Below are 72,089 nucleotides of genomic sequence, written 5' to 3' on the forward strand. Positions count from 1 at the left end.
GTATCAGACCTTAAATCGTATTACAAAGCAGCAAACATCAAAACTACCTGGTACTGACTAAGAAATGATGGATCAGGGGACTATGGCTATATTAATGACTATAGTAATCTACTGTTTGATAAATGCAAACACTTCTGCTTCTGGGATAAGAATTCACTATTTGACAAAAACTACTGGGAAAACTCAAAAAAATTAAGGCAGAAACTAGGCACAGACCAACGTCTTACACCCTATACCAAGATAAAGTCAAAATGGGTATATAATTTAGATATAAAGCCTGATACCGTTAGCAAACTAGGAGAGCAAGGAATAGTTTACCTATCAGATCTGCGGAGAAAGGAAGAATTTATGACCAAACAAGAGAAAGAGAACATTATGAAATGCAAAATGGATGATTTGGATTATATTACATTAAATTGAAAGGTTTTTGCACAAAGGAAATCAATACAACCAAGATTAGAAGGACTGTAGAAAGCTGGGAAACAATTTTTGACAGCCAGCATTTCTGATAAAGGCCTCATTTCTAAAATGTACAAAGAACTGAGTCAAATTTATAAGAATACAAGTCATTTCCCAATTGATAAATGGTCAAAGGGTATGAATAGGCAGTTTTCTGATAAAGAAATTAAAGCTCTCTATAGTCATACAAAAATGCTCTAAATCACTACTGATTAGAGAAATGCAAATCAAAACAACTCTGAGGTGCCATACCACACCTAGCAGACTGCCTGATGTGACAAAATTGGGAAATGATAAATACTGGAGAAGATGTGGGAAAATTAGAACACTAATTCATTGTTGGTGGAGTTGAGAACTGATCCAACCATTCTGGAGAGCAATTTGGAATGATGCCCAAAGGGCTATAAAACTATGCATACCCTTTGACCCAGCAATACCACTTCTAGCTCTATATCCCAAAGAGATCATACAAAAGGGAAAACGATTAACATGTAGAAAAATATTTATGCCAGCTCTTTTTGTGGTCACCAAGAATTAAAAATTGAGGGGATGCCTATCAACTGGGGAATGGCTGTACAGGTTGTGTTATATGAATGTAATGGGATATTATTGTGCTATAAAAGAAGATGAGCAAGTGAACTTCAGAAAAACCCAGAAAGTCTTAGATGAACTGATGCTGAGGGAAGTGAGCAGAACCAGAAGATTATACACAGTAACAGGCACATTGTGCAATAACTAACTTGGCTCTGCTCAGCAATGCAAGATCCAAGACAAGTCTAAAACTAAGACAACCCCACAAACAAAACTCATGATGGAAAATGATCTCCACATCCAGAGAAAGTACTATGGGGTCTGAATGCAGACTGAAGCATATTATGTACTATCTCTTTTTTGTTTTGTTTTCTTCTGTCTCATGGTTCCTTCCATTGGTCCTAATTCTTCTTTACAACATGACTAATGTGAAAATATGTTTAATATGAATGTATATGTACAGCCTATATCAGATTGCATATAATTACCTGGACAACCACCAGTTTCTCTTTACTCTCTGCAGCTATGTATTCTCACAATCTACAATGTGCTGTAAATCTTGGTATACATATTGGCCAGCTATAGATGGCTACCGAAATCAGGGAGTATCACATTTAGAAGGACATTTTGGAACATGGCATGCACTCCAGGGTGTAAAAAAATTTTCCATGGAAGAAAACTTTCCTTAATAATTTGACTCATGTCTCTCTGTGCCCCAATACATCACCACTATTATATGAGTTTTACTTTACGTTGATATATATATATATATATATATATATATATATATATATATATATGTATGTATGTATATATATATATGTATATGTATATGTATATATGTATATATGTATATATGTATATATATACACATACATATATATATGTTTATATGTATATATGTATACATATACGTATATATATATATATATATATATATATATATATATATATATATATATATACATGTACATATGTGTGGTTTTTGCTAGGCAATGGGGTTAAGTGACTTGCCCAGAGTCACATAGCTACTAAGTGTTATGTTTCTGAGGCCGGATTTGAACTCAGATCCTCCTGATTCCAAGGCTGGTGCTCTGTCCACTGTGCCACCTAGCTGCCCCACTTGATGTATATTTTTCAATTGTATTAAGGATTTTCTTTTCCCTTCTTTCCTCCCTATTCCCTGTCCCAGTCTTCTCAATCATGTTTTTCATAAAGTCATTAGCATCCATTTATTCCATTCTAATTTTTAAGGAAGTATTTCTTTCAGTGAGCTTTTGGAATTCCTTTCCTGGCCTATGCTCTAGTCTATGAGTGACCACAAGTACTCTTTTATGCCTTGGAACTATGAGGAGTATTCTCTCTATACCGCTACCACAAGCTCCACACCAGTGCTACTTCTCTCCCCAAAACCACCACCCAGAACTGTGACCCAGATCCAAGTATGGGCAAAGCAAGAGAATCCTGCCTCAGCACCAGCAAAGAGATCCCTGCAATCCCCCTTTGATCAGCCACTCAATTCTCACTTTGTTTGTGGGCCAAGAGCTCCAGAAATGGCCACCACACTGGGGTTGCACCAAGACTGAGGCCTGACCAAGCTCCTCTCTCACCATGGTCAGACAGACATTTCCTATTGATCTTCTAAGTTGTTTTTGGTTTTTGTGGGTTGAAAGGTCTGGAAACAACCATGGCTCCCCTTTATTCAATCCATTGAGAACTGCCCCAGGTTCACTGAGGCTCTCTCTTTACAGATGTGGCCCACATTGAACTGTGCTCCTCTCTCATTCCTGTTGCACTAGACTTTTCCAATCAACCATCCAGGTTGTCTTGGGCTAGAAATTTGTTTTGCTCTGTCTTTTTGTGGGTTCTGCTGCTCCAGAATTTGTTTAGAACCATTTTTTTCCAGGTATTTGGAGAGGTTTGGGGGAGAGCTCAAGCAAGTCAGTGTTTTTACTCCACCACCTTGGCTCTGTCTCCCCCATTATGTTTCAATAAAACTTTGCATCAAAATGTTTTACATATTATTCTTGGCATCTAAACTTATTATGTTTTATTTTTCTCACTAATTCATGATACCCACTGACCACTCCATAGCTACAAATATACTTTCCATACAAGTCCTTAATTTATTGATGGCTGCACTTACACTGAAGGAAGATAACACTATGATTCCACTTGTCTAAAACAATGTCCAATAAGGTAATCCCATGTCTTCCAAGGAGGGACTATCTCATGCCAGAGGACTGTCAAAAAATAGGCCTAATAGAATCTAAAAATGTGCATATCCAATGATAGTAGAGAAGGTTCCAGAAAAACATGGGGAAGATTTATATGAACTGATGCAAACTGAAGCAAGCAGTAACAGGAGAACATTGTACACAATAAGAGCTATACAGGTAATGACAATAAACTGCGAAAGACTTAGGCATTTTGATCAATACAATAATCTGTGACAAGTGCAATGGTTTTGTGATGAAAAATGCTATCTACCTCCAGGCAGAAAATTGATGAAAACTGAGTAAAGATTGAAAAATGTTATTTTTCGATTCATTTGTCTCTTTTTTATGATTTTTTTTGCAACATGGCTAATATGGAAAGATATTTTGTCTACTTTCACATGCATAATGGGTATCATATTGCTTATTTTTTCAGTGGAGGGGCAGGGGACTAAATGTAAATAAAGAAGCTTGAACTGAAAACAAAAAGGTTCTTAAAAGTTTGTATATGTGTATATGTATATGTATGCATATATATATGTTTATATATGTGTGTGTGCATGTATGTGTATATATATATATATGTTTGTGTGTGTGTGTGTGTGTATATATTCATCTTCCACAAAATATTGGAGTCATTAAGAAAATATACAAACACTAATGTCTCTGTGAAAACCACTTTACAAATAGTATCTCATTTGAGCCTCAAAGCCATCTGACTAGAAAGTGCCATTATCTCATTTTGAAACCAAAGAGAAACTGAAGAAAAGATTAAGAAGTATGACAAAGGTCACTCAGACCTTATGTATCTGAAACAACTTTTGAACTTAGCTGTTTCTGACTCTAAGCACAGAAACAAATTCACTGGGCCACTTAGCTAACTGATAAAAATTTGATTTGATTTTCACAAAAACCCTGGCATGTCAATGTTCTTATCATCTCGATTTTATTGGAAAGAAAAATTGGCAGAATGATGTTACATTGCTTGCCAAAAAATCAAAGAGTTGGGGCAGCGAGGTGGCATGTTGGATAGAGCACTGGCCCTGAAATCAGGATGACCTGAGTTCAAATCTGGCCTCAGACCAAACACTTCACACTTACTAGCTATGTGACCCTGGGCAAGTCACTTAACCCCAACTGCCTAAAAATAATAATAAACAATAATAATAATAATAAAGAACTAGTATATGAGGGTAGATTAGAAATCTGTTCTTCCTAACTGCAGCCCTAGTTCTATATCCACTGCACCACTTAGTTCCTTCTAAAAGACCTTGCGTAATTTTCTAAAAACAGTCCAACATTCTCACCTATCCCAGGTTATTTTTGATAGTGAACGATAAGTCCATTTGTACCCATCTTTCCTAGAGATGCAACCAAAAAGGAAAACTCTATCTTGCTCATTCAACTTCATTTTATGTTCTGGATACTAGGTGTTCTTCACCTACTTGGCTTTTAATATTTGGGTGGTTCTTGGCCACAGTTATCATGCAGAAGTCTCTACAGTTTCCCTGAGTATGATGAAACTATGGCTTATCATGCACAAATAGCAGCCTGGAACATAACAAATGCTTCATGAAATTACATAGACTAGTGAACTTTTTCACTTATTACTGTCCGGATGATTTCCATGACATGATCATACAACATTAATTAAACATCTCCATTGCTTCAGGGACATGACCTCATGGGGACAGAGGGAATCAAAAACTCTGATGGCAGTATAGTTATTTGAACAAGCTACAGAAAATTCTACCTCTCATAAGCAGGTAACATTATCCTTTGTTTTGCGAACTTCAAGTGCAGCAGATGTTAAAATATAGAATCCAAAAACTTCAGTTCAAAAACTCCATCACTATGTGCATTGTGGGGGTGAATAGGTAAATTTTGTAGCCTCATGCTGAATTCGATAAAATTGAAATGGTCTAAAATCATTCAAGGAAAGCCATCGAATGGCAGTTCCTAATTGTTACATTAGTGACAAAAAAAATTTCTGCAATCAGAGAAATCAAATAAGTTTTGTCAAGAGATATTGATCACTAATAGTATATGGGATCACAATGATCTTTCAGTCAATGCTACGTAACTGGACATCATCTGAACAACAAGAAGCATTTTTTTAAAGTCTTTTCATGTCTCTTGGAATAAGATACATTAAAAACATCAAAACTCTTAGCTTAGTTCAGTTTCATAATCAAGGTGGAAAAATATTTTCTCTCTGGCAAAGGAAAGGCAGACTACAGAGGGTGAGTAGATATATGGAGTCTCCCTGGATATCATACAATTATTGACTACATGAGGCAGAGACAGCAATTGATCCTAGACCTTTACCTTCAATGGCTTAGGGCACTCTTTAAAAAGAAATTTTTAAAAAAATACAAAAAAAAAAAGAAATTCCATCTCTCATCATTGGCCATAACTTCGCAGCTGATCATCATAGACAATGACCCAACAACCGGGAGATTAAATGACTAGCACAGGGGTTTTGGCAATGTGTTGTACATGTTATTTATCCTATCTGTCCTTAACTGCAAAGCAAACTTGATAACTACTTCGCCACAATTCTGCTGTAAGGTGATCTTATATGTTCTATCCTGTGTTAGTATCCTATTATAATCTTTTGACCCATTGATTAGTGAAAATTAAAACCTGTCTATAAAATTATCCTCTCTCATCACTGGGAGAAAAGTAGTTTCATAATTTATTACTTTATAGAATAAAACTGTATTCATTATTATCTTTGTGACAGGATATTGATATGATGTGATATGGGATGATTTGATATGATATGATGTGATGTGATATATGTGATATTATAATATATATTATATTTGATATTATTTCAGTTTGAGTGAATTTACTGCATGGCACCTGCATGGATAAAATTACACTGTAATTGTGTGGGGAAATTCCTGCTACTCTTTTAAAATTCTTTTTTGTTTACTTAGCATTTTATTTTTCTCTAGCTATATGTAAAAACAACTTTTAACATGTGTTTTAAAACTTTGAATTCCAAATTCTCTTCCTTCCTCCCTTCCAATCCCCCTCATGAGGAGACAAGTAATTCCAGATAGGTTATACATGGCTAGTCACACAAAACGTTTCCATAAAACATAGACCAAAAAACAACACCATCAACAACAACAGCAACAGCACAAACTTAAGGACAATAAAAACAAAATAAAACAAAACAAAAACGCTGCTTCGATCTGTATTCAGCCGCCATCAGTTCTCTGTCTAGAGATGGATAGCATTTTTCATCATCAGTCCTTCAGAGTTGTCTTGGATCATTACATTGCTGAGAATGGCTGAGTCATTCAAAGCTGATCATCGTACAATATTTCTGTAACTCTATCCACAGTACATTTCACTTTGCATCAGCTCATGTAAGTCTTTCCAGGTTTTTCTGAGAACATCCTTCTCATCTTTTTTCATAGCATAACAGCATTCCATCACAATCACATAGCACAACTTTTTCAGTCATTCCTCAATTGATATAGATCCTTTCAATTTCTAATTCTTTGCTATCAGAAAAGAACTGCTATAAATATTTTTGTACATACAGGTCCTTTTCTTTTTTTATCTCTTTTGGGATACAGACCTAGAGTGCTATTACTAAGTCAAAAGGTATACACGGTTTTATAGCCCTTTGGGCATAGTTCCAAATTGCTCTGCAAAATAGTTGAATCAGTTCACAAATACATAACAATGTATTAATATCTCATTTTTCCCATGTCGCCTCCATCGTTTCTTATTTTCCTATTGTGTCCTATTAGCCAATCTAATACGGATCACGTAATACCTCAGAATGTTTAAAATTTGCATTTCTCTGATCAGTAGTAAGTTATAACTTTTTTTTTTCATATGGCCATAGATAGCTTTGATTACTTTTTCTGAAAACTGCTTATATCTTTTGGATCATTTATTAAATGAGGAATGTTTCTTTTTTATATAAATTTGACTCAGTTTTCTACATGTTTGAGAAATGACACCTTTATCTGAGAAATTTGCCTTATTAATTTTCACAGTTACTATTGCTAATTGTATTTCCCTCCATCCTATTCCCTTCCCTGTTTATTCTCTCTTATTTCGCCCTTTCCCTCCTCCAAAATGTTATGCTTCTAACTAACCCCCACCCCAATCTGCTTTCCCTTCCATCACCACCCCACTATTCTTATCTTCTTCTTCTTCTTCTTTTCTGTAGGGTAAGATAGATTTCTATTCCCATGTGGATGTGTCCCTCTTTAAGCCAATTCTGATGAGAGAAATGTTCACTCACTCCCTCTCCCCCCTCTCACCTGCCCCCTTTTCTCCTCCATTATAAAAAAACTTTTTCTTGCCTCTTCTATGAGATAATTTATCCCATTCTTTCGCTCCCTTTGCCCTTCTCCCACTACATTCTTCTCTCAAACCTTAATTTTATGTTTTTAGACACAAAACCTTCATATTCAACTAACACCTCTTCTCTCTGTCTATATATGCTCCTTCTATCTGCCCTAATAATATGAAAATTCTTATGAGTTACAAGTGTTATCTTCACACGTAGGAATGTAAACAGTTTAACCTTATTAATTTCCCTTACCTGTTTACTTTTTTATGCTTCTCTTTAGTATTGAATTTGAAAGTCAAATTTTCCTTTTAGCTCTGGCCTTTTCATCAAGAATGCTTGAAAATCCTCTATTTTGTGGAATGTAAAATTTTAACCAGAAGGAGTGTTCTTCTTGTTTGTAATCCTAATTCCTTTGCCCTCAGAATCTGCTCATCTCTATCTAACACTTTTCTGCCCATTAATTTCCTGATTGTCTATGCAAATAGTGTTCTAAAAAGGGATCTTTCTTTTCTCCTCAGATTATGTTCCTCTGATTGAAGAAATGATCAACCTTGAATGAAACCACAGGAAGACAGGTGACTGAATTCATTCTCATGGGCCTCACAAACCATCCTGAGCTCCAGGGCCCCCTCTTTGTTGTGTTTTTCCTCAATTACATGGCCATAGTTGTGGGGAACATGGGCCTGATCATCCTAACCAGTGTGGATTCCCACCTGAAAACTCCCATGTACTTCTTTCTCAGGCATCTGGCATTTGTTGATCTGGGCTATTCCACAGCTAGTTGGATTCATAACGGAGAAAAATATCATATCTAATAATGGGTGTGCAATGCAGCTAGTTTTCTTTCTGATATTTATTGCCGGTGAACTTTTTATCCTTTCAGCCATGGCCTATGACCGCTATGTGGCTATCTGGAAGCCCCTCCTCTACATGGTCATCATGTCAGACATGGTATGTTGGATCTTGATGGCTACCTCATACCTCTATAACAGCATGGTAACCCTACTGATCTCTATAAAGCTTTTTAAATCATCTTTCTGTAAATCAAATGTTATAAGACACTTCTACTGTGACAGTCTCCCCCTATTGTCCATTACATGCTCAAACACAAATGAGATTGTATTAATCATTATGATCTTTGCTGGATTTAATTTGGTTACTTCTCTCTTGATTATTCTTATCTCCTACATGTTCGTTCTTGTGACCATCCTCAGGATGAACTCTTCTGAGGGCAGGCGCAAAGCCTTTTCCACCTGTACCTCACATCTCACTGGAGTGATTATATTCTATGGGACACTTCTCTTCATGTACCTCCAGCCCTAATCTAGCCATTCCTTTGATACACACAAAATGGCCTCTGTGTTTTACCCTCTGGTTATCCCCATGCTTAACCCTTTGATATACAGTTTGAGGAACAAGGAAGTGAAAGGTGCCTTGAGAAGACTCTTTAAAAAATCATGTAAGCCTTCTCTTTAAGGCCCAATGTAGTGTGTGCTTTCACTGCATTATTATTTTAAGCAACTTCTGCATGGTTCTTCTGTCTTTTAGGAAAAAAAATTCTTTTAATATACAGATAATTTTTGATTAGTTATTAGGGATTTTTTAAGAGGTCAACTTCCAATAAATCCTTGTTTAGTGCACTATTTAATTAATTTAGTCGACGGCTTAATTAGTAGACGATAAATACATAATATTCCTATAAAACAACGGGTTTCAGTATATGGTACAATAGTAAAAGCCTAACTTTGTTTTACATTTCCTTGCCCGGGAAAATCAGTTACAAGCATTTAGAAAGTGCTGTTGTCCAGTACTAATGTAGGCAGTAGGCTTGCACTGATAAATTTTTTAAAAGTCATTCTTGTTATAAGTGAACTTACATTTTATTAAGGAAAACAATATGTACATAGAGCTACACTGTTCCCCAGAGCAGCCAATCTCCTTTTGTATATCTCTTATTCTTAAGAAGTTTATCTGTATCACAACCTAAATTTCCCCTCTATGTCTTTCAGCCATAGCTATGTTGATTCCCTCTTCTTTATAATAATTGGCAAATGCTTGAAGAAAAATTCTATCTTTCCCCCCAGCTTCATTCCATGATTTATTTTCATTTTTGTGCTAGAATGAAAAGAACACTGGGTTATACAGAGGGTCCCCCAATCTTAGGGTAGGTTTAATTTTTTAAAATACAATTTTGAGACATTTTATACAGTTAAGAGAACCTGGGTTTAAATAAAAGTTCTATTACTTGTGACCTGTAATATTCTGGGCAATAAGTTTCTCTTCTCTGACTCCCACTCATCTATAAAATTTGGGAATTTGAGAACATAAATTTTAAATGCTATTTCACTTAAAAATCTATGATGCGTGAGCCTATTCTTTGTGGTAACTGTATAGAGTCTTCAACCAGTACTCACATGTCATCTTTTTTTTTTTTAATTCAGTTTGAACTTAAATACAAACTGAGAAAAGTAAAAGAAAACATTGCCATGTAGACAGTCAATAAGAGAGGATTCAATATAAAACCATAAATTTCCAATAAAATCTATATAATCAATACTACACATTGTTTTCAAAGCTACCCAGCTTTACTTTGCTTCTTTGTAGATTCTTGTTTGTTCTCTGCTATGCGACTTCTTACTTTATTTTTCCCCTTCCCCACCCACACCAAAGGCTACAATTAAATGCCCAGATAGATAGGTAGACAGATATAAACATACACATATATACACACATGCACTCACACACACATATGTAAGACTGTACTATGCATATTTTCATTTATCTCTTCATCTGAATGTGGATAACATTTTACATCATAGGAAGTAAAGTATTTTCCATTCTTTTCCATTCCAAGTCTTTTTGTGCTTTTCTAAATTAATCAGTTCATAATTTCCTATACCACAGCAATAGTTGAACCCAATCACATTCTGTCTTGAGAGATCATCTATAAAAATTCCCCCAATTTTCTGAATTACTTCATTTCTTGGCTACATTGCCTTTATTTGTACCAGGAAATTTTAATTTAAAATATTTGAAATTATCAATTTTATACTTTAAAATGCTCTCACCTTATAATTTAAGGTTTGGTACCACTGAATCTGCAATCTGAGTTAAGTGACTTGCCCAGGGTCACACAGCTAGTAAGTGTTGAGTGTATGGTCTGAGATCATATTTGAAGTCAAGTCCTACTGATTCCAAGGCTGGATCTCTATCCACCGTCTCACCTAGCTGCCACCATCTTTTTTTGTTTCTCTGATATTTTTGAAATTCCTAACTTTTGTTCTTCTAAATGAGGTTTGTTATTATGTTGTTTTTTTTTCTAACTCAGTAAGGTAATGTTAACAATTTAATTGGGCTGTCATTGAATAAGTAGATTAGAAAGGTAAAACTCATTTTGCATATCAGCTTTACATACATGAACAATAAATATTACTTCAATTATTTAGATCTGACTTTATTTGCATAAGAAGTGTTATATATTTATGTATATATAGTCCTTGTGTCTGTTTTGGAAGGTATACTCTGAGGTATTTTATATTGCCTAATTATTTTATATGGTCTAAAATTGTATTGAATAACATTATTGACACATAATGTAGTTTCCCAATTTTTCTCTTTTGATTAAGTCTATTTCAGCTTTAACTTTGCTGAGATCATGATTACTATACCCATTTCTTTTACATAATAAATTCTTCTCTTGCACTTTATTTTGTCTTTGTGTGTATCTCTCATTTTATAGTGTTTCTGAAAGCAATATATTGTAGAATTTGAATTTTTCATCTCTTTTCCATTTCCGTTTTATGGGTAAATTCATCCTTTTCACATTCTAAGCTATAATTACTTGTTCCATAGTTTCCTCCTTCCAATTTTCCCCCATTATCCTTCTGATACTATTTACCCCACCCCTCCTTACTCCTCTACATTTTTTCTACCTGCTACTTTGCCCTATTATTCCTTAACTTACCCATCCTTCTAAAAGTGCCTTCCTTATCCTCTCCTCCTGCCCTATCCCCTTGCCCTCTTATTTATTGTTGAATTTGGAAGACTTTTATACCCTTCTACATTATATATATATATATATATATATATATATATATATGTGCATGTATGTATGTATGTATTATGTTCCTTCTTTAACCCATTCCCAGCGACAGCAAGATGTCAATGCTACCTGCCCTCCTCCTACTAGCTTCTTTTTATCTTATTGTTTTTATGCCTTACATGTATGTGATTAATACTCCTTTGCTATCTCTTCCTGAAGTTTTATTTGTTTTAGAATCACCCTATCATACAAAGTTCAGCCCAAGCCATTCTTTCAAACTACCTAAATAATGATGATAGTCATAAGAGTACTGATAACATTTTCAAATATAAGAAATAAAGCATTTGACTTTATTGAGTGCCTTATAATTGGTCTTTAATATTTACCTTACATTTTTTCCTGAATTTTATGTCAAATTTTCCCTTAAGTTCTGCTGGTTTTGTCAGAAATACCTGAAAGTCTCTCCATTCATTAAAAATCCATTTTCTTTTCATTCTGTACTATACTTAACTTTGTTGAATAAATTACTCTTGTTAATAATACCTGTTCTTTTACTCTATGATATATAGTATCCTAAGACCTATGGTTCTTCAACATAGTAGCTGCTAGGTCTTGGGTAATCGTTATTGGAGCTCCATGATATGTATTTTTTTTTTTGCTTGCAATATTTTGTCCTTAACCGGGGGGTTTTGGAACTTGGCTGTGATATTCCTGTAAGTTTGCCTCCTTGGATCTTTTTCAGGTGTCATGTCATGTTCTTTTCTCTCTTCAGTATTATTGTTTCCTTTCTTTGTTTAATCAGGAGCTTATTAATGTCCATCCTGAACAAAATTGAACAATCTGGTCAAGACAGAATACAACCACAGTAGCATATGCTATGCCAGGATGCCAAATCTATCTTAATGGAAATTGTATTACCTTCCTTAGCTGAAATATAATACCGTAGACTCACTCTGCAGATGAAATCCATTAAAAACTCCATGTTTTCTTCAAAAGAATGTCATATACATGTATGTGTATGTTTCCTGTTGTTTAATTGTGAAGATTTTTTGTTAAACAAGTCAAATATAAGTCTTTACATTTGTCCCATTGGGATTATTATCTGTTGTTAATTTCATCTTTATGGATAACAGGTTTGGGAAGTGCCAGGAGAAAGTTCTTGTATGGGGAAAGGGTCATCACGGGAGGTTTTATTGACTAAGTGAGAAGGTACTTGGTTGCTACATCTAATTGTCTTGAATTTTCTCTTGCATCTTCTTCCAACGTCCACCTCAGAAGAAGACATGCAGTTCTACGCTCATCAGTGTGACAGCCTCTTCTAGTTTTATTCCATGAAAAATGACTTGGGGAAAAGTTTTGAACTGTTGCTCTGGGGAGGGAACTAGAAATACTGGCTTATATTATGGGAAGCCAGGATGAGGGAAAGCACTAGTAAATTATCTAGTAATTTTGGTTTGAAATGTGTTAAAAATAAATGGCTGATAAATGTCTTTTTCTAAGTAGTGTGCTTTTCTTTGGGATTAGTGCTACACAGAAATCTGGCAACACAAGATATCTCTTGGTCTCATAGAAAAACAAAATATTCATTACTAAGAGTTCTATTATTACAATATTTTAAGACAAAGACTTTCCATAATAACATGGATGATTCTCCAGGATCATATATGTGTGTGCATGTGTACATACATACATACATACATACATGTATGTATGTATAAATATATGCATATATGTTAAATATCTGATAACTTTGTTTCCCAAGAATAACCTATTCTCACCTGCCCTCAAGTACTACAAGTTAAAACAGCTTCAGAGGATACCCTCTTGCAATAGTATCTTTATAATGATAAAGTGGTGCTGGTGAGAGGTTGTTTTGTTTTACTTTCTCATAATTCTCTTAAGTTTCCACTTAAAAATATGGTACCATATTCATGACTTATCCATGTTTCTGTGACCAAATAATATTTTGGACCCAAAATCATTAAGAATAAAATTAAAGACATATACTTGAAGAGAACATATTCTCTAAACTTGAAGTTCATTGGTAAAAACTTATTTGAGAAAATAATCCTTTCAAAATATCTTTAAATTAGTAAAACTGATAAAAGTTTATTTGAAAAAGTGAAACATACTTTGACAAATATAGAGCCTGGTGCAAGTTTGGGTAACCACAAAAAAATCTAGCCATGCTTCTTTTTAAAAAAGTTTAATTTAATTTAATTTAATTTATTTATTCATTCATATCTTCATTCATTCATTCACTTATTCATTCATTCATTCATTTGTTTGTTTGTTTTCCAAAGGAAACATGCCTAGTTTTCGGAGTAGAAGCTAGTTTTAGAGGACCATGGCTTATTTGAGGAAGTAATGATCAGTCAGGTGGCCACCAATGTAATCTAAGACTAATTCTCTTGTTGAGTAGATTATCTTCTCCACTGTCGGTAAATGTATGAATGGCTTGGGATTGGAGGTGGTGGGCAGGAGGGTCCTTGTTCTTGTAAACTAATCAATAGGGAGGGTAATGAAAGGGGAAAGGAAGGTGTATATGAATGATTCATTTTGTTTCCAGAAGGTCAAAATCGTCAAGGTCATTCACTGCTAGTAAAAAATATAAATTTCATTCTAAAATTTTATGTAAGTAATAAACTTGGAAAATTGAACTCTATTGAGTTGCCCCCTATTTAATAAAGCTGATAATAACATAAATTTCTTGGATAAGTATTCTTATGTTAAAAAAACCTACTAGGTGCACTGTAGAGCAAGTTGGAAGAAATTATTTGTAGACTAATCCTTCACAGGGGCAGCTAGTTGACAGAGAGGTGGGGGTAACAAAAACCCAGAGTTAAAATCAGCCTGAGAATGCTTATCAGCTGTGAGAACTTGGCAAGTTGTTTAACCTTTTCATGTCTGCCTTAGTTTTCTTATGTGTGAAGTGGGGGGGCAATTATATAACTTACCTCCCAGGACTAATGTGAACAATGAATAAGAAAATAATTGTCAAGTGCTTAGCACACAGAATCAGCATTATTTAAATGCTTATTATTACTGTCATTATCATTTACAATATCTCATAAGAAATGCAAAATGATTTATGATGTAAACATAAAAGGAATGTTATGAAATAAAAACAGAAGGGATGAAGATCAAATACTTATAACAGTTATGGCTGTCAAGCAACTAACAAAAATCAAGTATTTGGTCGTGTCTGATTGGCATTGGGCATACGAAGGCAAGAAGGAACAGATGAATAAATTCAGAAAGTAAAAAAGAGGAGGTTCTCATGTGTGCTAGAGCCAGGACTCAAGCTTTGAACTTCATGTTTCTAAGACCAGATTTCCATCCACTTTGCAACACTTATCACATAACTGTATTTTATTACCAGTCAGAGGAGCCAAGTAATCGAGAAAGAGAGAGGATACTGTTTATCTAAAGATGCTTCTTGGTCCCTGAATGGGGATTCCACAAGGAGGGGCACATCGGACAAGCCCATTAATGTTTATGGATGGTAATGATGTTACAAGACTGATCACTTCAAAAAGATTAAATTAGATATGAATCCATCTCTTTCATGCTTATAAGGCAGATACTCTTAAACAAATTATGGCAATTGTTGAAGTAAATAATTAAGAAATTGGAAAAATGAGCAATTCTTACTATTGGAAGGAATATACACACACACACATACACACATACATATATATGTATATATGTGTGTATATGAATATATAGGTATGTATGTATAACTGTATGTATACACATATACACATATGTATATTTATTTGTATATCTATCTATCTATCTGTCTGTCTATCTATCTATCTATCTATCTATCTATCTATCTATCCCTTGTAGGTAATTTGTGTATTGGTGAGTGTTAATTTACTGTTAATAACTACAATGAGCAAAAAAAAAAGTCCTTGAATAAATTTCTATTCAGAATTGTAGCTAGCGACTGTCAACCTTTCAGATCATTATCAAAACTCAATGCTTTCCAATACCATAAATCAGAACATACAATTAAAGTTGCTATCATACATTTTCTAATTAAGCCCCAGGGAAATGACAATTCAATAAAATGGGCACACTTTTACTGGAAATGAGTTTTATGGTTAGGAAAACAGAAAGATTTAGAACTCTTTTCATTTTAAACTTTAATTTTCTTTAATGATTAAAATCAGAATGAAACTTGAAAGCCATTAAACTCATCTTACAATTACTGTCCTCTTGAAAAAAAAAAGATTATCAATACATAAAATGAAACTAATGCCTTTTGGGAGCTTCCATCTATGACTTCTGTTTTGTTTTGTTTTTCAATTTCTCTCCCCATTAGGTTTTCATTTTTTGAATTCAGAGTGTGTGCTCTCTTTCCTTCTTGATAATCTCTTCCAATTCACCATTATTTAATGGCCACTTAAGGGAATGCTGTGTGCTGGTGACCAGAATACGTATTGGATACTAGAAGGTGATAGCAAAACACTCCTTACTCTGGACAAACTGCTCAGCCAGTCTTCTATCCACTGAGCTACACTAATTCACCAAAAAGAACAGTTGTAAAATGAAGTGGGCTGCCTCTAGTGCTATGAGTTAAGTCCCTCTGACACTCTTGTTCTATATTCCAAAATCCTACAATCTGGCCAGTAAAATTCTGATATAAAAAAAAATGACTTGTGTTTTTTGTTGTTCATTTGTTTCCAACTCTTCATGACCCCATTTGGGGTTTTCTTGGCAAAGATACTAGAGAGCTTTGTCATTTTCTTCTCCAGCTCATTTTACAGACTAGCAAACTGAGAGCAACTCAGTTAAGTTACCAGAGTAAAGTCACAAAGTTAATAAGGGACTGAGACTGGATTTGAAATTCTTAGCTTGGGAAAACACAGATAAAGGCAGGAACCACAGGAAGTTTTATGGCGCTAATTAAGTAAGAAAGTGTTGTTAATTAATTTAATGGTTTTCTTTTTTCCCCTCTTTTTTGATTAATTTATTTTGATTTATCAACAATCACTTCCACTTGCTTTAGAGTTTAAAATTTTTCTCCCCCTTCCTTTTCACCACACTCCCCAAGATGGCAACACAATCTGATATAGGTTATACATATACACTCCTATTAAAGGTATTTTCACATTAGTGATGTAAGTAAAAATTAGAACCAATTGGAGGAACCACCAGAAGGAAGAAACAAAGCTCAACGGAAAAAAAAAATAGCAAACAGCATGCTTTGATCTGCATTCAAACTCCATTGTTCTTTCTTTGGATGTGGATAGCATTTTCCATCACCAGGCCTTTGGAGATGTCTTAGATCTTGTATCGCTGAGAAGGGTTAAGTGTATCAATATTAGTCATTGCATAATGGTGGCTGTTACCATGTACAATGTTCTCTTGGTTCTGCTCACTTCACTCAGCATCAGACCATATAAGTCTTTCCAGGTTTTTCTGAAGTCAACCCTGTTCATCATTTCTTGTGGCACAATAGTATTCCATTACATTCATATTCTACAACTTGTTCAGCTATTCCCCAATTGATGAGCATTCTCTCAATTTTCAATTATTTGCCAACACAAAAAGAGCTGCTATAATTATTTTTGTACATGTGGGTCCTTTCCCCATTTGTTTGATCTCTTTGGGATATAGCCCTAGTTGCTGGGTCAAAGGGTATGCCCATTTTTATAGCCTTTTGGGCATCATTCCAAATTGCTCTCCAAAATGGTTGGATCATTTTACAACTCCACCAACAATGCATTAGTGTTCCAATTTTCCCACATCTTCTCCAACATTTATCATTTTCTTGTTTTGTCATCTTGGCCAATCTGATAGGTGTGATGTGGTACCTCAGAGTTGTTTTGATTTGCATTTCTCTAATCAACAGTGATTTAGAGCATTTTTTTCATATGACTGTAGATGGTTTTAATTTCTTCATCTGAGAACTGCCTGTTCATGCCCATTGAGCATTTGTCAATTGGGGAATGAATTGTATTTTTTATAAATTTGACTTAATTCTCTATATGTTTTAGAAATGAGGCCCTTATCAGAGAGACTGGTTGTAAAAATTCTTTCCTAACTTTCTACTTTCCTTCTAATCTTAGTTGCATTAGTTTGTTTGTGCAAAAACTTTTCAATTTAATGTAATCAAATTTATCCATTTTGTTTTTCATAATTATCTCTACCTCCTGTTTGGTCATAAACTCTTCCCTTCTCCATAAATCTGATAGGTAAACTATTCCTTGCTCTCACAGTTTGCTTATAGTATCAGCCTTTATATCTAAATCATGAACCCATTTTGACTTTATTTTGGTATATGGTGTGAGATTTTTATCAATGCCTAGTTTTTGCCATATACTTTTCCACTTTTCCCAGCAATTTTTATTTTCAAAGAGTGGGTTCGTATCCCAGAAGCTGGGGTCTTTGGGTTTATCAAATAATAAATTACTATAGTCATTGACTACCATTTCTTATATACTTAACCTATTCCATTGATCCACCACAGTATTTTTATTTTTTTTATTTTATTTTATTTATTTAATTAATTTTATTTTTTTTAGCGAGGCAATTGGGGTCAAGCAGTGTCAAGTGTTTGATCTGAGGATGGATTTAAACTCAAGTCTTCCTGACTCTGGGGCCAGTGCTCTATCCACTGTGCCACCAGCTGCCCCACACCACTCTATTTCTTCACCTTGGTATTCTGGACGTTTTGTTCTTCCAAATGAATCTTGTTATTTTTTTTCCTAACTCTATAAAATAATTTTGGTAGTTTGATTGGTATGGCACTGAATAAGTAAATTAGCTTAGGTAGAATTGTCATTTTTATTATATTAGCTCGGCCTATGCATGAGCAGCTGATATTTTTCCAATTGTTAAATCTGACTTTATTTGTATGAAAAGTGTTTTGTAATTGTGTTCATATAGTTCCTGGGTTTCTTTTGGGAGGTAGACTCCCAAATATTTTATAATGTCTACAGTAGGTTTAAATGGAATTTCTCTTTCTATCTCTTGCTGTTGAGCTTTGCTGGTAACATACAGAAATACCGATGTTTTTTGTGGGTTTATTTTATAGCCTGCAACTTTGCTAAAGTTGTTTATTATCTACTATTATTATTATTATTTCAAATAGTTTTTTTACTTGATTCTCTAAGATTCTCTAAGTATATCATCATGTCATCTGCAAAGAGTGATAGCTTTGTTTCTTCTTTTCCTAATCTAATCCTTCAATTTCTTTTCTTCTCTTATTGCTACAGCTAACATTTTCAGTACAATATTGAACAACAGTGGTGATAATGGACATCCTTGTTTCACCCCCAATCTTTTTGGAAATGCTTCTAGCTTGTCCCCATTACAGATGATGTTTTAGGTAGATGTTATTTATTATTTTAAGGAAGACTCCATCTATTCCCATGTTCTCTAATGTTTTTAATAGACATGGGTGTTGTATTTTGTCAAAACCTTTTTTTCTGCATCTATTGAGATGATCATGTGATTTCTGTTGGTTTTGGTGTTGATATGATCAATTATGCTGATAGTTTTCCTAATATTGAACCAGCCCTGCATTCCTGGTATAAATCCTACCTGGTCATCTTGTATTATTCTTGTGATAAGTTGCTGTAATCTATTTCCTAATATTTTGTTTAAAATTTTTGCATCTATATTCATTAGAGAAATTGGTCTATGATTTTCTTTCTCTGTTTTGACTCTTCCTGGTTTAGGTATCAGCATGATATTTGTATCATAAAAAGAATTTGGTAAGACTCCTTCTTCACCTATTTTCCCAAATAGTCTATATAGTATTGGAATTAATTATTCATTAAATGTTTGATAGAATTCACATGTAAATCCATCTGGCCCTGGAGATCTTTTCCTAGGGAGTTCATAAATGGCTTGTTCAATTTCTTTTTCTCAGATGGGGTTATTTAAGTATTTTACTTCCTCTTCAGTTAATCTGGGCAATTTATAGTTTTGTACACATGCATCCATTTCACTAAGATTGTCAAATTTATTGGCATACAGTTGGGCAAAATAGTTCCTAATTATTGTTTTGATTTCCTCTTCCTTGGTGGTAGATTCACCCTTTTCATTCTTGATGCTAGTAATTTGGTTTTCTTCTTTCTGTTTTTAATTAAGTTAACCAAAGGTTTACCTATTCTACTGGGTTTTTTTTTCCATAAAACCAGCTCTTAGTTTTATTTATTAGTTCAATAGTTTTCTTAATTTCAATTTTCTTAATTTTTCCTTTGGTTTTCAATATTTCTAATTTGGTGTTTAATTGAGGATTTTAATTTGTTCTTTTTCTAGTTTTTTTTTAGTTGCATGCCCAATTCATTGATCCCCTCTTTTTTTATTTTATTTGTTTAAGCATTTAGAGATATGAAACTGCCCCTAAGAACTACTTTCGCTGGATCCCATAAGTTTTGATATGTTGTCTCACTATTGTCATTCTCCTGAATGAAGTTATTGATGGTTTTTATGATTTGTTGTTTGACCCAATCATTTTTTAGGATAATATTGTTTAGTTTCCAATTATTTTTTAGTCTATCTATCCATGGCCCTTCATTACACTTAATTTTTATTGCATCATGATCTGAAAAGGATCCATTTAATATTTCTGTCTTTCTGCATTGTATTGTGAGGTTTTTATGCCCTAGTACATGGTCAAATTTTGTGTATGTGCAATGTACCACCAAGAAAAAAAGTATATTCCTTTCTATCCCCCTAGAAGTGCTATTCATGGGTATAATGCGTATTTTTTAATTATATTAACAGTGTCCTCCCTTCTTTTTTCTTTCTTTTTTTCCTCCCTATACCCTGTTCCACTCTTCTCAATCATTTGTCAATAAAACTTTGCATTACATTGATCATCTTGTTTTACATTTTTTTTTTTTGGCATTTAAGTCTCTTAAGGATTTTTTTCCACCTCTGGATATCCTACTAACTGCTCCATAGACATAAATTTACTTTCCACAAAAGGCCTTAGTTTATTGACAGCTTCGCTTATACTGAAGGAAAATATCACTATAACTTCACTTGTCAAAAAAATGACCAATAATGGAATCTTATGTCTTCCAAGTAGGGTCCCTGATGCCACAAGACTGTCACATAACATATGTACCAAAAGAATTAAACCATGTGCATATACAATGATGATCATCTGGTTATAGAACAACTTGGTGAAATTTTATATGAACAGATGCAAACTCAAAAAAAGAAAAAAAATGCTATCTACTTCCAGAGAGAGAACTGATGAAAACTGGGAGAAGATTAAAGAATATTCTTTTTTTCCCCCTAACTTCACAAGTATAATAGGTATCATTTTGCTTGCTTTTTGAGTGGGTAGGGGAGGGGACTGGAAGGAGGAAAAGAAGTTTGAACTTAAAAAGGTTGTAATTTAAAAAAAACAAAAACAAAATATATATGTCTTTTTAAGAAAAGGTTGGAACCATTAAGAGAGAAAATATAAAAACATTTATTAAATGCCTATTATAGGCCAGCCTCTATGCTAATCATTTTACAAATAATATCTAGTGATCTTCACAACAATCTAAGGAAGAAGTAGTATTGGTTCCACTTGAAAGTTTAAGAAACTGAGGCAAACAAAGATAAAGGTACTTGACAATGTTCATCCTGCTCCTACATATCTGAGACAACTTTTGAAATGAGCCTTTTCTGACCCCAGGCCCAGGGACAAATTCACTAGGTCACTGAGATACTTGATAAAAATTTCATTTCATCCTCACAATAATCCTGGCATGTAGATGCTGTTGTAAGCCCTATTTTACCAGAAAGAGAAGTTGTCAGAAAGATGTTAACTTACTTCCCAAAAGTCGAAGATATAGTATATGAGGGTGGATTAGAAATCAGTTTGTCCAAACTGCAAGTCTAGTGCTCTATCTACTGCCCCATCTAGTTCCTTCTAAAAGAAATTGTAATTCTCTAAAGATAATCCAGCCTGCTCCTCTACCCCTGGTTATTTTTGATGGCCAACACTGAGTCCATTTGTACCCATCTGTACTAAATTTGCATCCAAAAAAACAAATTCTTCATGTCTCCCAACCAACTTCATATTCTATTTGGGGTCCTAGATATTCTTGATCTGTTTGGCTTTTAGTAAGTGGATGGTTGAAATAAACTGTTCTTGGCCGCAGATCTCTCACACAAATCTATGCAATGTCCTTAGGCTTAATGAAATCATAGTATATCACCCACAAACAGAAGCCAGCAACATAGTAGGTATTTAACAAATGCTTCATGAAATCTAGTAGACCAGTGAACTTTGTCACTTATTACTCTCTGAGCAATTTGCGTGACATGATCATGTGAAATTAATTTCCATTGCTTCAGAGATATGGCCTCATGGGAAATGAGAAAACCATAAAATCTACCTCTAGCAGCTGGTAGTACACTTAACATAAACAAGAAACAGAAAATTCTACCATCCAGATAAGCAGGTAACATTATACTTTCTTAGTGATTTTTCAGTGCAGCATGTGTCAAAAATATGGAATCCAAGCATCTCAGTTCACAAACTCGATCACCATGCTCATTGTGAGGGTGAACAGAAGAATTTTGTTTCCTTGGCCTGAATTTGCTCAAATTGGAATGGCATGAAATCGTTTTAGGAAAGTCATCAGATAGCACTTCCCAACTGTGATAATTCTGACAGAAACTTCTCTACAATCAGATAAATCACATAGTTTTTGTCAAAGGATATTGATCAATAATAACATATGTGATTTTTGAGATCAATGCTATATAACCGGACATCATCTGAACAACAAACATTTTTTTTTAAAGTCTTTTTATCTGTCTTGGAATAAAATACATTAAAAACACCAAAACTGTTAGTTAAGTTGACCTTCATAATCCAGGCAGAAAAAATATTTTCTCTCTGAGAAGGCAAAGAGAAGGGAGGCTACAGAGAGTGAGTAGACATATAGGGTTACCCTGTATATCATAGTATTGATGACTGTGTGAGGAAGAGACTACAATAGATCCTGGACCTTTACCTTCAATGGGTTAGTGCACACCTAAAAAGGAATTTCCATTTCTTGTGATGGGCCATCATTTTGCAACTGATAATCATAGAAAATTACCCAATAAGCAGGAGATTATATGAGTATAGGATTTTGTGAAAACATGTTGGGTGTGGTATTTATCTTATGTCTACTGAGCTTCAAAGCAAACTTGATACCTACTTCACCACAATTCCTCCTTAAGGTGTTCTTATATGCTCTAGCCTACATTATTATCCCATATAACCTTTGAACTAATAGATTAGTAAAAACATATCTATAATATTGTCCTGTCCCCTCACTTGAAGTTAAGTAGTTTCATAATTTAGTAGTTTGTAAAATAAAATCACATTCATTATTCTCTTTCTGACAGGATGTAGATATTATATGACATGATGTGATATAATATCAAATCAAATTATACAACGTGATATTTCAATTTGTAGTGGATTCACCACATTGAACCTGAAGTGATAAAATACATTGTAACTGAGTGTGAAAACTCCTTCTCATCATTATCTAACACATTTCTACCACTTAATTGTTCAGTTATCCAGGCAAACAGTACTCAAAGAAGGCTTATTTCTTTTCTTCTTAGATTATGTTCCTTGGATGAAAGAAATGATCCAGTTGAATGAAACCCCAGGGAGCCAGGTGACTGAATTCATTCTCATGGGCCTCACAAACCATCCTGAGCTGCAGGGCCCCCTCTTTGTTGTGTTTTTACTCAACTACATGGCTACAGTTCTGGGAAACCTGGGGCTGATCATCCTAACAAGTGTGGATTCCCACCTCAAAAGTCCCATGTACTTTTTTCTCAGGCATCTGGCATTTGTTGACCTTGGCTATTCCACAGCTATTGGACCAAAAATGCTGGTTGGTTTTAGAGAGGAGAAAAATATCATTTCTTATAATGGATGTGCAGTACAGCTAGTTTTTTTTTTGTGATATTCATTGCCAGTGAACTTTTTATCCTGTCAGCCATGGCCTATGACCGCTGTGTGGCTATCTGCAAGCCCCTCCACTATACGATCATCATGTCAGAAAGAGTATGTAGGATCTTAGTGGCTATCTCATACCTCTATAGCATCACAATATCCCTACTAATCTCTGTAAAGCTTTTTAAATTGTCTTTCTGTAAATCAAATGTAATAAGAAATTTCTACTGTGAGGGTCCTCCCCTATTACCCATTATATGTTCAGACACAACTGAGATTGAATTAATCATTATGACCTTTGCTGCATTTGATTTGCTTTCCTCCCTGCTGATTATCCTTATCTCCTACATACTCATTCTTGTGACCATCCTCAGGATGACCTCTGCTGAGGGCAGGCACAAAGCCTTCTCCACCTGTGGCTCTCACCTCACAGGGGTAGTTATATTCTACGGGACACTCCTCTTCATGTATCTCCAGACCCAATCTAATCACTCCTTTGACACAGACAAGATAGCCCAGTGTTTTACACACTGGTCATCCCTATGCTCAACCCTTTGATCTACAGCTTTAGGAACAAAGAGGTCAAAAGTGCCTTCAGAAGACTCTTTAAAAAATGATGTAAGCCTTCTCTTTAATGCCCATTGTACAGTATGATTTTGTTGCATTATTTGAAGCAAGTAAATACGTACTAGATTTCTGTTAATTTCTCCCTGATTCTTCTCCCATCTTTTAAACAAAAATGCCTCTTTTAATATGCAGAGAATGATTTTTCCCTTAATTGTATTTCATTTTTTCCAATTATGTGTAAAGATAGTTTTCAACACTCATTTTCGTAAAATTTTGAGCACCCAATTTTTCTCCCTCCCTGTACTTCCTCCTCCCTCACCAAGGCAGTGAGCAATCAGATAGAGGTTATATACGTGCAATCGTGTTAAACACATTAATTATGTTGTGAAAGAAGAATCAGAAAAAAATGGAAAAACCATGAGAAAAAAAATGAAAATAGTATGCTTTGATCTTCATTCAAACTCCACAGTTCCTTCTCAGGATGTAGCTATCATTTTCTATCATGAGTGTTTTGGAATTCTCTTGGATCATTATATTGATAAGAAGAGCTAAGTCAATCACAGCTAGTTATCACATAACATCACTATTGCTATGTACAATGTTCCCCTGGTTCTGCTCACTTCCTTCATCATCAAGTCGTGTAAATCTTTCCAGGCTTTTCAGAGAATGATATTTGATTTGTTACTAGTTTTTTTTTTTTTTTGTTTTGTTTTTTGTGGTCAACCTCTAATAAATGCTGGTTTAGTAGACCACTTAATTGAAAAGCACTATTAGAGTTTTCAGTAGAAAATAGATCTATAAACTAATCTATTTCATTATATACTACAAAAAGAAATAACCTAATTTTGTTTGACGTTGTGTTTCCTAGGAAAAAATCAATTAACAAGCATATTGAAAATCCTGGTACCAGGTACTGTTCTAAGCATTGGGCTTATTCAGATAATTTTTTTTTCCCATGGTGAACTTACATTTTATTAAGGGAAATACCATGTGCATGAGAGTCATCCTACCTGCCCTAGCAGGCAATCTACTTTCATATATCTCTTTTAGTTAAGAAGTTTATCATTATTCCAACCTCAATATCCCCTTTATGACTTCCAGTCTTTGTTCCTGGCCTTTTCTGGGAAGCAGAGCAAGTTGATTCCCTAAACTTTATAATAATTATTCAAATTCTTGAAGCAAACTTCCACCTCTTACCCCAGCTTTAGTCATACAGTTTTCATTATTGCACAGGGAAGGAAAGAACACTGGATTATACAGGGTATCCTAAACATCTTAGTACAGATTTATGTTTCTAAAGCTTAAAGTGAATAAGAAATTTGGGATATTCAGTACAAATAGAGAAGCTGGGTTTTAATAAAAAGTCTATTACTTGTGACCTGTGATATTCTGGGCAATAAGTTTATCTTCTCTGATTCCCACTCATGTATAAATTGCAGGGATTTGATGACATATTTTAAGTTCTATTTTGGTGAAAATTCTATGATGCCATGAACTCCTTCACTGTGCTAACAGTATAGAGTCTTCAACCATTACTCACATGTGATGTGCCTTTATCTCTTTAATAGTATTGTTTCCTTCCTCTGTTCACTCTGGAGCTTATTAATGTCCATCCTGAACACTGTCACCCAAAACTGAATACAATGGTCCAAATGTGGTCTGGTCAAGGCAGAACACAACCAAACTGTCACATTCTATGCCAGGATACCATATCTATTTTAATAGAGATCATGTTTACTTTCTTAATTCCTATATAATACCCTAGACTCATACTGAAATTAGAATACATTTAAAACTCCAAATTTTCTTGAAATAATAATGAAAACATTTTTTCCTATTGCTCACTTGTGGAGATTTTTATAAAAACAAAATCAAATATAAGATTTTAAATTTGTCACATTTTAATTCTTTTATGTCTTTAATCTAATTTTTATGCAAATCAGGTTTAGAATTGCTAACAGAAAAGTTCTTGGGTTGTATGGGGAAGAAGGCTTAGAGGCAGGACCTTCAAGGAGGTTTTGCTGGCTAATTAAGTAAGAAGGTTGCTTACTTTGAATTGTCTTGAATTTTCTCTTGCATCTTCGTCCAACATTCACTTCAGAAGAAGACATGATGTTCTACATTATTCAGCATGGCAGCCTCTCAGGATAGGCTCTTCTCCAGCTTTCGTCAATGAAAAAGGACTTGGGAAAAAGTTTTGAACAGGTTCTATGGGGAGGGAATTAAAAATACCTAAATATAGAAAATCTGGAAAGACTTGTACAGACTGATGCTGAGTGAAGTGAGCAGAACCAGGAGATCATTGTACACAGTAATAGCCTTATTGTGTGATGACCAACTTTGATAGACTTAGCTCTTCCCAGCAATGCAAGGATATAAGACATCTCCAAAAGTCTCATGATGGAAAATGTTATCCACATCCACAGAAAGAACTATGGAGTTTGAATGCAGATTAAAGCATACTATTTGCTCTTTTTTTTCCTTCTGTTTTGTTTCTTCTTTCTTGTGGTTCCTCCTATTGGTTCTAATTCTTCTTTACAACATGACTAATGTGAAATATGTTTAATAGGAATACGTATGTAAAGCCTGTATGAGATTGCATGCTGTCTTGGGGAGGGAGGTGAAGAAAGAGGGGCAGAAAGTTTAAAACTCAAAGGCTTATTGAAGTGAATGTTGAAAACTAAAAATAAATTAATAAAAATAATAATAATAGCTATGACAAGATTTAATAAAGTATTGAGGTTATCTAACCTATAAGCATTGGGTGCAAGATTGGGACCAAGTTTTCCTAATTATTAGTCCAATACGGTATTTTATCTCTTATACGAGGTTACCTCTCAACTCAGGAAAATCTGGTTACTCAATGGAATATAATCACCATCATCATTTATCATCATCAATCCTCTTCCTTTTCCTCTTCCTCATCTTGATTTTCATCATCATCATCCTCAAATGTGCATTTTTCTAACATTACTCTTATATTCACCCACTCAATCAGGCACTATGGAACATGCACAAAAAACAATGTCATATCATATTTAAGGTAGTCATAAAAGTTAAAGTAAAAAGAATTGTTAAGAAGTGAATGTACTGCTGGGAAGCATTGGGATCTAGAATCATTCAAAGGGAAACCAAAAGTACACATTTTTTTTGAAGTCTAAAAGAAGTAACAGTTGATTGATAAACATTTAATAAGAACCATCGCCACATGAGATTGTGTGTTGTCTTGAGGAGAAAGGTCGGGAGGGGAGAAATGTAAAACTCAAAAGCTTATGGATGTGGTTGTTGATAAATCAAAATAAAGTAATAAAAATAATTTAAAAACAAAGAACCATCCCTCAGGTAAGTCCTGGAGAAACAATAATAATAAAAAAAGAAAGTCTTTGCTCTCAAGTAGTTGACAATCTAATGGTGGAGACAATATAGAAACATACGTAAAAAGCAAGATATACACATATATGTGTGTATGTATATGATAAATTGGAAATAATTATCAGAGGGAAAGCAGTTGAATTAAGGGGGTTGAGGAAGGCTTTCTATGGAAAGTAGGATTTTAATTGAAAGTGAAAGGAAGTCAGGGAGTTCTAAGAAGGCAAATAAGAGGAAGGAGAACGTTCCAGGAACGGGGGAATTTATGAGAGAATTCCCAGAGCTGAGAGGACTATCTTGTTTATGGATAAGCCAGAAGGGCAGTATCATGGGATTGAAGAGTAGCAGGGAATGCAGTTTAAGAAGGCTGGAAATGAAGGAGGGTGGTAAGCTGTGAAGGGTTTCAGAGTTATTACATCCAAAGTATACTGACAAAGGAAAAGCTCAGTTACTGGAATAGCTATTGAGATCTCAAAATCAATTTGAATGAATTGATGAAAACATAATTTTTAAACATTTATTCTATACAAAGCACTGGAGTGAGCATTTGGCACACCAACAGAAGTGGAAGACAACACATAATTTCAAGGAGCTAACATTTTAATAGGTGGAGAAAATAGACCCAGTGATTACATGGCCTACCATCATTAACAAGCTTGAATCTGCCATTGTAGTACCGTTCTGAATGTGCTTTCTCCTCTTCTCTCAGAGCCATATCATTGAAGTATGATCTCAGACATGAGCCCTCTACCTGGCTTGGTTGTATGGTATTAATAGAAAAGTTATGCCATATCCAGGTCACATATATTGGGAGCCTCCTACTATTTCGATGCTTAAAACAATTAGACTCTTCTATACAATGAATACATTCTCATTATATTCAAGATTTTGGAATCTTATGTAAACATATGCATATATATGCATGTATGTATATACACACATACATATATGTGCACATATACATATATATATACAAGTATACACATACATACATACACATATGCGTGTATTCCGCCTAACAATATTTAGTAGTTGTAGACAAGCACTGAGATATAAAATTAAATTGTAATTACAAATTAAAGTGAATTCACCATGATAAAAAAAAACAGTTATATAGGGTATATATGGATTGAGGAAAGAATGCAGACTTTATAGTTCATACAACATCTGAATAATGAGATAGGTTTTCCAAAACTACTCTTACTTTCTTTGAATTATAATCACATCTGGAAGCTCAGTGACTTACTAGAAGTACAATGTTTTTACCTCTTTGTAGAAATTACCCAGGCTCCCCATAAATGATCCCCCATCTTGTTAAAATATCATAGATAGCCAATGACACCAGGAGCCTTAGTGTGAAAAAAATTAATAAGAAAATATGCTACTAAATTAGTGTTTAAAAATTATAGTTCATATAGGAAGGCATGCTTTATGTTGAAAAGGGACTCAATTTTTACTTTAAAATGTTGAAAGTGAAGCTCATGGAGATGCAGTAGCCAGGATACTTCGCAGCATGGCTTTCATCTAGATTGTCTGCCCTTATGAGGGCACTTGGTACCTGGAATCATATGAATGATGAAGTACCAAAAGCTGAAATTCACCAGGGATTCTGTGCGTTGATGACTGTTAATTTACTAGTAAGACCTACAATGAGGAAGATTGTTGTTAAATAAAGTTCTCTGCAGAATTGTAGGCAATATTTGCCAACCATTCAGATCATTATCAGATCTCAATACAATTAGTGTTGCTATCATGTACTTTCTTTTAATCAGGCCCCAGGGAAATAATGTTTTAATGCATAAGGGAACAACTTTGTTTGAAAATGAGATTTATCTTTAAAAAAAAAGAAAATAAAATATTTGAAACTCTTTTCATTTTAAACATGAATTTAATTTTAACAGTTATTTAGAAACAAATGAAACATAAGCAGAATCCATTAATCTTTTCTTATATTTATTGTTATTTGAGAAAGAAAAAAAGCCTATCTATACATAACTAAAATAAATGCCATTTGGGAGCTTCCATCAACTTATTCTCTTGTTCATTTCTTTCATTTATTACTCCTTTTTTGGTTCTAGATCATGTGTCTTCTCTTCTTGATAACCTCTTCTAATTCACCATTATTTAGTGGCACAATCACATAATTATCTACTTAGTATTTTATTTTTCTTCATTACATTAGTAAAACATTAGTTTTTAAAATTTTGAGCATCAAATTCTCCCTCTCACTCTCCACCCACCTCATTGAGAAAGTAACTGATATGATGTAGATTATACATGTTTAGACCTACAAAACCTATTTCCATATTAGCATTGTTATAAAGGAAAACATAAACCAAGAAAAATAAAGTAAAAAAAAAAGTATGCCTCGATATGGATTCATACTCCATCAGTTTTCTCTGGGTATGAATAGCATTTTTTCATCATAAGTCCTTCAGAGTTTTTTGGGTTTTTTTTTTTATCATTGTATTGTTGAGAACAGCTAAGTCATTCATAGTTGATTATCTTACAATATTGCTGGTTCTTAGTACCCATTTATTGAACTAGGGATTAGAAGGTAATAACCAAATAGTCCCTGTGCTGAGGAAAATTGTCTATGGGATGGAATCTACACATGAATAATGCTGAGAAGGAGTAATATCATTTTGGGGCAAATGTTAAGTTATAGATCTCACAATTGGCACATATCAACCAAGAATATTGATGGGATGGTGAGTCCAGATGAAATCAGCATTATTGTTTCTTCAGGTTTCCTAAGTAGCAGGACTTTAGATTAGTGGGGAAACTACGTACCATGGAGTATAACAATTCCTATAAGTTCACATAATTCATTGGGAGAAAGATATGGGACATGTCAGAAGACAATGTATGAGGCATATATCTTCTTCCACACTACAATAATTTAGGGTTATTGATTTGAGTGCCTCCTCATCTAACTTACATAGAGCTTTGTGATGCTAGACTAGATCTATGGGATTTACCGCTACCATTTCTCATTCATCCAAACCAGACTTTTATCCACTAAACTATACAAACTTAGCACAAAATTAGAACTGTCACAAAATGGAGTGGATTACCTCTGTAGTTCTGGGTTCAGTTCTTTTGACATTGTTCTGTTCCATGTTCCAAAGTACTACAATAGCATCTGTAAAATGTTGATATGTAAAATATGGTACTACTCATAAAAAATTAAGACCGATATAAACAATTGTAGAAATATAAATTGCTTATGAGGAAGCTGAGACAATATAATAAAAATGACAATCCTACCGAATTTAATTTAATAATTTAGTGCCATACCAATCAAAACACCACAGAAGGATTTGGTAGAGCTAGAAAAAGTAGTAACAAAATTCTTCTAGAAAACAAAAGGTCAAGAATCTCAAAGGGCCCAATATCAAAAGCGAAGAACAATGGCCTAGAAGATTTCAAACTATATTACAAAGCAGTAAACATCAAAACAATCTGGTATCAGCTAAAAAATAGAGTGGTGGATCAGTGGGATAGATTAGGTACCCAATACATAGTAGTAAATGAACACAGTAATCGAATGTTTGATAAACCCAACGATCCAAGCTTTTTAGACAAGAATTTACTGTTTGACAAAAAATTTTGGGGCAGCTAGGTGGTGCCCTGGAGTCAGGAGGACCTGAGTTCAAATCTGACCTCAGACACGTAACACCCATTAGCTGTCAGTGTACAAGGCTCTCCTGGTTCTTGGTAGCCATTTACTGAGCTAAGGATTGGAAGTTAATAGCAAAATAGTCCCTGTCCTGAGGAGAAGTATTCCATGGGGAGGAATCTACACATGAATAGTGCTGAGAAGGAGTAATACCATTTAGGGACAAATGGTAAGTTATAGATCTTACAACTGAGATCTGGGCAAGTCACTTAACCCCATTGCCTAGCCCACCCCCAAAAAAAATTCTGGGAAAATTCAACAGTAGTTTGGGAGAAAGCAGGCATAGACCAACATTTCACATTGCATACCAAAATAAGGTCAAAATGGGCACATGTTTTAGACATAAAGGATGACATCTTAAGCAAATTAGGGGAGCACTAAAAGAAATTACAGATCAGATGTATGGATAAACAAATCGTTTGTGAGCAAACAAGAGATAAGATCACGGGAGTTAAAATATATTGTTTTGATTACATGAAATTTGTTTTTTAAAATAAACAATACTATATACTCAAAATTAAATTGAAAGTAATAAATTGGGAAAAATTGTAGCAAGTTTCTCTGATAAAAATCTCATTTCTTAGATATACAGGGAACTGAGTCAAATTTATGAAAATAAGAGCATTTCTCTAATTGTTAAACAGCCAAAGAACATTAACAGGCAGTTTTCAGAAGAAATCAAAGTTTTCAATACTAATAGGGAAAATGATCCAATCAGTAATAAGAGAAATGTATATTAAAACAACTCTGAACTACCACCTCAAACCTATCAAATTGACTAATATAAAAGAAAAAAAAGGTCAAATGTTGGAGAGGATGTGGAAAAATAGATACATTAAAACGCTGTTGGTGGAATTGTGAACTTTTCCAACGATTCTGGAGAACAACTTAGAATTACGCTATTATAGTTTTAGGCTTGGTGGTCTTTAGTCTCCCTTAAGGAGAGACTGCAGTTTATAGAATCTGGGCATGGAAAGCCGTGGCAATAATATTTTTCAGATTAATACAGCTGTGTGCCTGAAAATAATCAGAAAGTTGCCTTGGAGCATACCTTCCTGTCCAGGGGTAACACACCTTCCCATGGGAGTAATCCCTCTGTACTGAAGGAACTCGTGTCTCTCTGCTCCCCAACACAGCACCAAACACATGTGAGGTTTCTTCTATGTTTATGTGTATTTTTTGAACTGTATTTAGTGTATCCTTCTTTCCTCCCTTCCACCTGTCCCAGTCTTCCTAATCACTTGTCAGTGAAACTTAGAATTAAATTGATCTCCGTTGTTTGACATATTATTCTTGTCATTTAAACTTAGCAGGAATTTATTTTTTTTTCTGACAAATGGGTCCACTAAGCTCTCTATATTCATAAATTCATTATATGTGCAAGGCCTTAATCTATTGACAGCTGTACCTGCACTGCAAAAAGATATAATTCCACTTGTGGAAAACCAGTAGGGGAACCCTTTGTCTTCCTAGGAGTGACCCTGTCATTCCAGAAGAATGGCACAAAGCACATGCTCAAGAAATTATAAAACTGTACATATCCAATAATGATGCGAACGGTTCCAGAAAAACCTGGTAAATATTTATACGGACTGATGCAAATTGAACGGGGTAGAATCAGAATAAAATTGTATACACTAACAGCCACTTTGTCACAACAAAGAACTGTGAAAGACTTAGGTACTCTGATCAATACAATGATCCAGGACAATTCCAAAAGACTCATAATGAAAAATACTGTCCTACTCCAGGGAGAGGAATGATGAATAAAATACAGGTTGAAGAATATTCTTTTTTTCTCTTTATTTGTCATGCTTTTTTATTTTTGCAACATGGCTGATATGGAAATATGTTTTGCATAACTTCACATTTTTAAAGGGTGTCTTATGGCTTGCTTTTTCCATGGGTGGAGGAAGAGGCTAGAAAGAGGAAGAGAATTGGAGCCCAATATAAAAAAAAATAATAATTCTTTAAAAAAATAAAATTATGGGCTTTTTTTCAAAAAAAATGTTGGGGAAATTAAGAAAGATGATAAATGAGCATATATTAAATATCTATTATCAGCCAGCCTCTGTGCTAACCATATTACAAATAATATCTCATTTGAACCTAACAATAATCCTAACAGGAAGTGATTTTATCTCCATTTGAAAGTTTAAGAAACTGAGGCAGATGAAAATTAAGTTGCTTTCCCAGGGTCACAATCCTCCTAAGTGTTTGAAACAACTTTTGAACTCAGTTGTTTCTGACTCCAGGCCCAGAGACATATCCACTGGGCTACTTAGGTACCTGACAGAAATTTCATTTGATCGTTACAAAAATCCTGGCATGTAGATGCTATCATTGGTCCCATTTAACCAAAAGGAAAAATTGAAGGATGTTAAGTTACTTATCAAAAGTCAAAGAGCTAGTGTATGAGGATAGATTGGAAATCACTTCTTAACTACACACCCAGTACTCCATTCACTGCACTGCCTAGCTACTTCTAAAAGACACCATACTTAACCAAAGGCAATCCAGCCTGTTTGCTTCCCCCGCATTATTTTGGGTGCCCAACACTAATTTCATTGTACTCATCAGTTCTAGAGATGCCTCTTCCTCCACCCATGGAAAAAGCAAGCCATAAGACACCCAACCTCTTCATCCAGTCCATCTCCCATTCTGTCATATTCTGGGTACTAGACGTTCTTCATCTGCTTAGCTTTTAGTGCGTGGATTATTAAAATAACCTGGTTTCTTGGCCACAGACCTCTCATACAAGTATGTGCAATGTCATTGCACTTGATGTAACAGTGACACATAACACACACATGAAAGCCTGGAATATGTTAGGGATTTAATAAAGGCTTCATGAAACTAGGTAGACCAGTGAACTTTGTCACCTGTTACTCTCTAGGCAGTTTATGGGATGTGATCATATAAAATCCATTAAACATCTCCAGTGCTTTGGGGACATGATCTCATGGGGACTGAGAAAACCATAAAGTCTGACTCTAGCAGCTGGCAATACATATAACACAGCCAAAGTGCACATGATTCTATCTTCCAGATGTGCAGGTAACATTATTATTTTTGGTCTTCTAGTATAGAATGTATCAAAAATCATATGAGGTCCAAGCAGCTTAGTTCAAAAAGTCTATCAGTAGGCTGCACAGTATAGGAGTGAATGTGACCTTGCGATGAATTCACTCAAATTGAATGACATGAAATCATTCTAGCAAGGTTACAGAATACAGGTATGAGCTCTGACCAATGTCACATATTATTTTCTGCTACCAGAAAAATCAAATAGCTTTTGTCAAGCATATCGATCACTAATAATACATGGGATACCAATGATCTTTGATGTCAATGCTATGCAGCTGGATATAATCTGAAGAACAAGAAAAATTAAAAGTCTTTTCAAATATCTGGGAATGAAAGACACTAAAAACACCAAATTTGTAAGCTTAGATAATTTTTATAGTCCAGGAGGCAAAACGTTTTCTCTCTGATCAGGTAAAGTGAAAAAGAGCCTACTGAGAGTGAACATATCTATTGCATTTTGCTGAATGTCATAGAATTGAAAACAGCAAATGAGATTGGAATAGGAACTGGATTTTTAGCTTCAATGGTTTAGGGAACTCCTAAAAAAGAAATTCCTTCTCTCAACATTGGTCATTACTTCGTCCAAAACCTTTAGTCATAGACATGTACTATCAGGAGGTCACATGACTACCATGGGTCATACAGAAATGTGCCAGATATGGTTGTAGAACCTAATTCTATTTGGCTTCAAGGTCAACTTGTAACCTCTGTCGTTCAATGGTGTTCATCTCTTCATAACCCTGTGGACCACACTGATACCTACTTCACCACAATTCATCCATAATGTATTCTCACCTATTCTAGCCTCTTTCAGTATCCTATTAATGATAATTCTACATGATCAAAATTATTTTTAATAAAATTTATTTCAATTGTTTTAAAGATAAAATACTTTAAAAGCCATTCATGATATTATCCTGTTCCATCTCTTTGGGTTAAGGAGCTTCATAATTCAACTTACATTTTGTAAAATAAAGGCACAAAGACTTCCCTCTTTATGACAGGTTGATACAGTCTTATACAATATGACATGACATGATATGAGATGACATGACATGACATGACATGACATGATATGATATACGTTATGAGATGACATATGATATGATATGATATGATATGATATGATATGATATGATATGATATGATATGATATGATATGATATGATAAATATGGTGTAACTGGGTTGGAAAACTATGGGTCACTTTCTCTAAAACATTTTATCTACTAACTCTTCAATTGACTATGCAAATAGGACTCAAAGAAGGCTTCTTCTTTTATTCTCAGAATATCATCCTTAGGTGGAAGAAATGATCAAGTTGAATGGAACGACTGAGAACCAGGTGACTGAATTCCTTCTCATTGGCATCACAGACCGCCCTGAGCTACAGGGCCCCCTTTTCATTGTATTTTTCCTCAACTACGTGGCCATAGCTCTGGGGAACTTGGGCCTCATTATCCTAACCAGCGTTGATTCCCACCTCCAAACTCCCATGTACTTTTTTTCTCAGGCACCTGACATGTTTTGATCTTGGCTATTCTACAGCAATTGGTCCAAAAATGCTGGTCAGTTTCATAGGGGAGAAAAATACAATTTCTTACAAGGGGTGTGTGATACAAATATTTTTCATTGGGATACTTATAACCTGTGAATTTTTTATCCTGTCAGCCATGGCCTATGACCGCTATGTGGCTATCTGTAAGCCCCTCCTGTATACGGTCATCATGTCAGACAGGGTATGTTGGGTCTTGCTAGCTATCTCATACCTCCATAGCATTATGGTTTCCCTCCTCATAACAATAAAGATTTTTAACTTGTCATTCTGTGAATCTAATATAATCCGGCATTTTTACTGTGACAGTCTCCCTTTATTGTCCATTATATGTTCAGACACAAATGAGACTGAACTCATCAGTATGATTCTTTCTGCATTTAATTTGATTTCTTCTCTCTTGATTATCCTTGCCTCCTATATGATTATTCTTGTGACCATCCTCAGGATTAACTCTGCTGAAAGTAGGCAGAAAGCCTTCTCCACCTGTGGCTCCCATCTCACGGTAGTAACTGTGTTTTATGGAACACTTCTCTTCACGTACCTGCAACCCCAATCAAGCCACTCTTTGGACACAGACAAAATAGCCTCTGTGTTTTACACTCTGGTAATGCCCATGCTCAACCCTTTGATCTATAGCTTGAGGAACAAAGAGGTGAAAGGAGCCTTGAAAAGACTCTTTAAACAATTGATGTAAATATTCCATTAAATGTCTAATGTAGAGTATGATTCCATTGCATTATGAGAAGCAAGGAAACTTCAGCTTTATGTCTTAGACAACTTCCTCCAATTCTCTTTTTTGCAGGAAAAAAAAATCTCTACTAACATTTACTGAAAGATTTTTGTTTGCTACTTTTTTAAATTTTCAACGTCCAGTAAATCTTAGTTTAGTGAATCTTTTTTTTTTTTAAAGAGGCCTTTTAGGGCATTTAACAACCAATTATCTTTATAAAAACAGCCTGTGTTATCATGTAAAGTTTTCTTGTGTGGGAGAATAAATCAATAAACAAGTATTCGGAGAATGCTGTTGCCAAGTACTGTGCTAGCCTTAGACATACACAGATAAACAAAAAGCGATTCTTGTCATCAATGAAATTACAATTTATTAAGGGAAACAACATATCCATGAAAACCACACTATGCACCACAGCAGCCAATCTACTTTTGAATGTCTCTAACTCTGAAGAATTTTGTCCTTATTATTGCCTGAATTTCTCTTCAGTGATTTCCAACCATTGCTTCTGATCTTCTCTGTGACCAAACAGCACAAATGTGTTATTCCTTCTTTGTCATATTGATTCAAATCCACATCTCATGTGTCTATATCTTCACTATTGTTGCCTCCCTCTGTTCACCCTGTAGTTTAATGATGTCCATTCTGAACTCTGTTACCCCAAATTGAACACAATTCTCCAGATATAGCCTGGCCAGAGCAACATACAACAGGATTGTCACATCCTATGATTGGATGTCATGTTGTCTTAATGGAAATCAATTCAATCAATGGAAATCAAATTAATGGCTTCTTTAGTTGATATATAATAACCTAGACTCATACTGAAGTTGGAATTCTCTGATAACGCCAGATTCCTTTAAGAGGAATGACTAAAATTCCATGTATTTTCTGTTGTTCACTTGGAAGGGTTTTTTTTTAACCCAAATGGAACATAAAATTTTGCATATTTCCCAATAAAATTCCTTTGTGTTATTAATCTCATCTTACTGCATACCAGGTTTAGGAACTACTAGAATATTTTTTTTTAGGCAATTGGGGTTAAGTGACTTGCCCAGGGTCACACTCAGGTCCTCCTGACTGTACTGGCCGGTATTCTATCCTTTGCACCACCTAGCTGCCCCAGGAAGAAAATTCTTGACTTGTATGTGGAAAGAGCCTATAGGTAGGACTTCACTGCAGTATTACTGACTGACTGCATAATAAAGTGCCTGCTTGATAGATTTCATTATTTTGATTTTCCTTCCACTCTCCACCTCAGGAAGAAGACATGTTGTTCTGTATTAGTCAGCATCACAAACTCTTCTTTTTTTTTTGTCAATGAGAAAGGACTTGGGGAGGATTTTTAAGTAGGTGCCCAAGGAAGGGAATTGGAAATACTGGCTTGGATATATGAGTCATGATGTGGGAAGACACTGTGGTATTGCCTAGTAATTTGGTTTAATATGTGTTAAAAAATGAAGCATGTAATTGTCTTTTTCTAAGCAGTCTACCTTTCTTCAGGAACACTGCTCCACTGAAATCTTGCACAAAAAATTTCCCTTCATCTAATGCAGAATAGAATGGTTTCATTCAAAATGTTTCATCATTACAATATTTGAAAATATGGACTTTTAATAATAACCTCAATGATTCTGCAGCTTCATTTTAATTTCTATTGAAAAAACTAGCTAAACAACTCTGCTCCCCAACAGTAACCCATCTCCAGCTGTCCTCAGACTGTTTATGAATGAAAACAGCTGCAGAGAATAACCTCTCCCAATACTATCCTTACAGTGGCAAGGGGGATTTAGAGGATGTTTTGTTTTGTTTTCTTTATCTCAATTCTTCAGTGCTTCCTTTTCAATAGATTATTTCAGAAGATTAAGTGTAATATCAAAGTACTTTGATTATATATATTTTATAATAGGACTAGCAGAAAAAATTTGAAAAAATAGTTGACATTTGTAGATAGAGTTCATAAATATTACCTTATTAAAGCTTCACAACAACTTCTGAAGTAGATACAATAGATATTTTAAACTCCATTTTATAGATGGAGGAGCAGAGGCTAAAAAAGTTTATATTACATGCTGAGACTATCTGCCTTAGAAGTGTCAAAGGTAAGGTCGGAATGAATTCTTCCTGATTATAAATATGATACTCTGTACTTTATCTCCTACTTTGGGAAAATGAACTTTGGGAAATCTGGTTCCTCAAAGTAATCATTATTATTATCACACTCACCAGCATCCTTCATCATCATTAATAATATACCTCCTTCTCCTCCTCTTTCTTCTTAAAAACATCATCATCACCGTCATTATCAAATACCTGTTTCTTTAATTTTCACTACTATGTCGATCGGCTAGATCGTTCACTGTGGTATATGCACAGAAATATCAGGCTTAGTGTCATATTACCTTTAAGGTATTCCTAAAAGTGTTAGTGAAAAGAAAAAAAAATTGAATGTATTGCTGAGAAAATTTTGAATCTAAAATCAGAAAAATAGAAACCAAAGATACTCAAGAGTTTGCAAGACTACATTAAGAGTGTGATAGGAAGAAAAGAGGATAGAGTACATGACTGACCCCTAACTTTTCCAGGCAGTCGAAAGCATCATACTAATTGGCTCAGTGGATAGAACACTGGGCTTGAAATCAAGAAGACTCATCTTCCTGAGTTAAAATCTGGTCTCAGATAATTATTAACTGTATGACACTGGGCAAGTCAATTAAAGCTATTTGCCTCAGTTCTTCAATTGTAAAACAAGCTGGAGAAATAAATGACAGATCATTTCAGTATCTTTGCAAACTCAAATGGGGTAATAAAGAGTCTGACATTACTGATACATCTGAAAAACAAACAGCAACTGATTAAAGAATACGAAAGTAAGATCACCAGAAAATTCCACATAGGAAAGAATCATAAAAAATTGAATTTGGTACTCATGTGTTAAATAAAGCTAATAATAATAATAATAATAATAATAATAACAATAATAATAATAATTTAAAAAAAATTGGGCCAAGATGGCAGAGTGAAAAGGTAGTCTCTCTCACCTTCCCCTATCAACCTCTGAGAACCCAGAAAATATCACCTTAGAGCAACTGAACTAGAAGAAAGACAGGGAACAGCAAAGCAGAAGCCAGCAAACCGGTCTCCTCAGCAAAAATATAAGGGAAGCAGCACTACAAAGGGCCCCAGGCAGATAAGCACCCTGCAGCATTCATCTGAAAGGAGCTGAAGAAAACAAACTAGAGTCTTCCTAAAGTCCCAGCCTTGCTGATTCCAACCCAACGACTCCAACTGTCAACCAGGTGGAGATCCTGAAGCCCACGTGGTAGAGCAGGCAAACACCAACACCTGGATCTCCTAAGTGCCTCAGTGAGAGCAGGTGAACCGGTGGAAACCAGCTCAGAAAACCACCAGCTGCCTTGGCACTCTACCACAAAGGAATCTCCCAGTACGTTAGCAGAAACAAGGGAGGCAGCATTTCAAGGGGCCGCAGGCAGATAAACACCCTGCAGCACCCATCTAAAAGGAGCTGAAGAAAGCTAAAGGAAAGGAAAAGCAGGCAACCTAGAATTGCCTGAAAGTTCCAGCCTTGCTGATTCTAGCCCAACATGAGGTAAGCTGCCAAAACCCTACAGCTTCCAAATGCCAACATAACAGGGGGCCGAGCACACAAAGCCAGTAACCAAAACCTAGGCTCCCAACACAAGAAGCTTGGGTCAGTGCTCTCTGTTCCCCAGTAGGAGACTTCAATCTCTTTAAAAGCCAGGGAATAAAGAACCCATGAGTAAAAAGAAGCTTACCACAGATTCACATTATGAGAAGAGTGAAGATCCAGACAGAAATTCTGAAGAGGACAACATTGTCAACAAACCCACATCTGCAACATCAAAAGAGAATATGAACTCGTCTGAAGCCCAAAAAGCCTTCTTTAAAGAGCTCAAGAAGGATTTTAAACATCTAATGAGAGAGGTATCAGAGTTGTTAAAAAATACAATTGGCCAATTGGAAAAAAAGTACACTGAAGAAAACAAGTCCCTAAAAAACACAATTGGCAAACTGGAAAAAAAGTACACTGAAGAAAACAAATCTCTTAAAAATACAATTGGCCAATTGGAGAAGGAAGTACAAAAACTAACAGAAGAAAACAATCTGTTAAAAATTAGAATCGGACAAATGGAAACTAATGATTCTATGAGAGAGCAAGAATCAGTCAAACAGAAACAAAAAAATGAAAAAATGGATGAAAACTTAAAGTACCTCATTGGCAAAACAAACAACCTGGGAAATCAATCCATGGGAGACAATTTAAAAATCATTGGACTACCTGAAAATCATGATGAAAAAAACAGCCTGGACAGTATCTTTCAGGAAATCATAAAGGAAAACTGCCCTGAAGTCCAGAACCAGAAGGTAAAATAACTATAGAAAGAATCCACTGTTCACCACCTGGAAGAGATCCCAAATTGACAAGGCCAAGGAATATAATAGCAAAATTCCAAAATTACCAGATGAAAGAGAAGGTGCTGCAAGCAGCCAGAAAGAAACAATTTAAATGTCATGGAACCACAGTCAGGATTACACAGGACCTTTGCAGCTTCTACATTAAAAGACAACAGGCCGTGGAACATGATATTTCATAAGGCAAAGGACTGCAGCCAAGGATCAACTACCCAGCAAAAAATGAGTATGATTTTTCAAGGGAGAAGATGAATATTCAAAGAAATAAGGGACTTCTAAACCTTCCTCACTAAAAGACCAGAGCTCAACAAAAAATTTGATCTTCAATTCCAAGATTCAAGAAAGATATAAAAAGGTGAATGGGACAGAAAGATACAAAATGTTGTTAATAAGGGCAGACTGTTTACAACCCTGAAAGGGAAGATGACAAGCAACTCTTGAGAACTGTATTGTTATTACACCATGTTAAAGGAGTATACCTAAAGGGGGTGGATATTAGTTGACTTTGATGTAATGATAAAAAAAAAAATCTAATCAAGTGGATTAAGTAAGTGGATCGATCTGATCTTAGAAAATGTACTGAGAAAGGAGGAGGCAGACAAGGGTAAATTACATTACAGGAACACAGAAATTCCTATTACAATAGAGGGAAAGAAGGGAGGGGGGTGAGCATTGTTTGAACCTTATTCTCATCAGATTTGGCTCAGGAAGGGAATAACATAGTCAGTTAGGTATAGAAATCTAACTTGCCCTATGGGCAGTAGGAGGGAAAAAGGGAAATAAAAGGGAGGGGGGATGGAAGGGAGGGAAAAAGCAGTAAGGGCAAAGACAAGAATAGGGAAAGGGATATAGAAGGGAGGAGAGTTTTCCAGTGCTTCAGGGACATGCCCTCAATGGGACTTAGAAACCATAAAGTCTCCCTCAAGCAGTTGGCAGGGGTGAAAACATGAGAAAGACACAGAAGATTCTACCTTCCAGTGAGCAGGTAACATTATTATTATTTTTTGTGATCTCAGTACAGCATTTTTAATTTAGGGGCCATGTTGTAAATTCACTCAAATTAAAACTCCATGCAATGATTCATAAAAAAAAAAAACTACCAGATCGCAAGGCATAGTTCTGAACAATGACAAAATTGTTTTTCTGCAAACAGAGAAATCAAACAGATTTTGTCAAGGAATACTGATCACTAGTAATACATGAGAATCCAGTTGTCCTTGAGAAACATGCTGTGCAAATGGACTTCATCCAAAGAATGATTTTAATATAAAATTTGAAAACTGGATATGTCTGACAGTTGAGGCATTAAAACATTAAAATTGCAGGCTTAGATCACCTTCATAATCCAGGCAGCAAAATATATCTCAGGCAAGGTGACAGAGAGGTAATGCCACAGAGAGTTCGGTTATCCAGGTTGTCTTCTTAGAAGACATACTCTGAATGTTTACAGGAGATGGAGAAATGAAGAAATATTGGACCTTTAAACTCAATGGTTTAGGACACAGTCATGACAGAAATTCCACTTCTGCACACTATTTTTGCAACATATAATCTTAGGAAGTAGCCTAGACTACCATGATGGTACAAGACTATCACAGGGTCATAAATTCATGTGTTGGATATGATTCTTAAACCATGGTCTTCTTGGATTCAAGGCCAACACAATTCTTGTTAAACCACAGTAACTCCATTAGTGATTCTCATATATTCTACCTTTCTATAATATCTCATTACGTTCCTCCTACATGCTGATTAGTTTAAATATTTTAAAAGTGACTCACTATAGTGTCCTGTCATAAATCCTGGCATTAAAGAACTTCACAATTAACTCCTAATTTTGTGTAACATAACTGCAATTTCTTTCTTCTTGGTGACAAGATGTTGTTAAGATATTATGTGATATAATAATAGAAACGTAATCTGATTGGGTGGGAAAGTTCCAGTTCATTTTATCTAAGACATTTCTGCCAATTAACTTTCCGTCTCTGCAAACAGTACTCAAAGAACTTTTCTTCCCTTTCTTTTTAGATTATGTTCCTGAGATGGAAGAAATGATCAAGTTGAATGAAACCACAGAGAGCCAGGTGACTGAATTCATTCTCATTGGCCTCACAAACCATCCAGAGCTGCAGGGCCCTCTCTTTGTTGTGTTTTTCCTCAACTACATGGCCACAGCTCTGGGGAATCTAGGTCTGATCATCCTAACCAGTATTGATTCCCACCTCCAAACCCCCATGTACTTTTTTCTCAGGCACCTGGCATTTATAGATCTTGGTTATTCCACAGCTATTGGGCCAAAAATGCTGATCAGTTTCATAGTTGAAAAAAATACCATTTCCTTCGACGGATGTGTAACACAGCTATTTTTCTTTCAGATATTTATTACCAGTGAAGTTTTTATCCTTTCAGCCATGGCCTATGACCGCTATGTGGCTATCTGTAAGCCCCTCCTCTACATGGTCATCATGTCAGACACAGTATGTTGGATCTTGGTGGCTATTTCATACCTCTGTAGCACCATAGTATCCCTATTGATCACAATAAAGCTTTTAAGATCATCTTTCTGCAAATCAAATATATTAAAGCATTTCTACTGTGACAGTCTCCCTCTGTTGTCCATTACATGCTCAGACACAAGAGAGATTGAACTAATCATTATGACCTTTGCTGCCTTTAGTTTGGTTTCTTCCCTCTTGATTATCTTTATCTCCTACATGCTCATTCTGGTGGCCATCCTCAGGATGAACTCTTCAGAGGGCAGGTACAAAGCCTTCTCCACCTGTAGCTCTCACCTCACAGGGGTGGTTGTATTCTATGGGACACTTCTCTTCATGTACCTGCAGCCCCAATCTAGCCATTCCTTTGATACAGATAAGATGGCCTCCGTGTTTTACACTCTGGTCATCCCCATGCTGAACCCACTGATATACAGTTTGAGGAACAAAGAGGTGAAAGGTGCTTTGAAAAGAGTCTTTCAAAAATTGGTGTAAGCCTTCTCTTTAATGTCCAAGGTAGTGTTTGATTCCACTGTATTATTAAAAGCAATAAATTTCTGCTTGATTTCTTAGTCAAACTTTTCCCAGTTTTCTCTCTTTTTCTATAAAAATATTTCTACCAATATGCAATCAGAAGATTATTTTTGTTTGTTTGTATTTAATTATCAACCTCCAGTGAATCATAGTTTTGTGCATCTGTGGATTGAAGGGATCTAAGAAAGGACTTAGAGAATACTACCTCTGTTAAATTCTATATTTTATTTAGCACTGAGATCAGCAGGCCGCCTTGGGCTGAAGTTTTCTTGTGTGGCAGAATCAATCTATTTACAAGGAAAGCATGGAGCAGACGCAGAAGAATAAAAAAAAAATATTTCTTGCTGATAATGCATTTACATTTTACTAAGGGAAACAACATATCAAAAAGAGTCTTGTCACTCGCCACCATTGTCATTCTCCTTTCAAATATCTCTAATTGTTAAGAAGTTCATACTTACCATAACTTCAGTTTCCCCTCTCTAACTTCTGTCACTGCTTCTGGTCTCAGTAACCAAGAGGAACAAGTCTATCTCTTCTTCTTTTTGGCCGTCATTCCAACACATGAGGAAAGCTTCCATACCCTCTGCAACCTTCGGACCAAATTCTTCTATTCTTGTGCTGGAATGGAAAGAATAATGGCTTGTAGACGGTATCCCAAAAGTTTCAGTGCACTTTTAAGTTTCTAAAACTTAAAATGTACTGCAACTTTATGGACAGTCTCTACTGTGAGAGTACCTGTGGACAAATACCAAGTCTGTATCTGTGCCCTGTGATATTCTGGGCAGTAAGTTCATCCTACTGGCTCTTACTCATTTGTGAAATCTTCAGATTTGATAAGGTAAACTTTAAGGTCCATTTCATATCAAAATCTATGATGCCATGAACGTATTCTTTGCAGTAACATAAGTCTCTTAAACCATTCCTCACAAGTCAGTCACTTCTCTTTGTTCAGTTTTGAGGTTGCCTCCCTGTTCTCCCTGTAGCTTATCAATGTCTGTTCTGAACTCTCGCAGTGAAAATTGAACGCAATGTTCCGTATGTTGTCCAGACAAGGCAAAATGCAACCAGACTATCAGATCCTATGCTTCGATGCCATGCCTTTCTTAATGGAGTTTACATTAGCTTTCTTAGTTGATACATAATGTCTTAAACTCATATTGGAATTGTTGTTGTTCAGTCTATTTTCAGTCATGTCCAACTTTTTGTGAACCCATTTGAGGTTTTCTTGTCACAGATAATGGAGTAGTTTGCCATTTCCTTTTCCAGGTCACTTTACAGGTGAGAGAACAAGACTGCTTTGCCTGGGGTCACACCACTGATAAGTGTGTGACACCAGATTTGAACTTAAGAAGATGAGTCTTCCTGACTGCAGATATGGCATTCTATTCACTGCACCATGTAGCAGCTTAGATGACCTTAGAGGTCACTTAAGTCCAATGCCTTCATTTGATGGTAGAATCCATTAAAAACTCCAGGTGTTTTTCAAAGTAATGCCTTCTTGTTTGCATGAACAGACTCCAAAATCTGAAATGAGTTTAGAAACAAATTTATTTCATCATTTGGTAGTTGAGAGTGATTAGAAAAGTGTGGCTCCCTCCTGTCTAGGCTCTGGAAGGTTTGTATTATGTAAGATTTAGACAAGTTTGGCTTTCCATGAACTACATTTATGCCATAATTCAAGAGAATTCAAAACACAAACTTAGGTAGACTCATCAAAAGTCCTGGGTGTATATAATCACAAACAAGAATGCTTTCAGTGAATCCAGGACCAGAGCAGACCAAAAATACTTTGTAGCCAACTCCAGCATTTCTAGAGAGTTACTGTGGTTAGGTAGCATTTTTAGTATGGACAACATATAATCACATAAAGTTAAATTAAAACACTATTGTATTATTATATTATATTTAACACTATTATATGTGTAATAGTGTTTAAATAAATATATGAAAAAAAATATATATATATATTTCCCCTGAGCAATGTAATATTTTTCCCACAGCCTAAAAACCCATACATTTCTTAGCGTTCACTTAAGTTGTTTTTTAAACTAATTCAAATGTAAGTCTTTACATTGGTCCCAATTGAATCCCTTTATGTTGTTAATCTGATTTTAGTGTTTCACAGGCTTAAGAACTGCTAGAAGAGGGGCAGCTAGGTGGCACAGTGGATAGACCACCAGCCCTGAAGTCAGGAGGACCTGAGTTAAAATCTGGCCTCAGACCAAACACTTGACACGTACTAGCTGTGTGACTTTGGGCAAGTCACTTAACCCTGATTGCCTAAAAAAAAAAAAAAATTAAAAACAATTAAAAAAAAGAGAAAGAACTGCTAGGGGAAAGTTCTTTGCTTGTATGGGGAAAGAGTCTGAGTGACAGGACCTCTCCAGAGGTGTTACTGGCTGATTAGGTAAGATAGTACCTGGCTGATAAATAACTTCTTCCGGAATTTTCTCTTCCTTCTCCTTCCAATCTCTACTCGAAGAAGAAGACGTGCTGCTCCCTTTTAATCATCATCACAGCCTCTCCTGCAGTTGTCCTCAATGAGAAAGGACTTGAGGAAAGAATGTTAATGAGATACACTGGGGAAGGATCTGTACATACTGACTTAAATAGGAGTATATGAAGTCATGAGACATGAAGGCCCTATGAAATTTCCTAACGATTTCTTGTGAAATGAGTTAAAAAATAAATTACTGACAATTGTTTCTTCCTAAACCCTATGCTTTTGTTCAGGATGAGTGCTGCACCCAGATCTTGCAACACATGATTTCTCTTGGTGTGATTGGAAAACAGAATCTGAACATTAATAAGAGTTTCATTACTATAATATAGGATAACATGGACTTTATAGAAGCTTCAATGATTTTCCAGCTTTATTTTCATTTCTGTTTAAAAAAATTAACTGACAAATCTGTTGTTCAGTAGTAACACATCTCAGGAGTTCTCTGGCCCTATGAGTGATAACAGAGGCAGAGAATGCCCTCTTCTAATGGTATGCTTACAGGGGTAAAGGAGTCTTAGGGGAAGTTCCATTTTGTTTTGCTTTGTGTTAATTATCTAATGTTTCTTCTTAAATAGATTGTTTCAGTATAGTGGGAAAATGTGCTTTCATTTCACACACATTAAGATTGCTATAAGAATTTCAACAAGAATAAATGTGTGGATAATTGCTGACACTGATAGAGTTTATAAACATTATCTCATTGAAACTCCACAGGAACCCTCTGAGATAGGTAAAATATATATTTTAACAGTTTTAAAGATGAGGAAACTGAAACTTAAAGAATTTATGTACTTTTATGAGCTTATCTAGCCCATAAATGTTGTATACAAGATCGAAAACAAATCTTCCTGATTACAAGTCCAACACTCTGTATTTTATCCCCTACCTCAGAACGTTTCTCAACTCAGGACAATCAAATCACTTAGTATCATCATCCTCATCCTCATCATCAAATACACATTTCACTAACTATTATTCCTATATTCATCTCATGGAAAGAATATACACGTACAGAAATATCAGGCTCTGTCTCATACCATTTTAAGGTATTTGTGAAAGTCGTAGTGAAAATGTAAGGGAAGTGAATGTGTTGCTTCTGGACAGTGTTGGAATTTAAAATCATGCAAGAAGAAACCAAACGCATACATTTATTTGGAAGTCTACATTAATGCAACAAAAGATCAATAAACATTGATTAAACATGTATGCTAAGTTCCAGCCACTGTGCTAAATAATGGGGTTACAAAAAAGGCAAGAGAGAATCTCTGCGCTAAAGGAACTTAGAATTTCCTTATGGAGGCAACATGCAAGCAAATGTATTCAAGGCCATCTGCATACAAAATAAATAGGAAATTATTATAGGGAAACACTGGAATTAAGGGCATTTAGGAAGGCTTCCTGTGCAAATTAGGAATTTGGTTGGGACTTAAAGGAAGCCAGGGAGGTCAGTAGGCAAAGAGTTAGAGAGAAGGTGTCCCAGATATGGAGGAATAACCAGAGAGACTGCCAGAACTAAAAGATTGAGGCGTTTTTGTTTTTGGTTTTTGATCTGCCATCACTCCAGGGTCATTGGATTATAGAGTACAGACAGAGAATATTTTTTAAACAGACTAGAAGTTTAGCAGGGAAATAGTTTATGAATGGTTTCAGAGTTACTGAATCCAAAATGTTCTGACAAAAGGGAAAACCAGTACAGGAGTAAATATTGGGTCCCAAAATCAATTTGAATGAATGAAAACATAATTTTAAAATATTCACTCTATATAAATCCCTGGGACGCAAATACAAGTAAAAATCAATCAGTACACTCAAGGAATCCACATATTAATAGATGGAGACAATACATGAAGAATGTTTCAGGTATAAGTCAAATGAATAGAGCCTGTGGTCCTTCAGTTACAGCAGGATAGGAAAATGCATTTCATTTTCAGATCAATGTCATTTTCATATCTCTTTCTTATGTTGAATCATAGTATTAAGAAGGTTAGTAGTAGATACAATTCACCTTTGGGTCGATAGTTGTGACTTAAAACATACAAAAGTTAATGCCAGGTTACATCTCCATGGGAGTTGCTTCTTTGGATGATGGCAGCAAGGGATGGTCTAGAAACTTCATTGGTTCTTAGGGACTACCACTACGGCAAGTGCTCTTCTGTTTTCATACGCACTGTTAGAAAGTGTTTCTCAAAGTATAGTCACAGTGATAAGAAATGTTGGCCTATTATACACAATGATCAATGTGCTCAGTGATAGCTTTAGGTATTGGGCTCGAAGTAGCGCTTGCTGTCTGTGTACTAGATCAGAAAATTAGACTAAACACACACATATGTATATGAATATATTTGCATATGTATATACACATATATATATCTAGATACATGTATATTACGGGAAGATAAATGTATATATGTACATATATGTGTGTAGAGAGAAAGAGACATATAGACATGCACACATACACACACAAACGCACGCACACACACACACACACACACACACACACACACATATACACTCAAACCATTTTCTCAACCAGCAGCCAGCCTAGATCTTCCAATGTAGTACTGAGCTAAATGTATTTTCTGACCTTCTGACTCAGCCATGCCATTGAAGTTGTGTCCTCAGACATGAGACCTCTGACTTGGACACGTGGTATTAATAGAAAATCTCTACCATGCCCAGGGCACATATGTTGGAGGCATTCCCACTATATTCATGACTTGGGAATCTTATACAATATATTTTTCCTACCTATCAAAAAGTTGTGGTTATGGTTAAGTATTGAGATGTAAATCCAGATTAAAGTGACTCCATCATATCAAATACCAGGGGAATGTGAAGTACATATGGATTGAGGAGAGTATTCTGACTTAATTGTCATATAACATCTGAATAATGAGGAAGGTGTCTTCTAACCTGTTGTCAGTTTCTTTGAATAATAATAATACCTAAGGCTCCATGACTCCCTAGAAGTATATGAAATGTTGGACCCTCTTTGTAGAGGATACCCAGGCTTTTCATAGTGGAAACAGCATCTTCTCAAAATCCCATGGATAGCCAATGACTCTGAGAGCTCTGGACTGTGAAGTAAAAACAGGAAGAAAATATATGAACAAATGAGAGTTTAAAAATCATAGTTCATATAGGAGGACATGTTCTATATTGATGAGCAACCCAAGTTATTATTTAAAATGTTGGAACTAAATCTTAGGAAAGGAGCAATTATGCTGGCTGAAGGAGATGCAATAGACAAGATACTGTGAAGTGTGCCCTTCTTTCACTGGGTTTGCTCAAGATCATTATGATGATATGTCACTGTGCGAAAACTGGAAAAATATGAATGGTGCATTAAGGAAATCTGATCATGTCATCCTCAGCAAAAGAAGGCCAGAGACACAGAAACTTGAGAGGACAATATTTGTCATCGAATGAGGTACATCCCAGAGATGGAAATAAGTCATCTTTGTTCAGAGTCTAACCATACCAAGATGGTTTCATATGCATACCTCACATATAGGTCCATGACAAAACCCAATGTTAGGCAGAAAGTTATCAAGGATAGAATTATAGCTGTGTATTTGAACAGAACTGATGATCTAAAATCAAAGTTCAAAAGGAAGTGCATACTTGAAAATTAATACCTTCACAGTACTTTTAATATAGTGAAAAGTTTATATACAGCAATTATTCAAATCTTAACCAATAATAAACCCAGTAGATAGGTAGCAAAAAAGATTTCTAGCCAAGGGTACTTTATTAGCTGAAATGGACATCAGTAGTGTCCTGAGGTCAAGTTTTAGAGGAGAATGTCATATTTGAGGAACTAAGGCTTTCTGGATTAGCTACAATTTAAATCTAGCACCCACTCCATCGTTTGAATAGATTGACTCCTCCACTGATTGTATCTGTATATGAGGTTGGGGGAAGAAGTGGCGTATATCCAAGAATGCAAGTATGAAGAAAAGAAAGTACCACATGACTGATCACTAACTGTTCTAGAAGAAAGAGCATCACAATACTTATTAAAGAACAAAAGCAGATCATTAGAAACTTTGACGAAGGAAAGAATCAGAAAGAAATGAGTTTGATAGCTCAGTGTTTGATAAAGCTAATAATATAAATTATTTGGTGAAGAATATTTTTTGACAAAAACTACTAGGAGTGTTGTAAAGCTGCTTGGCAGAAATTAGGGGCAGCTAAATATGCCATACAGGGGCAGCTAGGTGACACAGTAGATAGGGCACCAAACCTAGAATCAGGGAGATCTGAATTCAAATCAAGCCTCAGATATTTACTCCTTTACTGTGGTCAAGTCATTTAACCTTTTCCTCAGTTTCCTTAGGTATAAAAGAGATAATTATAACTTTTTCCTCCCCACATCATTGTGAGGATCAAAAGAGGTTATATTATAGACCACTTAGAACAGTGCCAGGCACACAGTGAGCTGTGTTTAAATGTTATTTGTTATTATAATACTAAGTGCATTATTGCTATTATTTTATCCCGTATCCCATAATAAATACAAAATGAATTAAGGACCCAAATATTAAAAGGAATATCATGAGACAAGAACAGAAGATCAGGTTTTTACCATGAGAATATTTGACAACAAAGCTATTAATAGGCATTTTTAAAGGGGACTCTGTGGTCTATGCTGTTATAGGCACTGGACATACAAAAACAATAATAAACAAATGAATCAATGAAATTTATATCTGTCTCAGCTAGTACTTGAGTCTAGACAGCCATAATTCTAAAGCCAGCCTTCTATCTGTGATGCAGCAATCATTGCATATTGCCTTTCATTCCCACTCATGGCTGCTAAATAATTGTTTTTCCCCCCCAAGGATACTGCATGGTCCTCGGACAGGAATCCAATAAGAATCGATTATCTGGACTTATCCAATAAATAGGTGTGGATGATGATGATATTACTTAGACATTATATATTAATTCAAAAAGTTTGCGTTAGGCATTAATAAGTCTCTTTCACGTGCACAATGCAAATACTTTGCTGACTCACCAAAAAAAAACAAAAATAGAGCATCCCCAAATGGAGTAGATCGCCACTGAGGTTATTGGTTCAGTTTTTGACGCTTTTGTGTTCCGTATTTAAAACCACACAATAGGGCTTGTAGAAGGGTGAATTTTGTAGAAGTTATTTTTTGAAAATGCTTGGGGGCATTAAGAATGGAAAAAAAAACCAATTGTTCATTAAATGCCTTCTCTACATCAATCCCTGCTGTAACCACTTTACACATAATATTTTATTTGAGTTTCACAATAATCCTACTAGGAAGTGTTATTATGATCTCCATTTTAAAATTTAAGAAGTTGGGGTAAAGAGAGATTAAATGACTTTCCCAGGCTAACACTGAAATGTGTCTGAAGTCACATTTGAACACAGGTTTCTTAGCTCCAAACCCAGTGAGAAATTTACTCTTCCACTTAGATGGCTGATAAAATTTTCATTTGATCCTCACAAAAATCCTGGCAGATAGGTACTATTATTAGGCCTACTTTAAAAGAAAGAAAAAGAGGCAGAAAGAGGTTGTTACTTACAATGGGTCACAGAGATCTGAGGATAGATCTGAAAACAGTTCTTGTTAACTGTATGCTTGCTCTACCCAATGCACTACTTAACTCCTTCTAAAAGAATTCTGTAAGATTCTAAGGGCAGCTAGGAGGTGCAAAGGATAGATTGTCAGAACTGGAATCAGGAAGCTTGATCTTCCTTAGGGCAAATTGGGCCTCAGATACTTATTAGCTGTGTGACCCTAGGCAAGCTACTTCACCCTGTTTGCCTCAGTTTCTCAGCTGTAAAATGAGCTGGAAAAGGAAATGACAAACCATTCCAGTTTCTTTGACACGAAAACCCCAAATGGGGTCACAAAGAGAATAACATGACAGAAACTACTGAACAAATTATTCTAATATTCTAGCCTCTTCACAAATTTGTGCTTATTTCTGGGTCCAACACTGGGCCTAATGTACCACCTTTCCCGATATGCTTCCAAAAAGGCAGGCTCTTCATCTTGCACATTCAACTTCATGTTATCTTCTAGCCACTCGATTTTCTTCCTTTCTCAGGCCTTTGATGTGTGGCTGGATAAAATAAATTGTTCTGATTGGCCACAGATCTCTCCCAGAAATCTCTGCAATGTCCTTAAGTTTGTACAACCAACACAATACTTACCACAATCAGGAGCTTGGCAATAGTTGGTATTTAGCAGATATTTCATGGAATTAGGTAATTTTTTTCTTATTATTATACATTAGAGACAACAGATCTCACCCATTTCTTTGAGATGATAATTATGAAATTCATTAAAGTTCTGCAGTGCATCAGGGACATGGCCTCATTGGGAGTGAGAAACACATAAACTCTCCCCCAAGCCGCTGGCAGGAGTGAAAACACGAGCAAGCCGCAGCAGATTCTATCTTCCAGGTGAGCAGGCAATCATTTTCTTGGTCTGTTTTCTAGACACAGTAAGTATCAAAAAACCTAATGGAGCCCAAGCAGCTCAGCTCCAAAATTCTATCAGCATTTCCACTGCATAGGAAAACGCGGAAATTTATGGGCTATGTCATAAATTTGTTCAAATTAACACTCCATGAAATGATGCTAAGGAAAGCCACCAGATGACAAGACATAGTTCTGACAATGACACAACTGGTTTTCTGCAACCAGAAAAATCAAATTGCTTTCATCAAAGACCATTCATCACTAATAATATACGGGAACCCAATTGTCCTTGATAACTACGCTGTGTAATTAAATATCATTTGAAGAATAACTTTAATTTAAAAAAAAATGAAAAATTCAACTGTCTGAATTCTCAGAAGGCAGGCATTAAAACATCAAAATTCATGTCCTAGATCACCTTCATAATCCAGGAAGCAAAATATTCTATCTTGAATAAGGCGGCATAGAGGTGATGCTGTAGAGAGTTTGGTTATCCATGTTGAGTTCCTAGAGGTCATATCTTAAATGTTTACTGGAAATGGAGAAAGAAAGAGATATTGGACATTTAACCTCAATGGCCTGGGTCACTCTCATGAAAGAAATTCCATTTCTGAGGACTGAACATCAATTTTTTTTTTTTTGCAATATATACTTGTAGAGAGTAGCATAGACCATGGCTTCTTCAACTTTTTCCACTCACTACACCTTAAAATGTAGTTCATTACACCAGATGAGGTCTAGGCCCTAGAAAACCATGATGTTACAAGACTAGCACAGAGTCACACATACATGTCTTAAATGTGGTTTTTAAACCATAGTCTTCAGGGCCAATCAATCCCCGTTACACCACAGTGCCTCCATTAGGGATTCTCATATATTCTACCCTCCTATAATATCCCATAATGTTCTTTCTACATGCTGATTAGTTAAAATATTTTAAACCATGATTGATAATATTGTCCTGTCACATATTTTGGTGTTAAAGAATATCCAAATTAACTCCTAATTTTGAATAATAAGAGTGTGATCATTTTCTTCTTGGTGACAGGATGTTGTTAAGATATTGTGTGATATGATAATTAAAATGTATTATGATTTGGTGGGAAAGTTCTTCTTTCATCTTATCTAGAACCTTTCTACTCACTAACTTCCTAATTGACTAAGCAAGCAGTGCTCAAAGAAGGCTTCTTCCCTTTCTTCTCAGATTATCTTCCTTGGATGAAAGAGATGATCAAGTTGAACGAAACCCCAGGGAGCCAGGTGACTGAATTCCTTCTCATGGGCCTCACAAACCGTCCTGAGCTGCAGGGCCCCCTTTTTTGTGTGTTTTTCCTCAACTACATGGCCACAGCTTTGGGGAATCTAGGTCTACTCATCCTGACCAGTGTGGACTCCCACCTTCAAAGCCCCATGTATTTTTTTCTCAGGCATCTGGCATTTATAGATCTTGGCTATTCCACAGCTGTTGGACCAAAAATGCTGATCAGTTTCATAGTTGAGAAAAACACCATTTCTTTCAATGGTTGTGCAACACAGCTGTTTTTTCTTTGGGATATTTATTGCCAGTGAACTTTTTATCCTGTCAGCCATGGCCTATGACCGCTGTGTGGCTATCTGTAAGCCCCTCCTCTACACGGTCATCATGTCAGACATGGTATGTTGGACCATGGTGGTTATTCCATACCTCTGTAGCACCATAGTATCCCTGTGGGTCACATTAAAACTTTTAAAATCATCTTTCTGTAAATCAAATATATTAAGACATTTCTACTGTGACAGTCTCCCTCTATTGTCCATTGTATGCTCAGACACGAGAGAAATTGAATTAATCATTATGACCTTTGCTGCCTTTAGTTTGGTTTCTTCCCTCATGATTATCCTTATCTCTTACATGTTCATACTTGTGGCCATTCTCAGGATAAATACTTCAGGGGGCAGACACAAAGCCTTCTCCACCTGTGGCTCTCACCTCACAGGGGTGGTTATATTCTATGGTACACTTGTCTTCATGTACCTGCAGCCACATTCTAGCCACTCCTTTGAGACAGATAAGATGGCCTCCGTGTTTTACACTCTGGTCATTCCCATGCTTAACCCATTGATCTACAGTTTGAGGAACAAAGAGGTGAAAGGTGCCTTGAAAAGAGTCTTTCAAAAATTGATGTAAGCTTTCTATTTTACGACCAAGGTAGTATTTGATTCTAATGTATTATTAGAAGCAAATAAACTTCTGCTTGATATCTTAATCAACTTCTCAGTTCTCTCTTTTTGTGTAAAAAATATCTCTCCCAATACACAGAGAAGGATTTTTGTTTGTATTCAATTGTCAACCTCTAGTGAATCATAGTTTTGTTCATCTATGGATTGAAAAGAGCTAAGGGAGGACTTAATGAGTACAACCTTTATTAAATTCTATATTTTATTTACCCCCAAATTGAGCATCCCATTTTTGGTTGAAGTTTTCTTGAGTGGAAGAATCAATCTATCTACATGCATTTAGAACATTCTCTTCACATGCCCTGTGCTAGGCACTGGGCAGACAAAGAGGAATTTAAAAAACATAGTTCTTGTCATAAAGTTATTCGCATTTTACTAAGGGAAACAGCATGTCCACAAGAGTTTTACTGCATACCACAATTGCCATTCTACTCACAAATTTCTCTAATTGTTTAGAAGTTTTTCTTTACCATAACTTCTGTTTGCCCTCCCTAACTTCCATCCATTGCTTCTGTTTATATCTGTAACCAAGAAGAATAAGTCTATTCCCTCTTCTTTGTGACAATCATTCCAATGCACGAGGAAAGCTTCCATCTCTTCTGCTGCCTTTGGAGCAAATTCTTCCATTCTTCTGCTGGAAGGAAAGAACAATGGCTTATAGACGGTGTCCCAAAAGTTTTGGTGCACTTTTAAGTTTCTAAAGCTTAAAATGAACTAAAACTTTCAGGACACTCCCTACTGTGAAAGTACCTGTTTTCAAATACTACATCTATTACCGGTGTCCTGTGATATTTTGGGCAATAAGTACATCCTCTCTGGCTTTTGGTCATCTGCAAAATGTTCAGATTTGATAAAATGATCTTTAAGGTCCATTTCATTTCAAAATCTGAGATGCCATGAGCCTATTCTTTGTGGTAGCAAAACAGTGTCTTAAACCATCCTTTGAAAGTCATGTGATTCTTTTTAATCAATATAGAGGCTACCTACCTCTGTTCTCTCTGTAGCTTATCAATGTCCATCCTAAACTCTCACACTGAAAATTGAACATAGTATTCCATATGGTACTTGGAAGAGGTAAATTGCAACCAGATTATCAAGTCCTATTTGGATGCCATGACTTTCTTAATACAGTTCACAACAGTTTCCTTAGTTGATATAATATACTAGACTCATATTGGGATTGTTGTCGTTCAGTCTTTTTTCAGTTATGTCCAACTCTTCATGATTCTATTTGGAGTTTTCTTGGTAAAGATACTGGGGCAGTTTGTCATTTCTTTCTTCAATTTATTTTGCAGAAAAGGAAACTGAGGCAAAATGGTTACTTGACTTGCCCAGAATCACGTAGCTCTTAAGTGTCTGTTGACCAGATTTGAATTCAGGAAGATGAGTCTTCCTGATCCCAGATCTGGCACTCTATGCACTGCACCACCTAGCTGCCACAGCTTAGATGACTTTAGAGCTCATTTCGTTTCGATGCCTTCATTTGAATTTGGAATCCACTAAAAACTCCATTTTTTTTCCAAAGAAATGCCTTGTTGTTTGCAAGAAAAGACCCTCAAATCTGAAAATGATTTGAAAACAACCTATTTGGTCATTTGGTGGAGGAGAGTAAACAGGAAAGTATTTTGGCTCCCTCTTATTTAGGCTCTGGAAGGTTTAGATTATGTAAGATTTAGACAAGAGTATCTGCATATGAAGCCCCCTTAAGCCATGGTACAAGGGAGCCCAAAACGTAATCTGGAGTAGTACATTTATCAAAATCCTTTGGTGTTGTAACCACAAACAAGACTGCTTTGAGTGGATCGAGGACTAGGAGGAACCCAAAACACCTTGTAGCTACCTCCAATGACATTCTTGCTTTGGACAACCTTTAATCACATAAGTTTGGATTTTAAAAGTATGATTTTTTTTTCTTGAACAATATATCATTTTTTCATCAGCCTAAACATCCCCATCTTTCTTAGGGTTCATGAGTAAAGTTTTTTTGTTTGTTTGTTTTACGCAATTCAAATATAAGCCTTTACATTTGTGCCAATTGAATTATTTTATGTTGTTAATCTCATTTTAATGCTTAGCAGGATTGAGAATTTTGGGGAGAAAATTCTTGGCTTGTTTGGAGAAAAAGAGCTAGAGACCTTGAATGCTTTGATAAATATCTTTCTCTAGAATTTTCTCTTCCTTCATCCGACCTCCTCCCAAGAAGAAGACATGTTCTTGCATCTTCGTCATCACAGCCTCTCTTTCAGTTTTCTTCAATCAGAAAGGATGTGGGGAAGAGTTTTAATCAGGTTCTCAAGGGAAGGAACTGTACATATTGACCTAGATAGGAATATATGAAGTCGTGACGTGTGATGTCACTATGTAATTTCCTAGTGATTTGGTGTGAAATGTGTTTAAAAATGAATTACTTACAATAGTCTAAATTGTTCAAGCCCTATGCTTTTGTTCAGTATGAGTGCTGCACCCAAACCTTACAGCATACAATTTCCTCTGGTCTGATTAGAAAACAGAATTCCATCATTACAAGAGTTTCATTACTGCAATATTTAGAAACATTAACTTTCTATGAAATGATTTCAATGATTTTCCACTTTTGTTATCTTATCTGTTTAAAAAAAATAACTGACAAACCTGGTGCTCAACGTTAACCATCCCAGCTGCTCTCAGATCCAATGAGATGCAGAGAATCCCCACTCTCAGTAGTATCCTTACAGAGGCAAATGACCTTAGGGGAGGTTCTGTTTTGTTTTGCTTTGTCTTTTTTTTTTTATATTTCCTTTTTAATTGATTATTTCAGAATAGTGAGAAAAAATGTAAAAAAAAAAGATGTGTGAATAATTGCTGACATTCAGATAAAGTCCATAAACATTATCTCATTTAAGCTTTGCAGCAACCCTCTGAGACAGGTAGAATACACACACACACACACACACACACACTATTTTATGAATGAGGAAACTGAGGCTTAAAGAAATTAAGTACTTTTCTGATATGATCTAGCCCATAAATGGAGAAAAGATTGGAACCAAGTCTTTTTGATTGCAAGTCCAACACTACATTTATCCCCTACACTTTTATGCACATGCACATATATGTGTATGCATATACATACATATATATATACACACAGATACATACATACATAGATATCTTCAGGCTGACTCAAACCATCTTCTCAACCAACAGCTAGCCTAGATCTGCCAATGTAGTACTGGATTGAATGTGTTTTCCCACCTTCTGGCTCAGCCATGCCATTAAAATTTTGACCTCAGACATGAGATATCTAATTAAGTCACATGATATTAATGGACAACTTTACCATGTTCAGGACAAGCATATAGTGAGCCTCCTATCACTTTTTCTATGCCAAAACCAATTAAATTTTGCTATGTACTGAAGGTGATCCAATTACATTCATGATTTCAGAGTCATATACAATACATTTCACCTGCCTATCCATGATTAGTTGTTGTAGTCAAGGACTGAGATGTTGTAATTCAAGATTTAAATTAACCCATAATATCAAAGAACAGGGGAATCTGAGGTGCATATGGATTGAGAATAGTATTCTGATTTGATTGTCCATATAAAGCCTGAATAATGAGAAAAGCGTCTTTAAACCTGCTGCCAGTTTCTTTGAATAGCAATCATTCTTTTGGATAGCTGGAGGCTCAATGACTCCCTAGAAGTGAATTATTTTTTGACCCTCTTTCTAGAGGGTACCCAGGCTCTTCATAAAGGGTAGCAGATCTCATCAAAACCCCCTAAGCTCTGGTGTGTGTTGTAAAAACAGGAAGAAAATACATGGACAAATGGGAGTTTGAAAATCATTAGTATAGGAGATGTTCTATGTTGATTAAGGACTCAATTTATTATTTGAAGTGTTGGAACTGGAGCATAGCAGAGGACCAATTATCCTGGCTGTAGATGATACAGCAGCCAGGATACTGTGCCAGCAAGCCCTTCTTGCTGTAAGTTTCCTCAAGATCATTAAGATGATATACAACAATGACAGAACTGGAAAGAGTATGAATGTGACAGTAATGAAATCCGAGATTCACCTGAGATCCTAGGCAGAAGGCCAGAGACACAGACTATTTCCTTCAGAAACTGACAGGCCAATATCTGTCACTGGGTGAGGTACATCATAGAGATGGTAATGAGTAATCTCTGCCCAGAGTCTAATTATACCAAGAGGGCATCATATGCATAACTCACACATAGGTCTATGACGAAACCCAATGTCAGACACACAGATATTAAAGATAGAATTATAACCACATTTGAGATGAAGAACTTAATCAAAGTTCAATGGAAAAGACATAATTGTAGAATTAACAGTTTTAGAATATCTTTGAAATAATAAAATGAACCAGTCTATACACAGCAATTAAATTAATCTTAGTCAAATATAAACCCATAAGAGGTTTATGCAACAAAGAGGATTTCTAGCCAAGGGTCCTCTTTACTTGCCAAGACATATATCAGTGGTGTCCTGAGGCCAAGCTGCTTTTAGAGGAACATGACATTTTAGGAAATAACCTCAGTTAAGTAGCCACAGCTATAATTAAGGTCTCATTCCATTTTAAGTGTTTTATCTCTTTCCGTTATTTGTATCTGTAGGTGGGACTTGTTGGTAGAGATGGGAGATGACAGTGTCTTTCTTCCTAGAATGTTGGCAATGGTTCAATGGGAAGGAAAGAGGAAGAAGCATATGACTGATCCCTGATTTTTTTTCTAGAGAATTCAAAGCATCAATGTCATTCATTATTGATTAAAGAACACAAAAAGTTATCACTGAAACATTCCATATCAGAAAGGATCTTGATATTCTGGTGTTCAATAAAGGTAACAATATAATACTTGGTGACATATTCTTATTTTGACAAAAACTCTTGTGAGCACTACAAAATTGTCTGGAAGAAATTAGGTGTAGATTGACACATTATACAAGGGCATCTATGTGATGCAGTGAATAGAGAACCAGGACTGGAGTCAGGAAAATGTGAGTTCAAATCCAACCTCAGGCACTTACTAGATGTGTTAACTTTAATAAGTCATTTAAACTCTGCCCCAGTTTCCTTAAGTATAAATTAGGGATGATTAGAGCACTTACCTCCCAGTACTTTTTGAGGCTCAAATCACATAATACTCGGTAAGTGCTTATCACAGTGCCTGGTTTGTAATATGTTCAATTTAAATGTTAGCTATTATTATTATTATTATTATTAATATTACTATACCACATGTAAAATGGATTGATGACCTAATTTTAAAAGGAGCACCATGAAAAAAAAAAAGAAAACAAGATTAGGTATTTACTGTATCTATGAACTTAGCTATGTTTGTCAACAAGCAATTGACACGGATTTCTGAAGCACACCCTCTATCATGCACATCATGATAGCTGGTGGGCACATACAAGAATAAACAAGTGAATGAATGCGCCAATTAACAAATGAAGTTTATGTAGTTCCCATGGGCCAGAGCCAGAGCCAGAATCTTCATGATTTCAAGGTCAATCTCCCATACGTTATGCAAACTCATCGCATTGTCTTTCCTTCCCAATCATTGGTAAAAATATTTGGCAAAGAGGGAGGATGCAATTTCTCCAAGGATATTGCAAGTTCTTTGAATAGGGATTCAACAGAGATGGGCACACAGGACATGCCTGGTAAATGCATATGGAGGGTGATGACATTACAAGACTGATCCTATGCATAGTACAAATAATTTGAAATATATTGTAGTTATTATTAACGTAAATTATTTCCAACATGGAAAAGTAAATTATCTTCCTTAATATTGGAAGGTCAAGGATGACTTTCAATTTCTTTTTTGTTCTTGTAGGGAACTGATGGGCATTTGTTTATTGATGAGTGTTATTTCACTGATAAGACCTACAATGACAGAGTGTATAGTCAAGTGCAGTTCTAGCCAGAATTGTAGGCGGTGCTAGGCAGCCATTAAGATCATTACTTTCTAATGCCAGAAGTCAGAGCATTTTCTGTTGCTAGTATGCATTTTCTAATCAGGCTCCAGGGAAATGATGGTTCATTGGATGTGGATACACATTATCAAGTAATAAGCATTATATTCAGCAAAACAAAAAGACATATAAGTGTATTGATTTAAGCCATTAATTTATCTTAATAATTAATTAGAATAAGAATGAAACATACACAAAAGTCATTAATCTTATTTTTATGAGTATGTCTTTGATGGAGGTAAGAATATCAATACATAAAATTAAACTAATGTTTTGTTGGTCAAACCATGGAAGATTTCACCCATTTCTTTTGTTTGTTCATTTCTCTTCCATATTTCTCTTATCTAGTCTAGATAGTAAGTATTCTCTTATTTCTAAGATTTTCTGGTTCAACATAATTTGAAAGACATTTATTAAGTTCCTGCCATATACTAGGTACTAGGCTAGGTGCTGAGGTTTCAAGGGCAAAATCAGAACAGTCTCCATCCTTAGGAAGCTAGTGTTCTGCTGAGAGGAAACAATACATTCAAAATGACAGGTTGGAGCTATATTCTTCAGAAGGAAAAGATAAGTTTAGATAGCAAATCAGCCATATATTTGTCAAAATATTGATGGGGGGAGGAATACAGACCAAGTCAGTATTATAGTTTCTTCAGTGTCCTTAAATCCAAGTATTTAAGAGAATTGGGAAAACTACTTACCTGAGAGAATATTGATTTCTGTTGGTCAATGTAGGAGGATGGAAGAAAGATTCATGACATATCAGAAGTGTCTTCTCCTAATATACCAAAAATTTATGACTACTGATTTTAATACCTACCTATTTTACTTACGTGTGTTACTGTGATTCTAGACTGGATTTACTTTCTCTCTTTCTCACTCAACCAAACCATGCTTCTACCCACTAAGCTATGTTGAATTACCAAAACTTAGGAATGTCCTAAAATGGTCAACTCCCTCTAGAGTTGTGAGTTCATTTCTTTTGCTGTTATTGTGTTCAATGTTTCAAATCCATACAATAACACCTGTAGAAAAGTGATTTTTCAAAAAGGTCCTTTTTTCAAAAAAACTTGGAGTCGATAAGAAAGTAAGGAAATAGGTATTTATTAAACACTTACTGTATGCCAGGCATTGTTGTAACCACATTACAAATAACACTTATTTGATCCTCACACAAATCCTACCAGGAAGTGTTATTATGGTCTCCATTTTAAAGTTCAAGAAGCTGAGGCAGAGAAGATTAAATGACTTCCCCAGGCTTACTCTGATAGCAAATATCTGAGGTCACATTTGAACCCTGATTCCCTTACTGAAAACCCAGTGACATATCAACTCTACCAATTAAGTACCTGATAATAATTTAATTTGAGCTCCACAAAAATCCTGGTATGTAGATGCTATTGTTAGCCCTATTTTATAAGAAGCAAAAAGAGGCAGAAACAGGTTATTCAGTCACATGGCTAATGTGACACTATGTCTTGGCAATTTCCATGTCACAATAATATGAAATTTATTCAACTTCCCCGGTACTTCAGGGACATGGTCTCATGGGGATTAAGAAACCCATAAAGTCTACCCCTAGCAGCTAGCAGCAAGCATAACATGAAAAAGCTAGCAAAGATTTTATCTTCCAGGTGAGTAGAAAATAGTATTCTTGGGATCTTCTCATGAAAGTTGATGTAAAAAAAACCATAGATATGAAGTAACTCAGTTGAAAAAGCCAAGCACAATGCCCACTTGGGTGGGGGGAGGGTGAATGGAGCAATTTAGGGACCATGTTTTGAATTCACTCTAATTCAAATTACATGAAAGGGTTTTAGAAATGTCACTGCTGAAATGTCTTGGCTGTGACCAATGTCATGTATGCTTTTCTGCAACCAGAAAAGTCAAATAGATTTATCAAGGTGCACTAATCAAAAAGAATATATGAGGGCCCAGGGATCTTTAAGCTGTATGCTATGCAAATGGATAGTATCAAAAGAACAAGCTTATTTTCTTTTTTTAATTCCCTTCATGTGTCTGCAAATGGTAGGCATTAAAAACATCAACATTCTAAGCCTTCATAAAGCTGGCAGCAAAATAGTCCATCTCTGGAAAGGCAACAGAGGAGTGAAGCTGTAGAGAGGGTGGATATCCATGCTGTCATCCAAGATGTCAGACACTTCCTGTCCTGAAGGGATATAAAGAAAGTTATGGGCACTGGACCTTTCACTTCAGTGGTCTGGGCACTCTTAAGAAGAAAATTATATCTAACAATACCGACCATCACTTTATTTTTAATCTATATTTTTAGAGGGTAGCCCATACTGTCAGGATGTTGCATCACTAATGCCATGTCACATGGAAATATTTTGAATATGGTTCTGGAACCCAGGCCTTTTTGACTTCAAGACCAACTTGATACGTACTTCACCAAAATGCCTCCATTAGATGTTATCATATACCCAACCCTCCTTCATTATCTTATTGTGATGTATCTACAGACTGATTAGTTAAAATATTTAAAAATTTACTTACAGTATTTCTCTATCCTGTGTCCTTGAGACAAATATTTTCACAATTCACTCCTAATTTTGTAAAATAAAACCAGAATCACTTTCCTCTTAGTAACTTGATGATGACGCGCTATGATTTTATATATAATGCGATATGATGATGTCAGAGTAATACATTTAAATTTTTTTGGAAAATTCTTCCTTAATCTAAGACATTTCTTCCCATTAACTGCTAATTGTGCAAATAGTACTCAATAAAGACTTCTTTTTATTCTCAGATTATCTTCCTTGGATGGAAGAAATGATCAAGTTGAATAAAACTACAGGGAGCCAAGTGGCTGAATTCATTCTCATGGGTCTCACAAAACGTCCTGAGCTGCAGGGACCCCTGTTTGTTGTGTTTTTATTCAACTACATGGCCACAGCTCTGGGAAACCTGGGTTTGATCATCCTAACTAGTGTTGATTCCCACCTACAAACCCCCATGTATTTCTTTCTCAGGCATCTGGCATATGTTGATCTTGGCTATTCCACCGTCATCGGTCCAAAAATGCTAGCCAGCTTCATAGTGGAGAAAAATACAATTTCCTTCAATGGATGTGCAACACAACTAGTTTTCTTTGGGATATTTATCACCAGTGAACTTTTCATCCTGTCAGCCATGGCCTATGACCGCTATGTGGCTATCTGTAAGCCCCTTTACTATATGGTCATCATGTCAGACAGGGTATGTTGGGCCTTGGTGACTATCCCTTACCTCTATAGCACCATAGTATCCCTACTGATCACAACTAAGATTTTTAATTCATCCTTCTGTGAATCAAATGTTATAAGACATTTCTACTGCGATAGTCTCCCTCCTTTGTACATTTTATGCTCAGGTACAAGTGAAATTGAATTAATCATTATGATATTTTCTGCAATTAATTTAGTTTCTTCACTCTCAGTTGTCCTGGTCTCCTACATGCTCATTCTGGTGGCCATCCTCAGGATGAACTCTGTTGAGGGCAGGCACAAAGCCTTCTCCACTTGTGGCTCTCACCTCACAGTGGTGGTTGTCTTCTATGGGACACTTCTCTTCATGTACCTGCAACCCCAGTCTAGCCGCTCTTTTGACACAGACAAAATGGCCTCAGTGTTTTACACTCTGGTCATTCCAATGCTCAACCCTTTGATCTACAGCTTGAGGAACAAAGAGGTAAAGGGTGCCTTGAAAAGGGTATATAAGAAATTTATGTAAACATTCTTTTTTAAAGTCTTAATGTATTGCATGTTTCTGTTGCATTATTAGAAGCAAGCAAACTTCTGCCAGATTTATTATTCTATTTTTCTCCAATTCTCTTTTCTTGCAAAAAAAAAATAAATCATCTCTCCTAATATACATTCATACAATTAGTCTTTTTTTAATTATCAATTTTTAGTAAATCTTATTTTAGAAAATATTTGTGACTGAAGAGAAGTAGAAGAGCACTTAGTCCAAATTATCTCTATGAAAAGGTCTCCTCTGTTACGTACCCCAAGGTGAGCATCCTACCTTTGGTTGAAATTCTTCTGAGTGGGAATCAGTCAATTAATAAGCATTTTAAAATGCTGGTATAAGGTACAGTGTCAGACACCGGGAGTATAAAGATAAATAAAATTTTTCTTGGCATCAAATAATTTATATTTTATGAAGGGAAAAATATGTACATGAAGGTTACAATACACACTATGGCAACTATTCCACTTTTGAATACCTCTGGTTTTAGAAAAACAATTCCTTACCATAACCTCAGTTTCCTCCCTACAGCTTCCATCCATTACTCTTGGTCTTCTCTTCTGTGATAAATCAAAAATGTCTATTCCCTCTTCTTTGTGACAATCATTCAAATACTCGAAGAAAGCCTCCATCCCATCACCCACTACTCACACACAGTTTCTTCAGTCTCAAATATTGCATTCTTGAGCTCAAATGGAAAGTGCACTGAGTTATACAAGGGTTTTAAGCTCAAATTTTTGTTAAGACATTTGGAGAACCCTGTACAGTTAGTGGATCTATGTCCAATTACCATATCTGCTACGTGCGACCTGTGACATTCTGAACAATATTTAACCTCTCTTGCCTTCATTTATTTGTAAAATATATGGATTTTATAAGATAATGTCTAAGATTTTTTCTATTTCACCTTCCATTTTGTCAAGAACTTCTTTGCACTACCATCATAAGTTCTTCAATTAATCCTCATATGTCATTCTCCTATGCCTCGTCAAAGTTCTAGCTGCCTTCTGTTCACTCTGGAACTTAACAGTGTCAATCTTGAGATGCGTAACCCAAAATTGAACACAATCCTCCCAAAGTGTCCTGGCCAGGGCAGAATGCACCTAGACTATCATGACCTATTCCTGAAAATAATGTCTTTCTTAATGGAGATCACTTTAACTTCTTTAGGTGCTATATATTTTTATAGACACATTTTATAAAGTTGATGTGAACTAAAATTTTAAGGTCTTCAGAAGAATCAATAAAGAGGGATTTCTGCCCTATTGTTTCCTTATAAAGCTTTTTTTCCCCAAAAAATCAAATTCAGACTTTCAGTTTGTCCCTATTGAATTTCTTCATGTTATTTATCTCATCCTACTGAATTCTATGCTTAGGAAATGCTGGGAGAAAGCTGTCGATGCATTCTGGGGAGCTGCGCCTAGCCTTGTCACTTTCCTATATGCTTCATTGGCTGACTAGGTAGAAATTGCCTGGTTGATAGATGTCAATATCTTGAAATTTCTGCTCTATGTTCATTCAACCTCTGTTCTGGGAAGATGGAATGCTCTATGTTAGTCTGAATACTGTAATTCTTGATTAGTTAGTATTACAGTCTCCCTTAATATTTTCTTCAGTGAGAAAGGACTTGGAGAACTATTGTGACCAAGTCCTTTTAATAAGGACCTAGATATTCTGGCCTTAACAGGATTATGTGAAGTCCTGATACTTGAGAAAGAAAGATACCGTGGAATCGATACTGTGAAAGGAATATTGTGATTGGGTATGAAATACATTAAAAAATAAAGTGCTTAAATTCTCTTTTTCAAAGAGAAATGCTGTGTTCATAACTTATAACACATGATTTCCCTTATTCTGATTAGAAAAATGGAAATAGTTTAGTCCTTATAATATTTGAAAATGTTGATTTTCATGATTATTTAGATGATTCCACAGACTTAGCTTTATTTTCACTGAAAAAAGTAGCTGACAACTCTCTCCCTCAATAGTAACCCATTCCCATCTGTTCTTTGGGCCTATGAACAAAAATAACTCCAGACGCTGCCTTCCTCCAAAGGTATCTTTGCCATATTTAAGTGGTCCTCAGGCAAGATTTTGTTTTGTTTTGCTAGAATTCTTGAATGTTTCCTCTTTTCATTGTTTCAGAGTAATGAAAACAATATGAGTGTTTTCATTACACACATTTTAAGACAAGTCTGTGAAAGTCAAGGGAAAAAATGTGAATCATAATTGACATGAATACATCGAATTTGTAAAAATCTCATTTAAATTTTACAATAACCGTAGGAATTAGGTTATACGTGCATGTGTATACACATACGATATTATGTGTATAATGTATACACACACACCTTATTACAGAGAAACTAAAAGATTCAGTGACTTACTGAGGTCATTTGGGCTATGATTGTTGAAGGCAACATTTGAACCAGATCTTCCTTATTATTGGTCCAATATTCTATACTTTACACCCTACACTAGGCTACCTCTCAACTCAGGGACATCCTATTACTCAGTGTACTTGTTGCTAATATCATCCATCACCATCACCATCACCATCACCATCACCATCACCATCATCATCATCATCATCATCATCATCATCAAATTCACATTTATTTAATAGTTAATCCTACATGCCTTTACTACATCGTATGCTATGGTAAACGTAAAGAAATATCAGCCTAAGATTATTATCATATTTAAGGTATTTTGATAGTCCTGATGAAAATATATGAGAGGTAAATATCCTGCTGGGAAGTTGGTAAATAGAAACCAGGTTTTCATGCATTTGGAAGACTGTATTAAAACAACTAGAGAATTGTTTCAGAATTAATAGATAAAAAATGTTCTGCCAAATGAGAAAAATAATTATAGGAGTAGATATTAAGACTCAAAAGTCTATTTGAATGATGAGAGAAAAAGAATAGAGAAAGAATGAAAGAAAAATTGACCATGTACTTTATAGAAAACACTGTGTTAAGCCCTGGGAGCCAAATATTAGGTAAAGAGAACACATATAGGATGTTTCAGCTATAAGTCAAATGGAAAGGGCTTGAGTTATTTAGGGTATAACAGCAAAGTATATGGTAATGCATCTTCTTTAACGTAATTTGCATTAATAAAATCATAGCTATTCTAATATTGAACCATAGTGTCAATAACATTGGTAATAGATACATTTTGTTTCTGGATCAAGTTATGAGTGCAGAATTTGAGGAAGAATTGAGCAGGCTACATTTCCACATGGCTGACTTCTTTGGAGGATGGCTATAAGTTCTAGATTAGAAATATTCCTACTTGTCTGAGATTACTAGCACTTATATGGTGTTTGGGCTTAACTGTCCATCAGTAGAAAGTGGTTATCAGTGAGGGCTGATGATTAGGATTGTTGGCTCATTTTCAACAGTGATTGTTGCCATCAATAATGGCTTCAGGGATCAGGCTTAAAGAAGGTTTAGGATATCTGTGTACGATTTTAAAGGACTGTCTAACTCAAATCATTGTTTCAAGTTTTTAGGACCAATATTTATGTTCCCCATTATCAATCTGCTAGTGTGGAACTTGGCTTAATGCACTTCTTCACCTTCTTACTTCAGCTATGCCAAAAGAATTGTGTGCTTGGGTTGCCCCTCCATAGATATGGCATTAAAAAAGGATCCTACAAATTTGGGGGCATGTATATTGTTGGCCTCCTCCTATTTCATTTCCCACGTTATACTTTTTATAATCTTCTATGTACTGTAGGCATTTCCATTATATTCTTGTTCTGGGGATGCAATGGATAATATAGTATACCTACCTATTCATATTCAGCAGTTTTGATGAAAAATGAAATATTATAATTCCAGGTTGAATTGAATTCATCTCGTTGAAGACCAGGGGAAGGTGAGAGTGAGAGATGGCATCCTAATTTGGTAGAGCTTAACATCTGAACAACAAAAACAATGTCTTCCCAACTTTTTGCCAGTTTCTTTGTATTTCTGATGATAGGGAGGTTATAGGAGAACAATAATAGCTGAAAGTTCACTGGCTCCCTAGAAATGTTAATAGTGCTTAGACCATTGTTCAGAAGCCATGAAAGCTTCCTTTGGAGTATACCTCAACTTCTCAAACCCTCACAGAGAGTTAAAAACTGTGGGAGATTGAAGAGGTAAAGTAAAAATGGGAGCAATTATGCAGTACTTATTATATAGTGCCAGGATGCCTTTGTGCCAATGCACCGTGCCACGCATCTGCTTCCTAGATTTGAGATGATATACCATAATGTGAAAACTCTATACTTGGAAAACATGAATGGTATAGTCCCTAAATCTAAGATACTCTGGAGATCACAAGCAGAAGGGATATGTTTTAAAAGAGCCCTGGACACAGAAAATTTCCATTAAAAAGCAAAGAGGTCAATATCAGTCATGGGTTGAAGTATAATATAGAAAAGTTAATGAGTTATTTCTGTCCAGTATCTAGCAATACTAACAAGACATCACATACATGAGTAGCACATGTCTGCCATAAGACTGAAACATTACACACAAAGTTATCATAACATTTTACCTACTTGGAGAGTTAAATTGTCATTCTAAAGTAAAAAATCAATAGGAAGAATGTTTTTGTTAGAAATTAATGCCTTTACAATACCACTGGAAGAAGACAAAAGTTATACACAAAAATTCATATAATATTAACCAAATATAGGGCGTAATTGAGATTGGGATATCAAAGCATATTTTGAGGCCCTGTTTTTCTTCAGTTCTCAAAGAATATGTCAGTACAGTCCCGAGACTGAGCTGGTTTTAGAAAGAGTATGATGCTTAGTCTGGTCACCCCAGATAAGATCTAGAACTCATTTCAATGTTGAGTAGATTTTTATTCTCCAATGTTTGTATCTATGGGAGATGGGGTATGAGGGTAGTGAACAGGAAGGTCTTTGTTCCTGGAATGGTGGCACCAGTAGAATAGGAGATGAAGAGGAAGGAGCACATGTCTGATTCCTGATTCTTCTGGAGAGTCAAAATCATCAAAACCATTTGTTACTGGTTAGAGAATACAAAAGGAGATCAGCAGAAAAGAGTAGCTATACAAGGATTATAAGAAATTGAACTCAATAGTCAAATGTCCAACAAAGCTAACATCTTGATGCTTAAGGAAGAGCTCCTTTTTTGACAAAAACTGCTAGGAGCACTGCAAAGCATTTGGCAGAAATTAGGTGTAGCCTGATATCTTAAATCATATACAGGAATAAATGTAAAAGGAATCCTTACCCTGAATTTAAAATGGTGACCCATTAAGCAAAACCAGAATAGAACCAGACCAGGTACTTTTCATAGGTATTACTATCAGTCAAGCAATAGACAAGTATTTATGAAGCATACACAGACTTACACCATGATAGGCACAGGGATGCAATAAGAAGAATCAACAAGTAAATGAAAGAATGGATGACTGAATGTTGCAGAATTCATATTTCCAGATGTAGCACCTGAGCTTAGTTCTTCATGATTCCAAAACCAGTCTTCCATCAGCTTGGTCATGAGAGAGTTATTTTAACTCCTCAAGCAAACTCAATATAATAATGGGTAATCAACCTTGGACATAGACAAACAAATGACATTTGGAATTAACCTCTTAATGTCTGTTGCCACTCCTTAGGTCTCTTTTATTCTTTATTGTTTACTTACTAATTTGAGAGAGTGGAGGATTTCTTTTTCAATTTCCACATTATGAGTTTCCTATACCACTGAAGTGAAATTTATGGATCACAATAACTCTCTCCTAAACACATGTGAGAATATGCACACACACACACACACACACACACACACACCACACACACACACTCACACCCCTTTTTTGTAGACAAGATATATGAGGAAACAAAACTAAATCCAATTTGGAGGAAAATGTAAAGAAATAGAATTTTGTGCCCTTTGACATGGATCAGCTATATTTCTCATCAACATTATAATTCTTTGGGACAAAGGCTATTTCAGAATTTCTGACAGAATGATCAGATAACAATCAAATTTATATATTAAGATTTGTTCCAGAATTGAGGAGATCTAAATTGTTTTGAGCATGACAGTAGGTATACACTGATGTAATTATATATACACAGATTACATATATACATACACATATACTTACATATAATATAAATTATTATTCAATATATAAAATCATCAGATACTAAATGGCAAAGCTCATCATTGCTACCCTTAGTGTCTCTGTCTTAGACTCACGTAGTGTAGTACTCCTGGTGCCCCAAATGTGTCCACAAGAAGGAAAATGGAAGCCTTGTAAAAGTGAATTTCCCTAGCTTAAAGCTTTTCAGAAATTTGGATAACCAAAAGAACGAAAACTATCTAAGGACCTTTAAGGTATATGTAGTAACAATATTTGGACAGATTACAAAAAAGTCCTGTCTTCTAGAAAGTGATTCATAATACATAAATTTTTAATATATTTATGTGTCATGCTGGTAAACGTGATTATAGCCATGGTGGTGTAATATATTATTATTTTTGACAATTTATGGTTGAGATAAAATGTTGACATTAAAACCGATTGCAGATAGTAACTCCAGAAACATTCCCTGAGGAGATCATATGAAATGTTGATTCTTTTGAAGTTCTCCTGTACTTTAGGGAATATGTCTCATGAGCAACAAAAAAGCAATAATTTCTACTCAGCGCAGACCATATAAGGGTTTACATAAGTGAGATGCATGCAGCAAATTCACTACAGGTGAGACTATTTTTGTCTGTTTGTTTTCATTTACTGTAGTTGAGCTCTAAAAAATGATCACATTAAGTAATTTCGGGCTTAAGATCTAGGTGTTTCCAACAGGTTCTTGTGACTCCAGCTGAAAACCAATTATCCAGGCAGCTTCACTGCAGATGTTAGAGGTGAGGCTTTTGAAGGTTGAATCAATATAACCATTTCTGCATTGCTATGTTACCATTCAAGCACCCAAAGTTAGCAAAGCAGAGATGTATTCTAATGATGAAGATAGGACAAGTTAGATGCTAGACAGTGCCATTCCTTCATGTGGAATTTCATTAGACAGATAAACTCCCCACCCAGGCATGCTGACTGAGAATCAAATCAATGACATTCTCTGGAAGCCTCAACTCAGAGCCAAAATGTTCTTGTCACCTTGGTGAACGTGAAGGCTA

General features: G+C 35.5%; 5 protein-coding genes and 1 pseudogene across 6 annotated transcripts; all 6 read left to right on the top strand.

Moving 5' to 3' along the window:
• The first annotated feature begins 4,890 nt into the window (after positions 1 to 4,890).
• LOC110199565 (olfactory receptor 8K3-like) lies at positions 4,891 to 9,009 on the top strand (annotated as a pseudogene).
• A 14,133-nt stretch (positions 9,010 to 23,142) lies between these two features.
• Positions 23,143 to 24,124, top strand: LOC110199623 (olfactory receptor 8K3-like). The gene is given in 3 exon segments (XM_078148137.1): positions 23,143 to 23,505; positions 23,508 to 24,021; positions 24,024 to 24,124. Coding segments are annotated over 3 exon segments (939 nt in total). The 5' UTR covers positions 23,143 to 23,181.
• Positions 24,125 to 35,496: 11,372 nt separating this feature from the next.
• LOC110199624 (olfactory receptor 8K3-like) lies at positions 35,497 to 36,463 on the top strand. The gene is given in 2 exon segments (XM_020974499.2): positions 35,497 to 35,712; positions 35,714 to 36,463. Coding segments are annotated over 2 exon segments (939 nt in total). The 5' UTR covers positions 35,497 to 35,523.
• Positions 36,464 to 42,987: 6,524 nt separating this feature from the next.
• LOC110199603 (olfactory receptor 8K1-like) lies at positions 42,988 to 48,766 on the top strand. Of its 2 annotated transcripts, XM_020974475.1 has the most exons (2): positions 42,997 to 43,923; positions 48,749 to 48,766. In XM_020974475.1, exons 1-2 carry the CDS (start codon positions 42,997 to 42,999, stop codon positions 48,764 to 48,766), a joined length of 945 nt encoding a protein of 314 aa, XP_020830134.1. The 2 variants fall into 2 exon arrangements, with proteins under 2 accessions (XP_020830133.1, XP_020830134.1); XM_020974474.2 differs by lacking the exon at positions 48,749 to 48,766 and having other exon boundaries at positions 42,988 to 43,944.
• Positions 48,767 to 54,164: 5,398 nt separating this feature from the next.
• On the top strand, positions 54,165 to 55,122 carry LOC110199615 (olfactory receptor 8K1-like). The gene is given in 2 exon segments (XM_020974493.2): positions 54,165 to 54,494; positions 54,496 to 55,122. Coding segments are annotated over 2 exon segments (948 nt in total). The 5' UTR covers positions 54,165 to 54,173.
• Positions 55,123 to 63,927: 8,805 nt separating this feature from the next.
• LOC110199604 (olfactory receptor 8K1-like) lies at positions 63,928 to 64,896 on the top strand. Its single transcript, XM_020974476.2, has one exon. The coding sequence runs from the start codon at positions 63,949 to 63,951 to the stop codon at positions 64,894 to 64,896; it is 948 nt and encodes a 315-aa protein (XP_020830135.1). The 5' UTR covers positions 63,928 to 63,948.
• The last annotated feature ends 7,193 nt before the right edge of the window (positions 64,897 to 72,089 follow it).

Source organism: Phascolarctos cinereus, unplaced genomic scaffold (genome assembly GCF_003287225.1).
Source record: "Phascolarctos cinereus isolate Bilbo 61053 unplaced genomic scaffold, phaCin_HiC Scaffold_9;HRSCAF=440, whole genome shotgun sequence".
Lineage (NCBI taxonomy): Eukaryota > Metazoa > Chordata > Mammalia > Diprotodontia > Phascolarctidae > Phascolarctos > Phascolarctos cinereus.

What these genes read in the sequence shown, in the direction of transcription:
- LOC110199603 (XM_020974474.2), top strand. Translation starts at nt 42,997, where the DNA reads ATGGAAGAAATGATCAAGTTGAATGAAACCACAGAGAGCCAGGTGACT.
- LOC110199604 (XM_020974476.2), top strand. Translation starts at nt 63,949, where the DNA reads ATGGAAGAAATGATCAAGTTGAATAAAACTACAGGGAGCCAAGTGGCT.